Raw genomic sequence first — 72,089 nt, 5'->3', positions numbered from 1 at the left:
GAGCTGAGAGATTAGCTTTATTTTATAGATAGGAAAACCAAGGGGACAGAAATAGTAAGTGGCAGTGCGAGAGTATTGTTACCCAATGAACTAGGTCCCCTAATGTTTGTCAGGGAGACTGCAGAGACAGGGAACCACAAAGCTTCTTCCTGAATCTTCATGAGCCATTTATGTAGAGACATTGTGTAACTCAATTAGTTTCTTTAGACTTCAATTTCCTCTTGGAAAATGAAGCAGTTGGACAAGATAAACTTCCTTTTTGGTCTTCAGTCTAAAATCTCATCATCCTATGACTTCCATTCCATTTTGTAGGATCGAAAGATGATAAATTTAGAGATGAAGGAAAATTTAGAGCCCATGTGGTCTTCCTTTCACATTTCATGTATGAGTAAACTCACACAAGTGTAATGACTAGCCTAGGGTCACTCAGCTATTGAAGGTCAGAAGTGGGGTTCCTATCAAATCTCTAGCCTTCTATTTGAGTTTACCATTTTATGTGTAGTAATAGTAGTAGTAGTTATGTATAGTAGTAGTAGTTAGTTCTTCATCAATAGGACTACAAATAGATTGGAGAAGTTAGCCTATAAAGATCTTAGACTCAATTATTAGTAAATGATTTAAATTTATTTCTTATCTATACATCTGTCTATCTGTCATCTATCTATCTATCTATCACATCTGTGTCTATCTATCTATCTATCTATCTATCTATCTGTCTGTCTGTTTGTCTGTCTGTCTATCTATTTATCTATCCATCTATCTATCTGTCTGTCTGTCTATCTATCTATCTATCTATCTATCTATCATGTCTATCTATCTATCTATCTATCTATCTATCTATCTATCATGTCTGTCTGTCTATCTATCTATTCTATCTATCTATCTATCTATCTATCTATCTATCTATCTATCATGTCTGTCTGTCTGTCTGTCTATCTATCTATCTATCTATCTCTCTATCTCTCTATCTCTCTATCACCTTATCTATCTAGATACCTATCCATCTCCTACAATGGAGAGGAAGTATGTTAAGTGCTTGGGGCACAAAAAAAATTACACATAACCCTTGCCTCAAGAGGTTTACATTCTATTGAGATGTTATGCAACATGTGTAAGTCTAATACAAGGAGAGAGGAAGCAAGGGTAAAATTGGGAATGGGGTCACTGAAGAGTTGGTATCTTACTGAACTTTAAAGAAAGACAAAGTTTCTGAGGAGAGAGAAGGAAATAGATAACAAAAGGAGCATCAGTTTCACTGAAGGGAAAATAAGTCAGTTCATTTAGAATGTAAAGTTTAGAAAGGTGAGTAGCATAAAATAAGACTGGAAAAATAGACTATGAAGGAGGGCCTTAAATCATAGGTTTTCCTTGAGCTTGCCAAGGCTCACCTATATTTTCGGAGTGAATCCACAAACCTAGTTAAGGAGATAGCATAGCATTAAGATTCCTCAACTAGTCAATGGTTACAGGATAAAATCATAGAATAAGTAGGAGAAAAGAGCTTCTAATATAGAATCACAAAATGAGGAAGGGATCTATGAAATCTACAATGTAGAATCATCAAGGAAGGAATCTTGGAACAGAGAATCAAAGCTGGAAGTGATTTTAATGCACATAAATATTAAAAAGAAACCAGAAATTGCAATAATTCTTCGAAGAGAAGTGGGAACTGAGACACTTTATAATAGAAAATAACAAAGCTATGAGGAACTTTAGAAGAGAGAATAGAAGCACTAGGAAGTATCTTTAGATGAGCTTGTCCACTTTTATCATCTATATTTGGGGGGAAAAACCCCAAATGAAACAAACAACAAAAGCAACTGAGATCCAGAGAAGGAAAGGACTTTTTCTTCAAGTGCATGTGGATGGTTAGTGAAAGGGCTCTGATTGGAGTTACTCTAACTTTTTGACATTTGGGTTATTGTCCATTTGTTCTGTCATTCTCTCAGATCCCTTCCATCAAGCCACATTTATTTCTCCATAGAGACAACAATTTTTGTCTTGAAACAATAGAATCAAGAGTTAGGGCTTTAGTTCAAATTCCAACTCCAGTTTTCAATCACCTTGCATAACTCTTTAAACCTCTGATTCTCGAATTTCTTTTCTTTTTTTAAATGAGGGACTAGAAATGATCTCTAAGGCTTCTTCCAGCTCTGGATCAATGAGAATAAGTTTTCTTCTGGTTAAACATTTCGATTTCCTTCAACTGGTCCTTATAAGGCATGCATTGAAGACCCTTCTTGATTCTGTTGCCACTGCTCACTCCTGCATAAAGCACAATGATAGAAAGATGAAGAAGAAAGAAAGAAAGAAAGGAGATAAAGAAAGAAAAGAAAGGAGAGAGAAAGAATGAAAGAAAAAGAAAGAAGGAAGGAAGAAAGGAAGGAAGGAAGGAAGGAAGGAAGGAAGGAAGGAAGGAAGGAAGGAAGGAAGGAAGGAAGGAAGGAAGGAAGGAAGAAGAAGCAGTGTAGAAAGAAGCATGCTAGAAATGAAGAAAGATCTGTTTTCACCCCTCGGATAATCATTATCTATGAGATCATAGATAAAATCATTTAACCTCTCAGCCTCATTTTTCCTCATTTGTAAAATGAGAGTGCTGGAAGGAGTGTTAGATGGTTTCTGAGGTCTTTTCCAGATAGATATATATGTTCCTATGAATTCCAAAGCTCAGTTGCTTGCATTATAGAATAATAAAGAGGTTGTCTTCCTTGGACCTTGAGATCCCATTCATCTCTAGACATACGATTCCATGACCCATTGATTGTCAACTAGCACCTCCTTTGGAATTCCATTTCCGTAGCTGTGAAAGTAAGGGGTTAGGGAAGATGGCCTCTGGGGCTCCTTTAGGTTCCAGAGCTCTCAGTCTCTGCAGTCCTGAGTCCTGTAGAACCGGGTTTGGGTTCAGTTGTTATTGTTCTTATAAAATTCCAAGGCTTCTTCCTTGCTCTGCCATTCTATTAATTTATGATTCGCTCCCACTCCCAGATGCCAGCTCAACAAAGATTCACCCCAGGGAGTTAGCATCTCAAACAGAGCATCCGCTTGGGCAGAGCCAGGGAATGAAACTCAAACCTTTCCATCTGGCTGCTTGTTGGCAGCCCTTGGCAAAGTCCTGGTGGGAGAAGGGATGGAGCAGCTGACTGAAGTGAGAGCTATGGTCATCAGTGAATTCTTGTCCCTCCCCTGTTGCCACAGTTAACCACAAACAGTTCTGGTGAATCATAGAATAAGTGACATCTCTAGAATGCTTCAAGACTGGCAGAACACTTTGTGTATATTATTTCATTTGTTCCTCCTGGGAGAAGATAGAAATTACAGAGATTATTACTGCTCCCATTTTATTGATGAAGAAACCGAGACCTAGAGAAACTGAGTCACTTGTCCATTGTCACACAACTAAAGAATTCAGAGATGAGATTCAAATCCAAGTGTTCCTCACCCTGGGTCTGACATCCTTTCCACTGTACTATAATACCTTTGAGGGTTACTATAGCAACATATTTTTAAGGGATCATAGGATTATCGATGTAGGGACCTCAAAGGTCAGATAATCCCACTCCCTCTTTTGATAAATGGAAAAAATAAGGTCCAGAGAAGTTTTGTGATTTTCCCAGAGTTGCATAGGTAGGCAACAGAACCAGAATTTGAATAAGGATTCTCTGACTCAATATGTAGCAAATTCTTTCCATTGAACCACATTGCTACCTGAGTAAGGATATTAGGGGTCAGATTTTATAATTGCAAATAACCCATCACCAACAGATAACAAAGTAGACTAAGGCTCCAAAAAAGGACATTAATGGCTATGCTGTTTAATCTCTTTCCTTTCACATTTTACTGATAATAAAAATAGCTACCACGTAGCTATTGCAAATTGCAAAAACAATTCTTAGACATGATTTCTTTTATTCTCGCAAGCTTGGGAGGTAGTTAATATTATTCTCAATCCCATTTTACATATGAGGAAATTGAGGCAAACAGGAGCAAAGTGATTTCCGTAGAGTCATATAGTGTTTGAAGTCAGATTTGAACTTGGGTCTTACTGATGAATAACCTAGTGGGCTATCTATTCCTTCTTGGATATGAAGACAATGACCCAGGAAGGAACCTGCTCAAGTTCCAACAGCTAGCAAAATGACCTGATAAAATAAGTTAGAGGATAGGTCTTTGGATCTCAGCCCTAGCACTGATTACAAGTGTGACCTTGGGCAAATCGCATACCTTCACTGGGTCTCAGTTTCCTCATCTGTAAAATGAAGAAGTCTCTTCTAGCTCTAGATCCACCATTTACTCATTTCTCTAAGCCTATTTCCTCATCTAGGGTACTCCCTCCCCTACAGTTCAGCAATGTAATGACAATTAGACTTCTTCAGGAGGAGGCTCCCTTATTTTGGCCCTTTCCAACCAGTTCCCAGCAAGTCCCCACCACAACCATGGCCAGAAGTGACAGCCCGTTGGCAGGAACACAGCTATTAGCTCCTGTCACTTGGCAAGAGGAATTTATTTCTGTCTTGGGATCTGGGTTCGAGCTCCACATTGGTCTACATCAAAGGGATCCTCGGAGACCTGGCAGGTGGACAAGAGCTCAGCGGGGCATATTTCTGGGCATCGACACCCAGCTGGCAGAAGAATGAGGAGGAGGAGGAGGGAGAAGCCCTGCTGAGCAGAATGGGGTTTCAGAGCCTCTTCCTCTCAGTCAGCTTATATGTTTGTGTGTGTGTGTGTGTGTGTGTGTGTGTGTAATCTGGCCCCACTCCTGGGGCTGCTCTCCGAGCTTTTGACAGTCTCTGCCAGAAGCAAATGGCTGATCGTGGAGGGGGGGAATGATTCACACCTTCCCCCTTGCAAAATGGAGCCCTGTGTGGGGAAAGACTGGTGAGTTAATTTTATCCCTGTCGGGGGAAACGTGTGGGCTTAAAAAAAAAATAAAAATAAAAGGCGATCAGAGTGTACATTGGTGTGAGGTTGTGGAAAGAAAATTCTGATGGGAGTCGGGAAATCTGGATTCTGGTGCCCAATCTTCTCTGAGAAGGATCATAGGGTTGGAAAAGACACTGGAATATAGAATCTCCAAGATGAAAGGGATCTTTGAATGCAGATTTCAAAAGGAATCAAACCAATTTGTTCTGCCTACATCTTGGTTATATCCTGTCTTTATCTTATTTGTTAATAGTTGTTTGCATGTTATCTCCCCATTCCGGTAGGAATTTTCTGAGAGGAAAGACTAATTTTTGCCTTTCTCTATAGCCCCAATTTTTAGTACTGTTCCTGTTAAGCCATAGGTGTTTAATAAATGCTTATTGACCACCTGAAGACATAAATGCCAGAACATAAAGATACCAATCATGTGCTGAGCTGGGTTCTAATTCCCCTCTCTGTCACCTATAAAATCCTGGACAAATCATCTCTCCATCTGAACCTCATCAACTTTATCTCTAAAATGATGGATGAGCTGTCCTATAAAGTCTGTTCCAGTTTTAATTCTAATCTAAATCTGATCTATTTCTTCTGGAAAATATCCCCAACCCCTCTAACAGATACTTATATAACTGTCTGGGTCAGGCTACCCAATGGATTGAGCCCCAGGCCTGGAATCAGAAGAACCTGAGTTCAAATTTGAGCTCAGATACTTGACACTAGCTGTTTGACCTTGGGCAAGTCACTTAATCCCAATTGCCCTGTATCCAGGGCCATCTCCACTCATCCTGATCCACATCTGGTTATTGGACCAAGATGACTCTGGAGGAGAAATTGAGGCTAGTAATTTGCACAGCACCCCCACACTCACATCCAATCCATTTGTTTGTCACAGCATCACTTCCCTGATGTCATGATCTTCTTTAAAAATAAAGGATAAACAGCATAAAAATCATTAAAAAGTGACAAAGAGGAAGAAAAAGTCTAGATTTTCAGCCTCCTGATATCTTGCTTTCCCAGTAAATGATACTGACTTCCAAAGTGAGAAATGTGGAGAAGGGATAGGCTTTCATAAGGGGCTTACCACACTATTTTTTCCTTTTGTAATCAAAGAGAGTGCTATTTCTGCTCACCAGTAGTCAGAGGGCTGGGAAATCTCAAGGGTGTAACAGTTTACCCAGTCAAGCTTTAAGAGTCTTTCAAATTTGCTTCTAAGGGATTGGGAATACTTTAGAATATTTAAAGGGGAGAACCCCAAGATTGGGGAATCTCAGAGTCCAAAGGGAACTCGAAGGTTCTCTCATATGAACCATATTCTTCTTTGCACATCCCTGTTAAATAAGGCATCTGATTTCTGCTTGAAATCTACCAGCAGTGGGGAACTCATTATTTTTGAGGTAGCCATCCCAAATGTGAACAGCTCACTGTTGAGAAGAGTTTTTCTAGGGACCCCACATTTGTTTCTGTGCATTTCCCGCACTTATAACTTATAACTTATACAAAATTCTGCCTTCTGCAACTGAAGCGGGTGTGTGTGTGTGTGTGTGTGTGTGTGTGTGTGTGTGTGTGTGTGTGTAGGGGAGAAAAGGTTGAAAAGTCAAATTCAATTCAAGCCAGATTGATATGATATGGCTGGAAGGCAGGAAGGAGAAGCAATGGGGATCTCTTACATGACAAATTAAGGCAACATTCTAAAATGAAAATCAGGAAATGAGAAGGGAGGCATAAGGGTTAGACAAAACTCTTTGGGCCTATACTCTTTATCACAGGCCACATTCCAGATTCCACGGGTTAAGGAAATTAAGAAAGGCTGGAGATGAAGATGAAGACAATACTAAGGAGAAGTGATTGAGTGTAGCATCAGATAAAGTCTGCACAAATTCCTTCATTTCTATAGGAACCCGAAAAGTTATGGAACATTATTGATGAGAAGAATCTTAAAATACACATTAGGGATTGTCAGAGCTGGGAGAAGACTTAGAATAGGGAATGTCAGAGCTGGAAGAGGTCTTAGAACAGAGGAAGTCACAGCTGGGAAGGACTTAATAAGTTAATTAATGCAAAACTATGATTATATAGATCATGACCTTGAAATCCAAAAGCAGGAAAGGACTTTCCCAAAGCTAAAGAGAAAGTGGCAATGTCAGCTCACTTCTGAGGGCAAGGAGTATCTCCAGTATCCTGATTTTACAGGCACGGTACCTGCCCTCATCTATCCTTACTTCATTGCCAAGATATCCAACACAGATGCTACTTAGTGTTGCCATGGTCATTGCCATCATCATCATCATTCTTATTAATTTATGACAATAAAAATCCCAGTATTAATCTCCTGATTTCATCATTATATCCATTATCATATTATTGTATGACAGCATGCTCTACAAAGAAGTCACTTGGTATAGTAGGGCAGAATACTGAGTTCCCAACTGATCTTTGGCTGTATTTATGTTGTTCTCCCACCCACAAAGTTCTATCTCGACCCAAATTCCAGGTCTCAGCGCAGGATTTTGCTAGACCTAACACTCTTGATTTTCCCTGCATATTCCTGCCAAGATGCCCTTTGTGTAGCTTTACCCTCCCTATCTCTATTTCTTGCCTTCACCTCTGGAGGTAAAGCAAATGATGATGTGAGTCTAAAGATCCGTAGAGAGGTTAAGACTAGATAGAGAGCTAAATAGATCTGAAAATAATATTACAAGTGGAATAATTAAATCCATGAGAACTGAGATCAGCTGAGATCAAATGAAATTGTACAGAGAGAATATTAAGAGTGTCCAATATAGAGACTTGAAGAGTATACATGGTTCTCATATGGAACCTGGCTTATGAGCCAGCAAAGGAGATTGAGAAGGAGTGATCAAACCAGTACAGGAGAACCAATTAGAGAAAATTCCCCAAAATTTAGAGGGAAAACATTATCAAGAAGAAGATGATTAGGATCAATTGCAGAGAGGTGAAGAAGGATGAGGAGGGAGGAAAAGGTCATTAGATTTTACAAATTCTACTTCTATGCCATAGATTCCCCATAGCAATGAAATAATGGGGTTGGAACCACAAAAATAACAAAAGCAACAAAAACAACCACAACAAAATTTTACTAACATGACTGGGGATAACAGAAATTTCTTTGGAAGAAGTATTTTCACATTGAAAGATGAGATTAGAAGTCATACTGCAAAGAGTTAAGAAGAAAGTGAGAGGAAAGCAAGTAGAGGCACCAATTGTAGATGGCTTTCTCAAAGAGTTTAATTATGAAAGGAAGAAGAGCTATGGACAATGACGAATGGAGATGTTCAGATCAAGGGCAGGGTTTTTTTTTATTGAAGCTGGAGATATATGGGTTTGTTGGAAGCAGGAAAGTAGTCTTTAGAGAGGAAAAATGAAAATTAGTGAGAGTGAGGCTGATAAAGGGGAATAAATAGTCTGTTGGATAAGACAGGATGGAGGGCCAATTCTTTGCATAAGACAAGGGTGAAAGAGGAAGTTATTAGCAGAAAGTATAATGTAAATTGGGGAAAAAGAGAGCCTGAAATCAGGAAGGACTGGGTTCAAATTCTTCCTCTGACATATTCTGTTTGTGTGACCCTGGTAAAGTCTCTTCTCAGTGCTCTAGGTGCATCTCTAAGATTTTAAGTTGACAAGATGTCCTGGTAGAAAGAGTTCTCTCATCCAGGAGCATCCTATGACAATGAACCACAGATCCTATCTTTACGCCTATCCTTATGTGCAAGGTAAAGGAAAATCCACTTTTTTTAAAATAAGATTAGTATTCTTCCATGGATAATATATTCCTATCAATTGCAGAACATCAAAAATCTGAAGAATCAAAACTGCATCATCCAAAGGACAATGAAGAGGCTTGTTTTTGTGAATCAGAATCACATAAATAATGAAATGGTTTGGACCTCTTTACCCATTTAGCCCACCCCCTACATGAAGAAGGTCTCTCTTCTAACATAGCTAGTCAGTGGTCTTCCAAATTGACATGCATTTCATAGCTTATTTCCCAGGAAGACTAGGCCAAGCAAGAGTAAGGGCTAACACATGATAATTAGAGTGCTGCAATGGTACCCACAGAATGTCAAGAAGGCATGAAGAAACTTTCTAGGATATCGAGTGCCAGGAAGAAGTGATGGGAATTGTCTGAGATCTGTACCACTGAAGGTTTCATGTTTCCATTGATAGAAGGAAGACTGGGCCCGTTTTATATTTGTCTTTGTATTCCTAGCCTTTAGCATAGTGTCAGACACAAATGAGGTGCTTAATAAATATCCATAAATTGATAAAGTCTGTGGGCTTGTCCAAGTCACTCAGCAGGATGGTCCCTAAATCTAAAGGATTAGGATGATGCCATGTGGACATCCTATAAAGTACCGACAAGTTAAGCCATTCAGCTAGCTCTTGAGACTACTAGGGATAGGAAATTCTTGGCATGTCGTATCTTTTACTAAATACTCCAGTTTGACGATAAGTTGGGGACAAGATCATGTCAGTAGGGTGTTTTTGTTATTGTGGTTTTTTTTGTTGCTATTGTTGTTCCATCCCTGTTATTTCTTTCTGGAGAAACTCCAAAGCAGGGAAATACAACTTTTAAAATCCAGTGATTTAAAAATTTTTTTAAAAGGATTTTTAAAATCCTTTACATCATAGAGAATTATGACCCACCCAAGACTTCTTATCTTGTGTGATAAGAGTCTATTCCCCACTACCCTCACAGGGGGTCCATCCAATATCCTGGGGGTCTTAGTCTCAGTCTTTTGAAGTGACGTGACTCTTGTAAAAAATGTAAATATTTCCAATCGTTCCTTTATTCTTGCTATATTATCGACTTACTCTTGTTTCCCATATCTTCAGATTTACATTCATCTGAGATTCAGAGTGGTTTGAAGCCAGACAGCCCTGGGTTCAAGTATTGGTTCTAATACCTCCTAGATATATGACCCAGGACAAATCATTATACTTCTCATTATCCTGTTCAGTTCTCATAATCTTTAGGCTAAAGATCTATTTCTTATCTACATTGGTGGAAGACGTTGCCATGCCAATGAATCTGTACCAATGCATGAATTGGACTGAAAAGATAATTTTAGAAAATTTATATTGATGTCCTTTAAAACTACTCCTCCATGTAAACCCTTATCATTTGTAATACATAACATAGATTTCTCATGTGTACCACACATCTCTCTATTGCCCTCTGGTGGTTCTTAGGCTCTATACCCCAAAATGAAGGTATCCTATGCAATCAATCCTGCAATAGCCACTAAAATTCTCAAATGGCTCTGTGGTCTCATTAATGTGGGAGCACCCTTCAATAAGTCAATAAGACACTGAAGAGCCATTCATTCATTTTGCACCACCCAGTCCCCTGTCCTCCCATAAATTCACCAGAACAGGTCTGCTCAAAATGCCAGGGAAGTTCCTCAAGTTTTCTTGGCACCATAAGGATACCTTTAGTCTATAGAGTATTGTCGATCAGCTATCACTCACTCATTCTAAATGAATGACCAGTGTTTTGTCATCAAGCATTTCATTTGCTTCAGATTTCTAACTGTTCATACTATAGTTCAGCTTCTCCATACCCAACATCTACCTCTCTCTGGTCCTTTGTGTGATCCTCAATTTCAATTTTCTGAGACGTTGTCATTTCATAATGCGTAATCATTATCATCACTAGGAAAATATTACTATTGAAAAAACTGGGCTTTATTTCAGAGTGAAATTTGGGGCTTTAAAAACAATGGACAATTTCTATTATATTAGCCTGGCAAAATGGTGGATCCAGGGGAGGGCACTACCATCAAAATGAATCTTCTAGGTCCTTTGGCCAAGAACCCTATTTGTTTTTCCTGATGCTCTCCCTCCTGAGCTTCTCCCTGGTTAGTAATGAGGACCAACCATGTGCACCATAAATAAGTTCCAGAAATTTCACAGATGCCCCCAAAAGCCCAAGCAAGGAAACCCAACAGCATATGTCTGAATGGTTAATTTACTTAATTGCTGTTAGCTGGGCTATTAGCACACTTGATCCACCCCAGCGCCCACAATCCTGGCTTAATGGCGCTCACTCTATTGAGATGCTCCAGTTACCGTTACGGGGAGATTTCCAATCGCTGATTACCTCATAAATATATAATTGCAGTCGTAGGCTAAATAAAGCCACCAGGCATTAATAATGGAGCACGTTTGACTAAAGGCCTTTCAAAGGATGATGGAGAGTTTCTTTAAAGATGCTATTCTCCAAATGTAAATAATCTTGCTGGCTTCTATTTTTAATGATGGGGTATCTCGCCAACTCTCTCTCTCTCTCTCTCTCTCTCTCTCTCTCTCTCTCTCTCTCTCCGCCCTCATTCCCTTTCTCTCTCTCTCTCTCTCTCTCTCTCTCTCTCTCTCTCTCTCTCTCTCTCTCTCCTCCCAAATGCTAAAAGGGGTCAGGAATTTATATGAGCACGGGATGTCTGACATAAAAATTATATAGACAAATGATCTGAGACTTCTTACTGAAGTTTTGCCTTTGCATTCTTCCATATTAAGATAATTACTCATTCAGGTGCTCCTTACTTCTTAGAATATGGCAAATGATTCTTAACAAGTTGACCTGCCTCTGGACTCTTGATTTCCAACCCATCCTACTCTGTCTCTCTGAGGAAGTAGTTGGGTATACTGTTCTAATAATGTCATTCCAAAGTCACTCCACCTCCAGTGGCTTCCATTAAGGATCTAATGAAGTCCAAATGCCATCAATTGGACCAAAGAATTGGAACTGGGAAGGACCTTTGAGGTCATCAAATCCAAGCACCTTACTACACAGTTAAAGGAATTGAGACACAGAGACAGTAAGTATCATATTTAGGTTCATAGTCTAGTAAATATTTAATATAGGATTTAAATCCAGATCTTCCAACTCTACACTGCCTCTGCAGTAATTCCATAATATGATTTCTACCTATCTTCATTTGTTTCCTACCTACCTTTCTAGTCTAATCTCTTACTCCTCCTTTTCTAGGCCCCTGGAACTAGTATGGGTCATATCCATAATCAGATATGGACTCCTCCAATTTCTCTATAGTCTTCAAATCTCCACCCTCAAGTTTTCTTTCCCCCATGAAGATGTCTATGGTTGCCACTCCTGTCCCACACCTCGATGTTCTCAAATATCTTGGGCTGGGTCCACCAGTCCCCACTAGGCTATCATTGCTGCATTTGTCTCATCTACCTCTCATTGGCATCTTGGCTCTCTAGTTACTCAGTTCAGTTTTTGTCGTTGTTGTTGCTGTTGGTTTTCCTTCAGTCACAAAGAAGGCCATGGCATCAGGGAGGTGACCATGACAGGCACATGAATTGGATCTGATTGAGGGGGACTGTCCCAAGTCACCACCAGCCTCACTTTCTCCTCTGGTGCCATCTCAGATCTAGTGGTCAGATTTGAATCAGGATGACTGGAGATGACCCTAGATACTAGGCCATCAGTCACATAGCTAGTAGGTATCTGAGACTGAATTTGAACTCCAAGGCCAGTGCTCTTATCCCCTGCACTACTTAACTGCCCTTACTTTACACTCTCCTTTCCCTCTGAAGTCTTGTCCCCATTTGGTATATAAAGACATTTCTTTCCAAACTCTGACCCTGGATTATCACTGATATCTGACTTCTCTATCCTACACAAACTCATACACAGCTGAACAGTGATGGAAGGAATCACACAATTGTACTGACCAGGTCCACTGCAAAGGTTGGCTATCAAGTGTCACCTAAACCCCAGTGGCTGCAAGATAATCCATTTATTCCACCAATGGGACTCCCTCAAGGGTCTATTGCAAATCATCTCTCCTATTTTCAAGCCATATTTGTCACTTCACTGGGGGGGGGGGGAGGGAAAAAGAAGAAAAAAGATGATGAAGAAGAAAAAAAGGAGATAAAGAGGAGGAGAAAGGAGAGAGAGAGAGAGAGAGAGAGAGAGAGAGAGAGAGAGAGAGAGAGAGAGAGGCAGAGACACAGAGAAAGAAAAAAAGACAGAGATAGAGACAGAATGAGTTTGACAGGGGTTCTACAGCTTTTTGTGCTATGGATTCCTTAGACCTTTGAATACAGTCTATGAACCCCTTCTCGGAATAATGTTTTGAACTCATAAAATAAAATACATGGAATTAGAAAGGAAATCTTTTATGCTGAAATGGTTACCAAAAATCTATTATGCTGAAATAGCTATCAAGATATTAAAAAATAAAGTTCATAGACCCAGATTAAAAATTCCTCTTTTAAAAGGTTCCTTTTTTTACCTTTGTACCTCAAATTCCCTAAGCAAATTCCTCTCCACTGTCTTTGCTCCAGAATTATTCTAAGATGTGGCTGCTCTTCTTTTCCATCCCTTCTATCTTTCCTTATCCTTTACACTATTCCCCTCACTGTACAAACTTCTCACTCTATGTACTGGTTTCTTTTTTGTCCACAAAAATGACCATATCACCTACATGGAAAAGAAAAAAGAAACTTTCATTAGATCTTAGCCATCTTTTAAATTAACATCCTTTATTCTGATTTGCTCCTTCCTAATAAATAATTCCAAGCCACCACCTTCCTCTTGGACCATTTCTATCTCAATATACTATTGACATCTCAAACAACAGCCCATGTCTTCTTAACTTCCAAATTTCTATGGAGTACATGGGTGTCCTTCAAATCACTAAGATTCAAAATCTTAGAATTAACCTTGACTCTTCCTTTTTCTTTTCCATCCAATCAGATGCTAAGGTCTATCTATTCTAGGGCAAATTAGGTGGCACAATGGAGAGAATATTGGCCATGGAAACAGGAAGATATGAGTTCAAATTCTGCCTCAGACACTTGTTAGTTATGTAACCCTGGGCACATAATTTAATTTTTGACTCCTTTATCCAAAAAAGGTGTAATAGGGAGTGGCTAGGTGGTGCAGTGGATAGAACACTGACCTTGGAGTCAGGAGTACCTGAGTTCAAATCTGGCATCAGACACTTAATAATTACCTAGCTGTGTGAACTTGGGCAAGCCACTTAACCCCATTTGCCTTGCAAAATCCTAAAAAAAAAAAATGGTGTAATAATAGTGCCTACCTCCCAATGTTGTTGTGAGGATAAAATGAGGTAGTATTTAGAAAGTGCTCTGAAAGCACAATATGGATGGTAGCTATCATTATTCTAAATCCAGAATGTCTCTCACCTCTGCTTTCATCTTTCCACATATGGCTATCTCCCTAGTCCAATCTCCTTCACCTTTCACAAAACTATTGCAATAGCCTTGTGAATAAACCTCTTGTTCCCAGTTTCTCTTCTCTTGAATTCATTTGATATAAATGAATATAAAGCAATTATTTCTAAAGCCTATATATTGCCATGTTACTGATCCACTCAAGAAATGTCAATGATTCCTATGACCTCTTAGCTAAAATACCAATTTCATTGTTGACCCTTCAAAAACTTCCATAGTTAGAGTCCAAACTACCTTACCTGGGCAATTCCACTTGTACTCTCTCTCCTGATCTTTACAAAAAAAGGAAAATTGAGCTTACTATTTCCTATATATGACAGCCAACCCCCAACCTAGTCATACCTTTGTACCAGTTGTGTATGAATATATGTGTTGAACTTTTCTGTAGACGTTATTTTCTCTTAGTGGAATAAAAGTTATTTGAGGGTAGGGACTGATTTCATTTTTATCACCCAATCTCCAGGACTTACTGCACTGCTGGGTAAAATCCAGACACTCAATTAACAAATGTAGAATTTGGTTGAACTGGCACCTCCTTCCTTAGACTTTGCGTAACATTTGATCTGAGTACCTCCTTTGATTTTGTCTTTTTAAAATTCAGATTACAACTAAATATCTAAATATCTTATTTCCTCTTCTCCGCAAGTAAAAGAAGAGAAAGATGCCATCAAGAAGCAGTTTGTCTAAAAAGGATTGAGGGATTTTCTGGGATTGTGAACTCAATATGATTTAACTGGATATAATGGAAGCCAAGAAAGCTGATGCATGGATGACAGAATTCAGATCTTCAAAGACCTTAACAGGCTAAACATTTTGTTGAACATAATACAAGGAAATTTAATAGAGATCAATGTTAAATCTTACCATTGGTTTCAGAAAATCGCATCAAGGGTACAAGATAGGGGAGGGGAGGCATGGTCAGACAACACTCCACCTTAAAAGAGATCTGAGGATTCTAGCATTCTGTCAGTTCAATATGTGTTTACAGTATGATGGGGTAGTCAGTGGGGAGGATGAGGGAACAAACAAAACAAAACAACCAAACTATTGTGATTTACATTAAGAAGAGGCATACTACAGTATCCCTTTATCTTCTAATACGAAGAGTAATACATTTAGACCTGGAACTCCCATTTTAAGAATATTAATAATATAGAGGGGTCCAGAAAAGAGCCACCAGGATAGTGAAGACCAAATGGAATGGTGCTCAGTTTGGAGAACACGCTTATCAAAGGTACTTACCCATCATTAAATATCCGAAGGACTATCATGGGCAAGAGGAATTAAATTTGACCCTGATACCAGAGGGTGGATCTAACAAAGGGGGGGGGGGATTATAGAGTCTAATTTGTATTTTATATGAAGAACAACTTAAGAATTGAGATTATTCGAAAATGAAATGATCTACCTTGGGTTGCAGGGAGTTGCTTCCCTGGCACTGTAGGAGTCTTAGCAGATGATGGATTAGAATCTGTCTGATATGTTGTAGGAGGGAAATTCTAGATCCAGTTATGGACTAGAAGTCCAAATTCTGACATTCTTCAGTTTTATATCTATAAGTAACTTGAGTCCAGGGGGTATTCCTTTGACTATCTCTCCATCCTCCCCTATTCCAACCCTAATCCCATCCCTGAACATAGCTCTCTACCATTGGACCATTTTTAATACCTGTTTGCTGAACATAAAAGCTTTAAGATACTTTTTATTTGTCCATTTCGTATTTTTCCCCTTAGGGTATTATGCATATGTCTAAAAGGAGGGGGGGTAGGGTGAGAAAAGCTGGTCTGGAATGACTCCCTAATGAAAAATCCAAATGGGTGTCCTGGCTGCCGATCGATTCAACCGAAACCTTTTCCTCACCCTCTACACAAGGGATAATTGTAAACTCTTATGTCATTAGTTAATGGTGTTGGTTTACATGAGCTGTAAAGCTTGAAAGCCACAGGCAAGTTTATGTCTTGATGTAAAAATCATGAGTAAACAGAGGGAATGAAGGCCATTTGGCATGGCAGTCAATAGGGTGCGAGGAAAGGGGGCCAGCAGAGATGCCACTAGCGAGCTAGGGTAGGGAGAGTCCTTAGTCCAGTCAACTCCCTCATTTTAAAGAGGAGGAAGATTAATGAGTCTCAATCAGTGACAAGGAGATGTGGTCAGCTAAAGAGATAGGGTCAGGTCTCAGTTCCCTATATCCTTGCTTTGTGTTCAAGGTTTTTTCCACTCACACTTTTCTCCACTTCCCTTCTTTTACTTGCAAAGGAGAGGAAGGAAGATATTTAGATATGTAATTATAATCTGAATTTTAAAAAGACTCCAAAAATTAAACCAAAAATTACCCTAAAAAGAGCTTTTATTCTGCTGAGAGAAAAATAGCTTCTACATAAAAGTACAACCTGTACAAAGGTATGAATATTTTGGGGTCTGACTGTCACATATATGGGAAACTTTACTCTTAAGTTTTGGCTGATCTTTCTTCTGGACTGCCTACTGGCTTGGGCAGTGAGAACTTCATGAAATCATAGCTTTAGAATGGAAAGAAGTATTACAAGTCAACTAATCCAACCCTTAATTTTACAGATGAAGAAACTGAGACCAAGAAACAAGGAGGCTCTTACTCAAGATCATGGTTAACGTGTTAGTAGGACCTAGATTGAGATCAAAACTTCAGTTATATGTCCCTCCTAGTCATCACAAGGTGAACTCTTGATAGGAAAATGATAGGAGGGACTCTTGCTTCCTTTAAATTTTAAGTCAAATGACCTCGAAGGTCCCTTCCAGCTCTGAAGTCCTATTTGTCTAAAGCTGTGCTGTTTCTCTGATTTCCAAGGTCACAGACCACTTGACAAATTAACCTATTATAGTAGAGATTTGTGAAAAGGGCAAGATGACTTGTTTCCCCTTGGAAAAAAAAGAATTACCCAATTAGAAAATGAGGCATATTGAGCTATGAAGTAATTTCTGAAGTAACATCTATCTATCTATCTATCTATCTATCTATCTATCTATCTATCTATCTATCTATTTATCTATCTATCTATCTATATATCTACCCATTGATCCAGTCAGACATTCAACTCTCTCTCTCTCCTTCCATCTATCCATCCATCCATCCATCCATCCATCCATCCATCTATCCATCCATCCATCCATCCATCATTCATCGATCTATCTACCGCACGTCTGTTTCTCTCTCATCTATCTCTCATCTATAATATATAATGCATCATCTATAATAGTGGGCTATGGCAGGGGGGAGAAACAGGCTTTTATGACTATTTATGACTATTATGGCAGGCTTTTATGACTATTCAGAACACCTGTGTTTAGCTCACACCTGCTATTAATATGTTTGCAACCTCCCCAGAGTACCTGGCTTAGAGAGCAGGTAGCAGAGGCAGGATTCCATGGTAATACAGGTATTCTGGACCCCATGTCAAGCCCTCTTCCAACTACTTTCTACTGCCTCAAAATGTTTCACCTAAAGTTTGAGTGTGTTTATGGGGGGGGAGATCTTTGCTGTAAATCCGAGGATGACATAATCAATGGGAGGCCATGCTAGGTACCACAATCCAAGGCGCCACTTAGGAAGTTGGCATATCCAAAACTATTACCAGAAGCTCAACCTTAATCCTTTTTAACTTAGGGGGGAAATGGATCAAAAATTAGAATTATATCAAGCAGAAAATAATCTTCTGTCTGGGTTTCACTGATAAAAAAAATAGAATTCCTGATTACCGTGTAAAAGTGCTTGTGTTTGTGGCTATATGTTGCTGCCATCTCCAGGCCCCCACAGCAAATGACTTAATTGGGTTGTCTTTGAGAGGGAAGCTAGGTGTGTGCCTGAGCATAGTTGGACCCCATTGCCTGAGACTTGGACTTTGGCCTGGCTTGCTGTCCAGGTTCTAATCCTGGTCATAACCTCCTCCTCTGGAATAGTCCCCCATGGTTTATGGAGGGGTAATGCAAATGGGGGTTTTCCCTTTGGAATGTGGATGTAGAATTCACTTCCTCTGTTCAGGACAATAAGACCACTGATGGAGAGTCAAACCAGATGCTGGTCCTGAGCCCAATCATCTGGAATTAGACTTTTACAGGGAAGTGGACCTCACACATAGGGATGACTTTTAAGACTGAGGTTGGGTGAAGAAAGCTCTGAAAGATTCCCATTCCCATATATTTCCCTACGCGCATACTTTACAAAGCATTTTTCTCACAGCTACTCCATGTATGAGGGAATAAATGTAAATGTTATTGTCCCCATTTTTCAAATGAGAATGAAGGTTAAGAAAGAAGGACTCACCCAAGGCCACTCAGCTAAGAAATGACAGGAACAGACTACAAATTTAGATTCTTCTAGGCTTCCTCTATAATTCATCCCTGCTAAAGACCAGGTAAAAGGGCAGCTAGGTGGTGCCACAATGCATAGTAAACTGGACCTGAAGTCAGGAAGACTCATGTTCCTGAGTTCAAATCTAGCCTCAGACATTTACCACCTATGTGACCCTGAGCAAGTCACTACACCCTGTTTGCCTCAACTGTAAAATGAATGACAGAAGGAAATGTCAAACTACTCCAGCACCTTTGTCAAAAATACTAAATTCTTTGGGGTCCCAAAGTAGAAGGACTGAATCATGACAAGAAGAGGAACAAAAAGACAAGGTAAAAAGATACAGCCTCAAGACAATGTCACACAGGCTCTGGTTAGTTACAAGGAAGAATTCTGAACCATAAGATCAGAGAATTTAGGGAAATTATTGATCTGGAGCTTCTATTTAATATTTATTGGATTGAATTGATTTGGATCTATTCTAATCCTTTCACTTAACAGAGAAGGAAACTGAGGCATAGAGTTGGAAATTCAGTTATACAATACACCTAAAAAGCATGTAACTAATAAAGTGAGTATTCCAACTCAGATCCATAGACTCCTAAGTCCGAGGTTCATTCCTTTATATTTCTGGGAGTATTATAGAGCAATGGAACTGTTACAGGAGTCTTGTCTAAGCTGCTTTAAAAAGAAAATAGAGTCTTTTGAGCCTAGAAGTCTAGAGAAAGGCTACCCTTTCCCTTTATTTTCTGACCTCATGTGTTGTGGAAGAAAATCTGACTCTATGGTCTTGGCGTGTTGCCACTCATTAATGTTGACATGTAGAATCCAACTCTTTAAGATGCTTTTTGGGGTTTTCTTGGGAGAGATACTGCAGAAGTTTGCCCTTATTTTTCCAACTCATTTAATAGAGGAAGAAAGTGAATAAAGAAGGTTAAATGACTTTCCCAGGGTCACACAGCTAATAAATATATAAGGCCAGATTTGAACTCAGAAGGACGAGTCTTCTGCCTTCAGGTCTGGCACTTTATTCACTAGTTGCCTAGCTGTGATCTGGGCTCATGCCCTAACCCTGTCACTTCCTATCTGTGTAACAACAGGGCATATCAGACTCTCATTGATCCTCAATCTCCTCCATCTGTCAAATGGAGATAAAAATCCTTGTCTTGCCTCCATTACACCTTTATCATTATACCTCCATCTAAGTTAAGGGAACATCTATTACTTACAAAGATGACCCACGCCCTTTGAGAAAAACTCTATTTGTTAGGATGCTGTTGTTTTGCCTTTGCCTTTTTGCAGGTGTCATGAAGACAAAATAAGATAAGCCTCTGTGATCGCCATAAATACATTTTAAAAAAATCTGTCTTCAATTACATGGTCTTACACATTACACGAGTACAGTGGCATAATGGATAGAGCATCGGATGTGGAATCCAGAATACAAATCTAAATTTTGCCTCAAATACTATCAGTCTGTCTGATCTCTCCACTATTGGAGTTGGGCATCCCAATGGCAGAGTACAAGTTTCTGATGAGGGAGTAGAAAGAAGGGAATGGAGATGATGGCTCGAGAGGTCATAACATATGTAGCTATACTAAGATGATGATGGTGGTGGTAGTGATGGTCTTAGTGATGGTGGTAATAGTAGTGAGTAGTGGTAGAAATGATGGTGGTGATGGTAGTGATGATTGCGATGATGTTGGATGTGTAGAAAACTTAATGGTTTCCTACTCTGTTCATTTGACGTAACTAATTTAGGAACTATTATACATTATTGGAAATCAATAATTGTATTTTTATTGAGTAAACTGAAACTCAGAATGGTTAAATGATTTCTTCCATGCCACAGAATCACACAGTTGGAAGACATGTGGTCTAATTCTTTCATTTTACACTTGAAGAAACTAAGACCCAGAGGGGATAAGGGATTTGTCCAAAGTCATATACATCAAAGACAGAATCCAAACGTAAGTATTAGGTCCATACATCTAGAGCCATCTTGAGGCATCCATTCCCCTGCCTCTCCTTCTATAAATGAGGAATCTGGGCCTCATAGAAGTAAAGGGTTTTCCCCCAATGACCTAACTAATAGAACATATTGGTGCAGGATTTGACGCCAGATCCTCTGACTCCAGATCCAGGTCCCTTTTCTTCTGTATTACACTCTCTCCTTTCTTATCATATGATTTCTTCTCTCTTTCTTGCTGTTCCAAGTGGGGCAGATGATCTCCATAGTAAGGAAGATAGGAATGACCTTTCTTTAAGTCTTGGTTCACAAAATTTCTATTTGATGTGTACCCCCTCCCCTTCCCATTGATGCAAGGCAGACTCTGCCGAAGGCATACCTCCAAACTCCACTGGGACCTAGAGGATAATGGCCTATTGTGTCCTATCTGCAGGTTGGAGGCTTATCTGCTTGATCACATTATTATCCAGCCAATCCATCACCTGCCTCTGGGTCTGAGTCCCCATGTCAGATACTTTCCCCAAACCCTGATAAGGATCAGTCACATTCTGCTTATCCTTCCTCCATCTGCTGTGTCATGGGAGATGGGCGACTTTGGTTTCCTGAACTTGGCTGTCCATTTCCTGGCCTTCTCCTTCTTACCTGCCTCACAGACTGTACCCAAACTTGACCCTGGTATAGGAGTTCTTCTGTACCTGGGGTTGAAATAATAATAATAATAATAATAACAATAAAAATTCCAGACTCAAAGTAAAAAGGCCAGGGCTCAAGTGTCAGGGACACTTGTGATTTTAAGGAAACCATGTCACTGAATTTTAGTGCCAGGATGATCCATTTCTGAGACTTATTACCTGTGTGACTTTGAATGCGTCACAACCACTCTGGTGGGCCTAATTTTTCTCACCTGTAGAATGAAAGGGCAGGGCTAGATGACCTGATCTTTCCAGCTTTAAGTGGAAGAGTCTTGCCTTGCATGACTCTAGGCAAGTTGCTCAACATTTATGGACCTCAATTTCCTTTTTGGTAAAACTAAGGTATCATAATAGATGGCACCTTTCCTGGCTCGTAAAGGTTCTTTTTAGTTCTTCCTTCCAGTCCACATTGAACACATGCCTGGACAAGAATGACTTCTACATAATCCCTGTGAAGAGATCCTCCAGTATTTGCTTGGAGACTTCCAGAGAGGTGGAAGGGGAGTTCCTTCCTTTCTCTCTACATCATCCCTGAGGTAGCCATGTTACCTTGGAAAAGTTGTCCTGACACAAGTTAGCAAGTTTTTTGCTGACCTCAAGTCTCAGTCTCCTTCCTTTGACTTTCTTTCTATGACACCCCAATACTCCTGGTTCTGCCCTCTGGGCTCAAGCAGAACCAGGAGACTGGAGGAGATGGCTTCTGTGACCCTTTCAAGCTCTAAGCTAGGGGCTTCAATCAGTCTACCAATAAACATTTATGAAACCTACTATGTGCTGAACACTGGGTGGGGGGAGCACAAATACAAATAAGACAGTTCCTGTTCAAGGAATTTACAGTCTACAGGAGGAATATAATATATGAAAGATGAATAGAGGCAAGAGAAGAGTTGGGGAGAAAATAGATAGAATCTAGTCCTAAGCATAGGAAGGTGAGGGGTGTCCTAATGAGGCAACTTCCCAGAGTCAGGATGGAATCCAGCTCAAGATGGTGGAGCATGAATGGGAGCAATCAGTATGAGAAAAGGTCATGCCATGTGAGGACCAGGTAAAAGAAATAGGTGTATTTGGGAATCAGGGCCCTGAGAGGGAGACATATGGAGTAGTGATTAGGCTAAATCTGATTGGTCCCAGAAGCAGAACCAGGGGGTGGATGGAAGTTAAAATGAGGAAGAGCTGATGAAAACATTGAGATTTGAAGCAACCTGATAAAGGTCATAGATGGTATCATTATTGCCATCTTCATCATCATCATCGTCATGTATAGGATAGAGTTCAAATGCAGTCTCATACACTTAATAACTATGTGACCCTGGATGAGTCACCTAATGTTTATCTGCTTCAGTTTCCTTAACTATAAAATTAGAATAAAAATTACACTTTCCTACTTGGTTGTTCTGAGTAATGGAAAACAGGTAGCTCAGTGTCTGAGATGTGTGTAGTAGGTGCTACCTAAATGTTAGTTATTATCACTACTATTATTAAAGCTTATTAAAGGAGCTAAAATTTAAAGTGATGATCAGCATCTGACACTTAGGTATGACATAAATGGTAGCGTATTCATTATTATTATTATTATTAGATGAGATAAGAAAGTGATGAAAATTAATATATGATATAACAACTGTGAAGTGAGGATCATAGAACCTGGCATAGTAGGCATTATTCATTGTCATTATTTTTATTACTAATAGTATCATCATTATTATATGAGATAACTGTAAAATGATGATCCTGGAGTCTGACACATAGTAGGTGCTATATAAGTGTTGGTTATTTTTATTAGAAGAGATGATAGCTGTAAAGTGAGGATCACAGAACCTGACATAGAAATTATTATTATTATTATTATTGATATCATCATTATTATATGAGATAATAACTGTAAAATGATGACCCTGGAGTCTGACACATAGTAGGTGCTATATAAGTGTTGGGTATTGTTATTAGAAGAGATGATAGCTGTAAAGTGAGGATCACAGAACCCGACACATATTATTATCGTTGTTATTAGATGGGATAATTGTAAAGTAATGATCACAGAGTCCATTGCATAGTAGGTGCTATATAGATTTTAGTTATTATTGGGTGAAGTGATAGCTATACTATGATCACAGAGGCTGACACGGAATAGATGGTGCACAGATGTTATTCTTTGATGAACTAGTAACTGTCCTGATCACAAAGTCTGGCACATAGTAGGTGCTATATAATGTTACTATTAGTATCATCATCATTATTATATGAGATAATAACTGTAAAATGAGGATCACAGAGCCTGACACAAGAAGGTGCTACATAGCTCTTGTTATTAAGCTTATAAGAAACAAGAATGGAAAGTGATGATCATAGAACTTGATACGTAGAAGGTGTGACATTAATGTTATTTATCATTGTTATATTGCTGTTATTATGAGATGTTATGGTCACAGAGACTGACACACATTGGCTGCTCTATACGGTTTAGTTGTTACAATGATTTTGTATATAATTGCCTACATATTATATACACTTACATAAATGATATATTCTACATGTGTATAATGATGCATATATCATATATGTGATCATTGTAAAGAACTTGACACAGTTCCTGGCTCCTACCATGTTCTATATAGATGCTGGTTATTGTTATTATCATTTTATCAAACAATGAGAAATGAAGTGACCTACTTAGGATCACACAGCCAGTATGTGTCAAAAGTCTGCATCCAGGTCTTCGTAGCTTCCAGGCCGAGTTTAGTGACCATGATCCTTTAAACAGGAACAATGCAGGATTCTGATACGTTAGAAAGAATAGGCTCAGGCTTACTGAACATTTCTCTTCTTTAGGAAGTTGGGTGGAAGCCTATGGGAGCAGAATGTAGCATACACTGCCAGCCTCATTTTTAACTTAAAGTTTTGCTAATCTGTGTCCCTCTGGTGGAAGAGAAGGTTTAATAGGAGGAAGAACAATTCAAGAAATTGCAGAGGTCTAAAAGCAAAGGAAGATAGCAGGGAATAGTAAATGGAGACCTGATCTAAGTTCAAGCAGACCTGGGTTCAAGCGACTGAGAAAGTCACCATTTCTTAGTGCTCTTGAGAAATCTAAAATGCTAAGTTGCAGCACTGAAAGAGAGAGTTTCCTCATTCAGTAGCACCCTGTATCCGTGAAATCACAGTTCTCATCCCTATCTCTTTTCTATAAAAGCAAAACACATCAGTAAAATATAAAAGAAATAAATAGAAAGGAGACAAGGGTGGGTGGACATGCCTAATTGTTCTGTAGTCTCTGAGGCTGCAGGACCTTTGGCCAATGCATCAGGTCAGATCGGATCAGCTCATTACCGAGGGCTTGTTCTCTCTTCCCCTCTTCAACCAAGAGGTATGATTTAGAGCTGGGCCAATGCCACTTAACCTCTATCTAAAGGAAAACCACCTCTAAGCTTACAGGCTAAAGGAGCTTTCTCTTGGCAGCCTCTGATAAGAGAGCATGCCCCGGTCCTGGCAGAATACGAAGGAGTCAAAAAATGTGGTGTAATGGCCCAACTCTGTGTTTGGAGTGGGCAGATGTGGATTAGACCCCAGGGACTGGGGACTTTCTTGCTGTCTGATCCTGCCCAAGTCACTGTCCTTGGTTGGGAGGCAGCGGCATTGGCACCAGATGGATTATGACATTTGTTTCCTGCTCTAAATCCTATCAACTTTATGGTATTAATAGTTGGTGTCTAGTCATTGGTGGTTTGGGTGACTGTGGTGGTGGTGTTTATTATATGGAAAATTTATATGGACATGTGTACAGATTTGTTGCATATAGCATATGTGTGTTATATGTATATAATACACTGTGAGTGAGTGAGTCATTGGTGGTTCAGGTGGTGGTAGTGTTTATTATATAGAAAATTTGTGTACATTGTACATATATATAACACAAATGTGTGTTGTGTGTCTATGCATTCATTGTGAGTGAGTACGTGTGTGTATGAGAGAGAGAGAGAGAGAGAGAGAGAGAGAGAGAGAGAGAGAGAGAACAGTAATAATTCTTTTTTTTAAGGCAATGGGGTTAAGTGACTTGCCTAAGGTCACACAGCTAGGAAATGATTAAGTGTCTGAAACCTGATTTGAATTCAGGTCCTCCTGACTTCCAGGTTGGTTGGTGCTCTATCCACTGCACCACCTGGTTGCCCTGGAATAATTCCTTAATACAGGAAAATCCCTAGGGGAACCCTACCATGCTGGGTTGGGAAAATCACATGCTAGGATCCCATGGCAATGTTGAGAGACTCTTTGTCAATGTAGGTATTATTGTTCAAGGTCTAGGAAAGAGATCCCCCCCACTTCCTGGGAGTAAGAGGAATATTAAGGGATAATTGAGGAGTCTCTGGCACAGGAGTGGAGGTGAGTGAAGTTCTGTCAGGTAGCGATTCCAGAGAATAAAGTGCAAGACAGTTCTTGCTGAAGAAAATAGAGTCTGGCAGGGTTACAATCTTAGCTTGGAATGTCTTGCTCCTGAAGCACGGGAAACTAAGCATCTCTGGAAATGGGAATGGTAGAGTGGAAATGGTAGTAGGCTGGGAGGCTGGCTGAGCTCCGCTCTAGTCCTGGCTCTGTTCTTAGCGGCTGGGGACCTTGAACAAATAATATTACCTCTCGGAATCTCAGTCTTCACGTGTTGGCCAATCGATTGCTGGTTCTTTTAATTAGTTATCAAAAAAGACCGAAGTGACATCACTGGGTGTGAGATGTGTCAGTGTGTGAAGCACAATATCTATAGCACTACAGATCCATGTTCCTACTTGTATGTATTTATGCGTGTGATTATAAATGATTTACAGTTAGTATATGTGCATGTATTTGTGTATTTCTGTCTGCATCTACTTATGCACCTATTCATCATCTCTGCTTCTTTCTTTTCTATCTATCCATCCAACTATCCAGATACCTCTCTTTCTCTACGTATCCATCCATCCATCCATCCATCCAATCATCTATCAATCCTCTTTTTACTTGTCCATCCATCTATCTGTCTATCTATCTATCTATCTATCTATCTATCTATCTATCATCAATATATCTATCTGTCACTTTACCTATCTGTCTATCCAACATCTATCAGTCTATCTATCCATCTACCTATCGGTCTAACTCTATCCATCTATCTGTCCATCTATCCATCTGTCTATATCACTCTATCCATTTGCGATCTATTTAACACCTATCAGTCTGTTTTTCTTTCTCTCTAGATCTATGCCTCTGTCCATCTGTCTATCAATCCATCTTCCTATGTGATGTTCTCTTTCCACTTGATCACACAGTCCCCGGGGGATCGGCAGTCTCATTTCCCAGTTCCTTCTTGTCTGCCTGTCATCTTTCCTCTCTGATCTTCAATCCCTTCATCTGACAATATTTGCCTGCCTACCTTGGAGTCTCCCTTCTACTACCTCCTCCCTCTTCCCACCTCTACCCATGCCTCGTTGTGATGTGAAGGTGACTTCAGAACTCACCAACGGAGCCCAGGTCTGGCATGTCACAACAAAATGAGTCTGGATCTTGTTCAGCCCAGCAGACTTTTCTTAGTCAAGAGAGGGATGAATCATTTTAGCCAGTGACAACTTCTGAGAGCTCATTTGAAGCCATTTTTTTTGTTTCAGAAGGAGTTAGGGGTTCCAACTCCAATGCCTCCTCCATACTAATTACGTGTGTCACCTTGCATCAATCATTTTTCTCTCTAGCCTCACTCCATCTCTAGAAAGGAATGGGTAAGGATCTAAAGCTTCCAGCTCTAAATGCATAATCATGGAATTTAAGGTCAAACATTTCTCTAGTAGCAGGTACTGTGCCAAGTGCTCTTATATCATTTAATTCTCAAAACAAACTTGTTAGGTAAATGCTGCTATATAAGATCACCATTTGGTTGTTTCATTCATATCTAACTCTCCATAACCTCATTTAGGGTTTTCTAGGCAAAGAGTGGTTTGACATTTCCTTCTCCAACCCATTTTACAGATGAAGAAACTGCAGCAAACAGAGATTAAATGATTTACCCAAGGCCATATGGCTAGTAAGTATCTAAGGTGGAATTTGAACTCAGTTTTCCTGATTCCAGGCTCAGTACAATATTCATGTTGGACCTTGCTGCCTGGCATGGATGTGTTAAAGGCATTAAGCTATGTAGTAAGCACAGAAATGTGTCTTAATAGATTTCTCTCACACAATTCTGAGTTTGATGGCTCCTGGGTAAGGTCCTCCCCACTCTACAGTCTAGTACTGGGAGGTCATTGAACTGGATGGCCTCTGAGGTCTCTTCCTGTTCTAAGTAAGGCATCCTGGGGGGGAGGGGGAAGTTAACTGCTGCAAATCATGCCTAGGAAGTCAGGAGGGCATGGACCAAATGGGCTGCAGTTGGATCCATATTGGTTATGTCTTTGCTTAGAGTGGAAGCTTCTTGAAGGTAAGGCCCTTGTTTTTGCATTTGTCAGAATCTCTAGAGTAAGGTGAATAGTTTTATAAATGCTTATCGGCTAATTTGATAACAGAATTGCCCCCTGCTCTTTCTGACTTGTTTAATCCATTGGCACTACAGAGACCAGGCAGAGAGATTGAGATCTCAAAGTCAAAATATATCTGTGGAATGTCTTGTGTTCTTGGGACTACATGGACATGTGCATGTGTATCTGGGTATTGAGGCAGAGCTCAGTACAGTCCTGAAGTTCTGGGTCTCAGTGGTCCTAGGACTGAGGGCAGTTTTAGATGGGGCATGGCTATTGGAGGAGGAAAATTCCCTTTCTAAGGTGCTGAGTGAGAAAAAATTATCCACTTCTCTCTCCCCCATCCCGCCCTCCCCCACCCTGGGGAAAAAACTATGAATAAAACATTTTCCAGATTCTTCCCTTCCCTGAGACAGAGCCTCAACTGTCCCAACCTAGTTATAGATGTGTCTGACATTAATTAGCTAACTATAATCCTGGGCAAGTTACCAAACCTATGAGCTGACGTCATGTCTTAGATCAAATCAATCATCCAGCACCTAGGTCTTGAATGTGCGAGCCATTATATGTGCTCCCTTCCAGGGAAACAATCCCTCCTTTCCAGAACATAACTTTCTTTTTGGCATGATAATCAATGTTGTTGGTTGTTTTTTGTTTTCCATCTTTTTTTGTTTTTGTTTTTTACAAGGCATTGGGGTTAAGTGACTTGCCCAAGGTCATTCAATTAGGTAATTATTAAGTGTCTGAGGTCGGATTTGAACTCAGGTCAACTTGAGGGTTGGTACCCTATCCACTGCACCACCTAGCTGCCCCTACAGATTATTTCTTGACTTTTGAATTTAAATGGAGCATTGCTATTTAAAGTTGTCAGCCTTCTACTCTCTTCCAGAATCACCAAAGTTCAGTAATAAGATAAAAGTCAAGATGACTGACAATGGCCTTGTTGGAATGTTTGACCTGGGAGTCTTCCACGTCTGACCAAGTGCTCCACAGTGCCTGCTTCAGCCATCATCATGGCCATTGGACTGAATTGTTTGCATCTGCCCATGCTACCAGGGGAAGTCTTAGCATGCTTGGTGTAGACCCCTCCCCAACTTGTACCAATGGGTTTAAGACCTCTTAGGTTACCCTCAATCTGGTTTAGCCCATCTCCATTGATGGTTTACCACGATGTGGCCACTGTGCCTGCTAGGGTTTCTTGGGGCCAAAGAGTGCAGGTGGACACCAAATATTTATTAGTAGCCTTGAAAAGAATTCGGCACACTGGTGGTTGTAGTTGGGTTAGTTACCCTACATGCTCCGGATCCATTCAGCCCAATTACATACAAGGTAATTTGGGAGGGGGGGATACTCTAGTTACTAGGAAGATTAGGCATGGCCAGTACTCGCTATCTAGGTTTAAAGAAACTGAGTTTTCAAAGAACTGGAGATCACCAAGAAGAGGATTCCAGATTTGGAGGTCAGCTTAAATTTTAAGGGACATCAAGGTTATGGAGGCCAACCCTCTCTTTGTATTCATAGAAAGAGGATAAATGATTTGCCCAGTGTCACCAAGATAGGAAGCAAGGGAGCTTGGATTCTACCAAAAGGGATCTACCTCCAAGCCAGCAATAGTTCTCTTTATATATGGCCAACTCTTCAGTCTCCCGAAGCCAGGTTTACCTTTCCCAGCTTTGCCCTGGTGGTTCATTGTATGGTTACCATTGGTCAAGCTGATTGGCCCTACTAGGTAGTGAGTTCTAAGATGGCAGCATATGTTTTCAGATCCTCTGATTGTCAGTAGAGAGTACAGTTCTTCATTCAATTCAATCCAACAGAACAAGTGTTTATTAACCACCTACTACATCCAGGCAGCAAGCATATATTAATCACCTACCATGTCAAGTCAGAAATCATTTATTAAGCACCTACTATGTCAAGGCAGTAAGCAAATAGTAATTACCTACTCTGTCAAGTCAGAAATCATTTATTAAGCACCTACTAGGTCAAGGCAGTAAGCATATATTAATCACCTACTATGTCAAGGCAGCAAGCATATACTAATGACTCACTATGTCAAGTCAGAAAGCAAATATTAATCACCCACTATGTCAAGGCAGCATTTATTAGGTATCTACTATCTATCAAGTCCAGTCAGCAAGCATTTACTATGACTTCTAAGTGTTGGTTACTGTACTAATTTATGAGCATATAAACACAAAGAAAGAAATAGGCCCTTTTTTCAAAGAGTTGACATTCTATTAAGTTCTTAGGATATGTTTCTTCCATTACAATTGAATAGAAAATTGCAGGTATCGAGAGGAAAGATCATAATTCCTGTTTCCTGCACTACCAAATCCTTTGTACCTTTACCTGTTCCTCCTCTATAATCTTCCTGAACCATGTTACCTTAATAGGCAACTTTCCACCAGGCACAGTGAAGGAACCTCCAGACTTCTCAGCAAGTGCATGCCTTGGAGGACCATGGACTTGATGTGTTTAAGCAAAAAGCCATCATTATAACTCATATTCCTATAAGGAAAGCTTCAAGGTTAGCAAATGATGCATTTAAAAGGATCTCTTTACTCCTCGCCATAGTTAGTGAAAGAAGATGTTATTATTATCCTCATTTTACAGAAAAAGCAGTTGAGGCCCAGAGAGTTTAAATGACTAGCCCAGAGTTAAAGAGTTCATATGTGTCTGAGGCAGAATGTAGACTGCAGCCTTCTGGTTTCTCAGTTCAGGGCCCCATTCACTGTACCACCTAGAGTCACCCAAATGGAACAACTAAATTAGATTAGTTGGTCTTCAAATTTCTTTCCATTGCTGACCTCCCAACTCTGACATTCCATGTTCTAGGTCTCTCCCAGGCTCAACATTCTGTGTTCTAAAATATTCTCAATTCTTTCTTGTTTTTTCGCTTTTTATTTTTGGCAAGGCAATGGGTTAAGTAACTTGCCCAAGGTCACCCAGCTAAGTAAGTATTAAGTTTCTGAGGCCAGATATGAACTCATGTCCTCCTGACTCCAGGGTTGGTGTTCTATCTATTGTACCACCTAATGTCCCCATCACTCTTTTCTTTCACATTTGATCTCCCACAGTCACTCCTTTCTTTGGCATTCCCAGTTCTAAGTCCCCTTCTAGCCTGGACATTGCATTCTTAGGTATTTTTCTAGGTAAGAAATTCAGTGATGAGAATCTTGGACGTGAGATTGAGCCCCAGACTGGAATTCCAGGGCCAGAGTTGACCAGCTGTGTAGTCTCCCTGGCCCCCCACTTCCCCTGCCTCTAGTTCCACCCAGTCCCCCATCCCTTCCCCAAATGCTGCTTCTGAGTGAAGAATGAAACGATTGCAAATTTAAGACCAAACCTCTAACAACCCAAGCGAGCAAATAAATTAATCAATAGTTCAAGTCTATGTCAGAGTGACTACGTTTTCAATTGACTTGCTCAGAGACCTTTGCTAATATGTTAAACTGAAAATAAATTTCTGTTTAGCACCAAAAATATTAGATACTGTATTCTCAGTGATTGGCGGCAGGGTGTAATTGTGCAACGCTGGAGGTATGTAGAGACAGCAGGGGGAAATGTATAATGTTTCCTGGGTCCCATCCAGCTCGCATGTTTTAAAGTGGGAGCCAAACACAATACTGCAAATCAGAAAGCATTTGGCTCCCCCTCACCCCCCCTCCCCACCTACCCAATCTGGCCTCTTCAGGCTGATGGTTCAATGGAAAGAGCATTGAACTGGGGATGGGGCTGGGAGGAGCAGGGTGGTCAGAGAAGTCAGGCTCAAAATTTTCCTTGCTCCTTTATCTTATGTGACTTTGGCCTAGTCACTTCAGAATTTGAGACCTCAGTTTCCCCATCTGTTACAAGACTTTAAGGATCTTTCAGTTCTGAATCTGCAATCTGATGATCTCCCTACTGTCTAACAGGATCTTTGTTTCAGCCTCTATGGTCTCCTTACTGTCCAGAGAAAATATTCCATTGACATCCTTGCTCCTGTGTTTTCATTTTTATATTTTGTTCCTATCTGGATGCCCTTTTAAGTAGGTCTTCATGCACCTCAGTCATCTTCTCCCTTTGACATTCTATGTTCAAAGTTCTCAGTTCCCTCATGTAGCTAAAATTCCATAATCTATGTTTTGTTCTCATGTTCTATGTTCTAAGTTCTTTTCCAGCTCAAATCTCCCATGGAAGTTATTCTAAGTAACTGCCTTTGGGCTCTATCAGTCTTTGTTTGAATAACCCTCCTGGCTCTGACATCCTTTGTTCTCTGATTCTAATTCTTCTGTGTTTCAACCTCCCTTCCTTCTAATGTTCTATGCATGTCCTGTGTTCTATGACCCTTTCAGTTCCCATAGTGCAGAATTTTGTGATTTTTATAACAACCAAAGGTATTGGATTGAAGCAGCCCTTCCATCAAACTATCAAACCAAGCAGCCCAAATGGTCCCTATTCAAATCAAGCCAGGGTCAGGCAGACTCATGTTGTTCATTCCCCTGCCCCTGAGCTCAGCTATATTTAAGTCATTTTGACTAGACAATCAATCAACTTTTATATTGTTCCTACCCTGTGACAGGCAATGACCTCAGCACTGGAGATACAAGAAAGGAACAAAAAAAAAAACCCAGTCACTGCCTCAGGGAGCTTATAGTCTAATGGGGCAGAGGACGAGAAAACATCTAGATACAAACATTCAGAATAAATTGCAGATAATCCACGGATGGAAATCATCAATATTAAAGAGGCTCAGGAAAGGCTGCCTATAGAAAGGAGGGTTTGGAGTTGAATCTTGAAGGAAACCTGGAGGCAGAGATGAGGAAGGAGAGTCTCAGAGGCATGGGGGACAGTCAGAGAAAATGATTTGTCCTTGTGGGGAACAGAATGATCATTAGATTTCAGATTATGTGGGGAACTCAGCAGAGGGATCATGCCCTGAACTTCACCAAAGGCAGGTCTTTTGTAACTATTGAAAAAAATTCCCTGCTGCCGAATTGCCATATTCCTTCTGCATTAGGGGATGCCTTGGAAGATGACAGAACAGATGCATGTATATAAGCCTCTTGCCTATTTTTCTTTTTATAGTATCTGCGGAGAAAGTCATCTCCTCACCCATTAGTTGCCTCTGTGAGTCACTGCTTCTCTCCCCTACGTGTCCCCACCTTCCTGATGTAGTGGTCTTCTTGAAGAATGAAGGGCAAGCAACAACCTCCTTCAGAGGTAGAGACAAGGGTAATCATTTCTGCTTCATCACACCTGCGCTGGGCGGACCTTACCTTCAATAGCCAAGATGGGCTTTATCTTGATATTATATACTCAGTGGCAATTCCTGAAAAAGACCTTGCTAATTCAATACAATCTAAAAATGTAGAAGGGACCCTAGAGAAAGGGGCAGAAGACATCTAGCCAGCATGGCATGATATAGAACACATGTCAGAGATATCATGAGCGTTTATTCTGGACTGTCCTTGGGATTAGGAACTGTGGGTTCATTAAGAGACAATGGAGGGGCAGCTAGGTGGTGCAGTGGATAGAGCACCGGCCCTGGAGTCAGGAGGACCTGAGTTCAAATCTAGCCTCAGACACTTAATAATGATCTAACTGTGTGAACTTGGGCAAGTGACTTAACCCCTTCCTTGCCTTGTAAAAAAACTAAAAAAAAGGGAAAAAAAGAAAAAAGAGACAATGGACTGACAAACAGAGGATGAATCAAACTTTTGGGGGAGTTGAGGGAGATGAGTTCAAAAGGCAGAAACAGGAAGAATGAAGTTTGATTGCTAAGAAAAAGATATGGACTCAACATCAGGAAAGTTTCTTAATAAATTGAGATATCCAAACTGGAATGAACTACTTAGAGTGGCACAGATTGGATCTGGCCCACTGATGGTTTTCAGGCAGAGGCCAGACAACCAGCTCTCAAGGGTGCAGAAGTAAGCCTTCTTTTGTGTATGGCCTGGATTACATGGTCAAAGAGAACTCTTCTCTTCAATTCAGTGAATCTATGACTTTGTGAAAAGTAGTTCCCCATCTGACCAGAAGTTTGCATATGTCTGAGTATATTTACATCTCTATGTGTGTCTATATCTCTCTGTCTATCCATTTCTATAGCTATCCTTGGGTATAGTCATTGGCAGAGATGTATTTACAGGTTCGTGTATGAGTATGTTTATGTCTTTATGTATGGACAATAAGTTGTTGTTCTCATTTGTCCTTCATTCTTGAAGAAGGTCACAACATCAGGGAGGTAATGTCATGACAAGCAAATGAATTGGATTTGAGTGAGGGGCTGCTGTGTGAAGCCCCAGTTGGGTGGCACAGTGAGCACTGGTCTCAGGAGGATAGGTGTTCGAATCCAGCCTCAGCCACTTGAGACTTACTGGTTATGTGGCTTTGGGCAAGTCACTTAACCCAAATGACTTCTCCTTCAGGGTCTCTCCAGTTGTCTATACTCCTACTGGCCACTGGACCCAGATGCCTCTGGAGGAGAAAATGAGGTGATGATCTAGCACAGTCCTCCCTCATTCAAATTCAATCCATGTGCTTGTTGTGGCATCACCTCCCCGATGTCATGGTCTTCTTTGAGAATGAAAGACAAACATCACGGACCTAACTCTCCCCTCCAGACCCCATTTGGGTTCAGTAGTCAGATATGGATCAGGATGGCTGGAGATAGCCTGGGATACAGTGGGAGACCTTGGTCTTTATAGACATTTATGCAAATATATTTATATGCTTGTTTGCAAGTGGGTGGCATCCCTCAAAATGTTTACTGAACAGAATGTGCTTAGGAAACGTGGGAGATAAAAAAGTAGATTTGGGGTCATAGAATACAAAATCTGAGAGGAATATTGGAATGTCAACCATAACATTTGAGAGTTTGAAATACTCCTTGGATTATAATAGACCTGAGTATAGAACTTTGAACTTCAAAGTTAGAAGTAACCTTTGAACTTAAAATGTCAAAACTCAAAGGCACCAGAAAGCAGGAACTGTTAGAGTTGGGAGGGGTCTGAGAACTGGGGATGTCAGAGCTGGGAGTGGCTTTAGAACAGGGGATGTCAGAGCTAGGAGAGGGCTTGGAACAGGGGATGTCAGAGCTGGGAGAGGTCTTAGAATAGGGAATGTCAGAGAGATCTTAGAATAGAGAATATGGAAGAGGCCTTAGCTTAGAACATAGTGTCCCAAAGGTAGAAAAGGCTTTAGAACAATGAGCTTAAGTCATCCATCTAGCATTTCAGAGCAGAGAATGAAGCCTATCAGAGCTATAATAGAGCTTAGAACAGAACAAAGGATATGGATATAGTAAGTCCAGCTGTTCAACTTCATTTCTTTAAATAAAGAATAAGAAAATGAATCCTTACATCCTTGGGAGATGACTGACTTCTCTTTGACCCTAGGCTCTAAGATTCAGGACTCTTGTCCTGCAGTCAGTAAAGACGTTTCTTCTTCAAAGTGTCTACACAAAGGTCTGGCCAAGGTGGGACTGGGGTAGGGCCTATGTGTGAGGGGCTCTGAATGACTAAAGTGAGATCTGGACTTTGGGTCAAAGGAGTTTGAAGGCAAGATGCAGTTTGTGACTCCCCTGAAGCCATCCTGGAGAGCCCTCTGCTCCCCTTGCTGCCAGGCTCCTGGAGCTCCAGTGTCTTTGTTTGTGCTCCCCATGATTGACAGCCTACAGACGGAGAGGGTGCCTCCGAGTTTATTCTAGGACTGACTGTGCCTTTCCGAGGCAAGTTTGCCACCTGACATGATTTTATCACAGAGCTGAGAATGGGTAACGGAGCCCATCTGCTAGCCAGAGAGAGAGCCACGGTGGCTGGGGAGGGCTGCCGATGGATTGGGGAGGGGGGGGAGCTTTGCTAGGTGATTGCAAAAAACTAAAGGTAAATGACCATCAACAGGCGGGTATGCAGGCCTCTCCCCTCCAAAGACCCTTGCCCACCTCATCCAACCTAAGAGCTATGGGGCCTTCTCCTTGGCAGCTTCCTCTGGGGGAACGACCTTAAATGCATAATGATACTTAGCAGTTAAAAAATACCACATTACTGTCGACAGCGTATTAATGAGCAATCTGGTACATATGGGTATAAATGGCACCCCTCTCAATTAATACCAGGGTCATTAATGCAGGCAGGAGCAGGGGGAAATAATTAGGAGGAATTAGAAAGCCAGACAGGGCTGGGCTGGAGGGTTTATTCTCCCTCCTCTCTAATCTCTGACCTTAGAAATTGCCCTCTGAGATGCTGGGAAGATTAATAAATACCCCCTAACATTTGGACAATCCTTTACTTTTAAAAAAAGCATTTCCTTATTTTCTGAGCTTTTTAACATTAACCCCATACTTTGGAGTTTGATGAGGCATTTTCACATAGGCAAAAACGGTATCTTTTTTTCAAAGGCTGCAGCCTTCTTACGATTTCATGTGGAGTTTCCCCATGTCCCTGGGAGAGATAGTTGACTGGTATATTTTAAACTCATTTCATGGTGCACTTAAGGGAACTGAGACCCAGAGCGCCATCCCATTCCCCCTCCTCACCGTCATCCCAGAAAAATCCCAGACCTGGAAGGAAATGCAGACATCTTTAGCTCAAGATGATTCACCTCTACAAAATGCATAGCAAGTAGCTGCAAAGCCTCCCCTTGAAGACATTCAGAGATAGGGAACTCACTACCTCTCAAAGAAGCCCATTCTACTTTCTAGCAGCTTTTCTGAAAGATTGTTATTTATTCTGATTTCTGTTTTATTTTTGCCTCCTTTGTTTGATTGAACTGGAATCTGCTTCCTTGCAATACAAATTGTCCCTAATTCAGGACCAGTCTGGGAAAGGGTAATAACCTCTTCTCTTTTTCCACAGGACAATTTTTCAAAACTACGAGACAGATTTTTACCTTGACTGCCATATATCCTCTGGGCTAACATTTGGGGACTCTCAATGGGTCCTTGTATACAGGTAACATTTTCAGCTCCTTCCCCAACAACAACTTTATTCTCAGGATAGTAGAAATTTAATCCAAAGCAGTTGGTGCTTTCTTTCTCAATCATTTCTACTAATACTAGTCTGTGTAGACTCTCTGACCCTTGGCTTCGCATTTGAGGAATGGAAGCGCCTGTGCTTGCAGCACCTAGCTAGTAGCATGGAGAAGAAAATCCAGGGAAATAAGAAGGTTAAAGGATTTCTCAAATGTTAAGACCACAGAAAACAGCAATGGGAAGAGAAAAACAATGACAGAGAAAGCAGGGGATGGAGAAACAGCCAGAAGGAGAAAGAGGTGTCCACAACAGAGCTAGGGAGACAGGAATTCAAACACAGCATCTGATGCTAACTAGCTGTGTGACCCTGGGCATATTATTATACCTCTTTCTACCACAGGAGTTACCCTAAGTCATTGACTTGTTCCAGTCATTGGGTCTGAGAGGCAGAATTGGAACTCAGGCCTTCCTGACTCTGAGGTCAGCCCCTTAAATAGTATGACACAGAGTCTCCAATAAATCATCCCAGTCTTTGGATTTTTCCTGCTGAATCTAGGTCTGAAAGTGAGTATGAAACACACAGCACTCACATACACACACACACACACACACACACACACACACTCAGACTCATGCACATTCTTTCATACATATTTTCACACATACACACACACACACTGACATTCTCACACACACTCACACTCACACACATTTACTCAGACATATTTATACACACAATTACTCATATATGCTCTCAGACACACATATACAGACACACCACACCCACATACCATTCATACACACATACTCATACACACATGTACTCACATACCTACTCACAAACACACACACACACCACTCACACACACATTCACTCACACACTCACTCACTGACATTCTCACACACACTCACAGTCATATACACACTCACTGGCACATGCACACACACACTCACTCTCACACACTCATACTCATACACACATTTATTCATACATTTACTTACACACAGACACACCCACACACCCACTGACACACACTCACACTTACACACACATTCACTCAGACATATTCATATACACACTTACTCATATATGCTCTCAGACACACACATTCACAGACACACTCACATGCACATACTCACATGACTCACACACCTACTCACAAACATACAAACACACACACCACTCACACACATTCTCTCATAGACTCACACCCACACATACACACTCACACACACACTTCATTCACTGACATTCTCACACACAGTCATACACACACTCACTGGCACACACACATACACACACACACACACACACACACACACACACACAGATTTGGGGAGTCTCTATCAAAAAGTAGTCAGGTTAGTAGTTGGTTCAAGCTGGTGCAGCCTGAGGCCCTGTCATACTGTCACTGGCTGCCTGCTTCCCACTGACCCGCCCCCCCCCATGTTGACCTGCCCATCTTCTCTTGTACAGCCATCCAGGCCTTGATGGGGTGGGGGCAGGGTATGGGGCTGGTTCTGTTTTGTGGGTTCTCTGAGAAGGCAGGCAGCAGGCCGGCAGGCAGCAGGCCAGCCAGCGGGCCGGAGGGCATGGCCAGCAGTCCTCTCTCCCCCACAGGCCTTCTTCCCTGCCAGGCTCGGTCAGGCTCTGCAAGGCCGACACTGAAGGCTGCATCTGGCCTTTGCCGAGCCCCCAGTGGGAAAGGCCTACAGACAAATGGTCAGCTTCCCCTGGCCATGCTTGAGTGCCAAGCCCAGTGAGCAGAGGGAGGCCCGAGCCAGGCTGGACTGTGGGGGGGAGGGGAGGGAGCCAGGGGTTGGGGGGGCACCTCAGCTACATCAGGATCTGCAAAAAGGGGCTTTAGGGGAAAGGGGCAGAGCAAAACAAAGACAGTCTCTGGCTGTCTGGCTGTCTCTGAAGCTGTCTCTTTGTTCTTCCTCCTTCCCCCTTTCTCTTTCTCCTCATCTCTCTCTGGGTCTCTCTGTCTCTAGTTCTATTTCCCTCTAACTCTCTGTGCTCCTTGGCTCGCCTCATTATCTCTTTGTCTTCTCTTGTTTTTTCTTACTTTTTTCTCTCCTTTTTGCCTCTGTCTCCTTCCCTCTCTCTATCACTCCATGTCTGATCCTTAGGGTCTTTTTCTCTTTCCTTGCTCCCCTGCTTCTCTCTTGTGTCTTCCTCTCTTTTCTTTGTCTCTGTCTCTGTCTCTATATTTCTCTCTCTGTTGTCGCTCTGTCTCCTCTTGCCACCTGTGTCTTTCTCCCCTTTGTCTCTGTCTCTCTCTGCCTCTTTATCTCAACCTGTCCTCTCTCTATAGTTCTTCCTAACTCTCTCTTCTTCCCTCTCTCCTTCTCTCTTTTTCTGTCTCTCTCTTAATCTCTGTCTTTGATATCTCTTTTCTTCATTTTTTCCCTTTTCTCTTAGTTTCTGATTCCGACTTTTTTTTTAATTTTATGTTTCTGTCTCTGTCTGAATTTGTCTCTGTCTCTGTCTCTCTCTATCTGTCTGTCTCTTAGTCTCTGGTTCTGATTCTGTCCTTTCTTCATTTCTTTTCTTCTCTCTTAGTTTCTTATTCCCAAACTTTTTATTTTAGATTTTTGCAAGGTAATGGTGTTAAGTGGCTTGTCCAAGGCCACACAGCTAGGTAATTATTAAGTGTCTGAGGTCAGATTTGAACTCAGGTACTCCCGACTCCAGGATTGGTGCTCTATCCACTGTGCCACCTAGCTGCCCCTAAATTTTTTTAAAATTTTATGTCTCTGTCTTTGTCTGAATTTGTCTCTTTGTCTCTGTTTCTCTCTCTGCCTCTCTGTCTCTCTCTGCTTCTCTGTCTCTCTCTGCCTGTCTCTCTCTCTCTCTCTCTCTCTCTCTCTCTCTCTCTCTCTCTCTCTTTCTGTCTCTCCCCTTCTCTTCTTTCCACTCTTAGTTTAAGGATCATAACCCTGAGTAACATGGTTAACATTAATACCTTTTCCTAAGTGATGGCAGACTCAATTATCTTCTGTCAGAGAAGGGAAGCCATTCACATCCTAGATAGAGTCAGAGAGTTCCAAGATGGGAAAGACTGAATTCAAGGTCCCCTCTGCAACTGATCATCTGTGTGATTATGGATGAGCTGCTTCTCTTTGCTCAACCTCAGTTCTCTCATTTGTAAAATGGAGACAGGAATCCTGTCACTATTTCCCCCACCCAGAATTATTGTGGGGAACGTGCTCTTTAAACAGCAGACTATTTTAGAGCTGGGAACTGAAAGAAAAGCAGCAAGGATTCCCCAAGGGTGCTTCTCTTCTGAGGAATAACCAAAGACAGACAGGTGGCCTAGCTTATTTCCTGCCCTTCAAGATGCCCAGGAGGAAAAAATGAAAATGGGTGATCACTATCAACTCCTTGAGGATTGATCCTGAGTCTGTTTACAGATTTTTACCCCAATAGATTATGGCTGCCACTGTACACAGAGTTTTAGGTCAGAAAGACCTGAGTTCAAATTCATCCTGGGATACTTGGATATATATGACCCTTGGCATGTCATTTAACCTATGTTTGCCTCAGTTTCCCAACTGTAAATGGCTTGGAGCAGGAATAATAACCTCTCATGAGGTATTATCTCATGAGATAGTATTTGTAAAGCACTTAACATATTTTCCCAAGCACCAAGCAGAATGCCTGGCATCTAAGAATGGCAATGTGGGGTAGTGGACATAGTGTGCCCATGGACCTGGGTTCAAATCCTAGTTTAGTTATTTACTACTTGAAAGACCATGGATGAGTCCCTTCACCACTTGGGGTCCCTCTGCGCCCTCCCTCTTCCATCAAATGAATGCATTGGGTCTAATTAATTCAGAACACTCACCCCTTCTCAACCTAGGCCATTGAGATCTAGTAAACAATAAATGACTGCTACACAAAATTGAATGATCTCCCAAAGGATACCATATAATATTGTGATGTATTTTACCAGTGAAGTGTTGTTTCTGATTAGGTGGCATAGAGTCTGGGATAATTAGAATTTGAAGAGATCTTAATGTAACCCAAACTACTCTTATTTGATATTTGAGGAAATTGAGGCATGAGAGAAGAAGTTGACTGAGGTCACACAGCTGGTAAGTGTCTGAGGCTGGATTTGAATTCAGGTCTTCTTGACTTTACCTTCAGAGCTCTACCCACTGCAACATCAGATGTCTCTAAGCTGAGATCATAACTCAGGGTTTCTAATTGAATGAATGAATAATGGATGGATGGATTGTTGAATGGAAAAAATTATTAATTTTTTATTCTTTCTCAGGAACTGTACTAATTGTTGGGAGTATCAACATTAGAGGGAAGACAATCCCTGTCTTCAGGTAGCTTACATTCTAATAGGAATAGATGACACAGGGAAAAAAAAGCAAGAATGGCCTCCTGAATGGGATATTTTGATTTGGAAATAAATAGGAGGCTGAATATCAATCAAAGCAGAGTACATTGATGTAACTACTGAGTAATTTTGACTTTGATTTTTAGAACTGGAAAGCTGAGGAACAAAGTACAGAGCACATTCATGGTGTTGTTGAGAAGATGCTCAGGGAGGCAGGGCTGGAACCCAGATAGATGTGATGGTCTGTGGGAGCTCTCTTCATTCAGGACAGTGGGACCCAGTGGCAGGAGTTTCTAAGATCAAAGCATTTATTCTCCATCTCTTGGTCATTTCACCGGAATAGGAAATGGCTGGTCTAGGGAATTATATATTATTTAATTTGTTCCCCCGAAAAAACAACGGCTATCATTTTCAATTATTATTTCATTTGCTCCACTCAGTAACTATGAGAGCCAGTGCCAGTGTTATCTAGCTAGTACATGTTTTAGGCAAGATTTGAAGTCAGGTCTCCCTGATTCCTGCTGTCACTCAATTTACAGTGGGACAAGTGTTAAGGGCTGAATTTCTTCTAGAATTCTGCTCTGATTGAAAACCAGATAGTCCATGAGCTGAACAGTAGCTGTTGGCCTCGGTTGTATGTGAATGAAGACATAACAGCAGGCAATCTCATCCCATGAAGGAAGGCCAGAGTGCCCTGTAAATATTTGCCTTGTGGAGAGTAAAAGCGGCCTCCATGGAACCGGTGTTAATCATTCTTTGCCACTGGGCAGGGCATGTCATCACAACAAAAACACTCAGCCTGTTTCATCTCTAGGCCAATTCGACAGGAGAATGCTAACCAGCCTTTGAGCATAGTCTCTCCCAAGCTCAGACTCAATCCTATCCCTATGATGTTAAAGAAACTGGGCTCTGTCTAAAAGCAGTGACTTTTTGAGGAACCAGGATATATAAGAAAGGTAGAAGAAGAAGTCAAAAAATTCAAATTGTCTTTTTCAATTACTCACTATCTATCTGGGTGTCCTTTGGAAAGTCACTCTGCATGGCTCTATATTCTCATTGATGAAATGAAGACACTGAACAAGATGCTTCCCAAGATCACATCTGGTCATCACATTCACATTTAAAGTTCCAAGGTCCTTTTTATCCGTAACAATCTTTCTTCAAAGATTCATTCCAGACCTAACATTCTCTGGATCTCATTTTTCATATTGATAAAATGAGGTTGGACCAAATCATTTTTATCTTTAAGGTGCCTTCCCATTTGAAAAGTTCTGCTTAATTGCCTCCTACCCCTGATATTTTATGTTCTACGTTTTCTCTTAGTTCTGCCATCTAATGTTCCCTTCCAACCCCAAAATATTGTATTACATGTTCTTATAAATTCTAACATTGTGAAACTTAGATATTTTCATTGTTAAAAGGATGATTCCCAATAGATGCTTTCCAAGATCACACGCATCTCTGATAATCCATTCAATCCTTTAAATTCAATCCAATGGACGTTTATTAAATATCTACTCTATTTCTTAGCTTAGTATTGGTGTTTATACAAAAACTGATAGAGTATAGCCTGCTATCAAGGGAATTCCAATCTAACTGAAAAGTAGAATTCAGGAAATAACTCTATATGAAAGTACAGGTCTAGGCATAAAGGTATGAAGACAGCTAGATGGTACAATGGATAGGGCATTGGCCCTGGAATCAGGAGGAATTCAAATCTGGCCTCAGACACTTGATATTTACTATCTGTGTGACCTTGGGCAAGTCACTTCATCCTAATTACCTCCTATTCTGGGTCATCTCCAGTCATCATGATTCCTATCTGGACACGGACACTGGAGCTGGATGACTCCAGAGGAGAAAGTGAGGTTGGTGACAGACCAGCCTCCTCTCATTAAAACCCAATTCATGAACTGGCTATGGCATCAATTTTCTGATGTCATGATTTTCTTCAAGAATGAAGTACAAACATCATCTATCCATAGGTCTAGGCAAAGAGTTATGAGAAATTTGAGGACAGAGATGGCATATTCTCTTGGAGGAGTCAGAGAAGATTTCACAGAAGACATGACAGTTATTTGCTCTCAAAGGGAGGGAAGTATTTCAAGAAAGTAAAATGGGGTAAGTACAACATTCTTGGCTTTATATCTTCTGGCTTTTTTGCAACTCTAATATTCTGTGAGTCTTTGGTTTTATGAATATGTCTTCACTGATTGTCTATTATTTTGTCATTCTTTTTTTGGGAACTGGGAAGAATTCCCTGGTGAGAGAGCTTCAAGTCTAAAGAATCTGAGAAACTCAGGGTTCGAGGAGATCTCAGGGATCAAATGATCCAGCTAAGACTAGTACACAAGTCCCCTCTATTCTTAAGGCCCCAAAAGGTCTTTCTGGAAAGCTTTTGGTGAGGGGGAACTCACTCCTTCAGGCAGCCAATGTTGCACTCGGGAATCTCTAATTGTTAGGAACATTTTCCATATATTTGAAAGTCTAATGTCTGCAACTGACTACCTCTCTCTCCTCTCCTCTCTCCACTCTCCACTCCTCATCCAGCCTCTAGAGACACATTCCATATGTCATTGCATGCATTACTGTGCCCACTATGTAAAAACCTTTCAAATACTTGAAGGGAACTCTCTTGCCCTGCTGCCTGAGTCTTCTTTTCTCCAGGAAAATATCTCCAGGGCCATCAATCATTTTCTAGATGGCAGGGTCTCTGGTTCCCTTCTCATTCTTCTTACCCTTCTTTGGATCTTCCCCAACTCATCAATATCCTGCCTAAAATGGAAAACCCCAAAGTGAATCCAGTCCACAAGCTGTGATCTGACTAGGGTATGATGTGAAACCATTTTTTCCTTCATTGTGGACATTATTCTTTAATGGTACCCTCAGATTAAGTTAAGTGACTTGACTTTCATATAATATTTGAATTTTCCAAATCAATCACATAAGTTTTAGTGATAGAGACTGCAAGACATCATACTAGATTCAGAATACATAAATAAAAAGGAAAGAAAAAACACTCTCAGGAGGTTTTCTTTTTGTTTATTAAGCATTCTACCTCTATTAAGGACTTGTACAGATAATTTCTTCCATGCAAATGTAGAATTTTACATTTATCCTAAAGAAATGATATATTCTACTGCTAAAGTGTGGTTCTAAGATGGGATTCAAAAGTCCATCCTATGCTACCCAATTCTTCCATGGGAATCACCCTGTGCAAACACTGAAATCTTCATAGTCGGAAGGAGTATATACCCAAGCTGACAAAAGCATGGGTCCTGTGTTGAATCCTATGAATCCTCTTATCTGATCCTTCATTTTGGTCTGCTGAGAGTTTTTCTCAGTTTCCGCCTATCATCTGATGTGCTTGCTATCTCTTCTAGCGTCATGTCATCTGCAAGTTTGACAAGCAGTTGAGTCAGGAAGACAAAACAAACGCACATGAAACAGTCATAGAATGTCCCACAAGACTTGTGTCTTCATTTTATAACTCCTTGTACTTCCATCAAAGGATTTCAGATAAGTGGGAGATCAATTGCAGTAGTCTAAGGAGGCTTGATGGAGAAGGGGTCCTTGAGCTCTAATTACCTCACTCCCCAGATTATCTAGTCCTCTTCTGATTCCCCATACTGACACTATCTGAGGTTTTATTTTTTTAAGAAAGTATCCTTCTAATGATTGCACTTTCCTAAGCCTGTTTTGAGTGACTGTAATTGCATTCAGAGGCTAAAACCTTTTTTTAAAAAATAATTCGCTGAATTTTGGCAATTTTTAAGATTTAATTCCACCCTGCCTCCAATAAAAATTTAGCAGAAATGTGTGCCATTTTGTCTTATTAACAAATGGCAAGTTTGGCCCTGAGGTTGGCTTAGGACAGAAAGCTCTCTCTGTTTCTGGGGTTGGGTCCTTGTGTTAAAGTCTGTGGGTTGAAGGATGAGTCATTAGGGAAAATCACATGTCTTTGGCATGCTTCTTTGCCTTCTATCTGAAAGTCAAAATAGAAGTTTCCATGGAATGATGCCATCCCACCAGGCAATGAGATTCTCCTATAAGTCATTGCCGTTTGGAAGGGCCAAAGAGAAGGATTCCATTTGGATCCCAAAGAAATTGGACTGAGTCAGAGAACATAAGAAGTGGGTGTTCACTAGACAGTAAGTTAACAAACATTTATTAAGTGCCAGGCAGGCATTGTTCATAGCATTGGGGATAGAAAGACAAGTCGAAATACAGTCCATGGCCTCAAGGAATTCATAGCCTCCTAGAGGGAGTGAAAAGGGGAACACAGCATAAAATAAAATGTAAATGGATCAAATATTTGGTCCACAGGGAAGGCATTAGTAGGAATGGAGATGGAGGGGCAAGAAACTACCATCCTGAAGAAAGTGGGATTTGATTAAATCTTGAAGGAACCTGGGGGAAGAGGGTCCTTAAAATAAGGATGAGGAGGAAGAATATTTCAGTCATTTGGACAATGAAAATACTCAATCAGGAGATGGGAGTTTTGTCTGTGAGCAACGGGAAGAAGACCAAGAGCCAGTGGCTTGTAGAGTACCTGGATGGGAACGAGAAGAATGCAAAAGGAGAAAGGGAGTTGAAAAGGACTTTAAATTCCAAATTGGAAACTTTTAATTTATCCAGGAAATAATAGGAAGCTATATGAATTAATTAAGGAGAAAGGATGACGAAGTTAGATGTATACTTTAGGAAAACCAATGAGTGAAGGAGAGATCAAAGTGGACAGAAAGGTGAGGCAGAGGCCTACTGCAGTAGTCCAGAAGTAATATGATAAGGTAGTGGCAAGATCAGAGGAGAAAAGATCATCTATGCTAGGTATATTGGGAAGGTAGAAACCAGAAATCTTGCCAGTAGATTGATTATGAGAATTGAGTATGGGAGAGAAGGGCTGATGGAGAATATTAGAAGTTCTCGAGCTTGGTGACTAGGGTGCTTTGTTACACTTGGAAAGATGAGAAGAGGAGAGGCTTTGTTGGGAAACATTATTAGTTCTGTTTGTATATGCTGGATTTGAGATATCTATGGGACATCCAGTATGGGATGTCCTAGGGCAATGTGGTGATATGAGATTGGGGGTATAAAAGGATTGCCTTGCTGTAGTGACTGATCAGATTGAGAACCATATTCAGTAGTCCTGATCCATATCTGGTCACTAGACCCAGATGGTTTAGGAGAAGAAAGTGAGGCTAGGGACTTTACACATGGGGGACAGAGGCAACTTCACTTTTCAGAAGAAGACAAAAGAAAGAAACAAATGGGAAAGTGATGTTATTTGTATTTCTACTTCTTTCCAATCATTAACACAGAACTGACAATTAGTCAAGGCATCACCTCCATGATATCACAGTCTTTTCCAAGAACAAAGGAAAAATAACAGGTTAGTTACAGAACTGAAATTTGTAGTGGACACTACCAGTATGGTTTTATGATTCTTTTCCCCAAGATCCCCGTTCTGACATTCCTTGTTCTAAGACCCCTCTCAGTCATAATATTGTCTGTTCAAAGGTTCCCTCCAGGTATGATATTTCTTGTTCTAAATTTCCTCTTAGTTCTAACATTTCTTAATTCTGATTCCTCCCAGTTCTTTGGTCTAAGACAAGTTTAAGAACAGTAACAGATGGTGGGAACAACCCAAGACTTGATTTTGGATTATCTATAGGGTTGGGAGGGAAGGGACATTAATGTAAAGATAATGCAGTTTAACTTATTCACCAAGGATTAAGTCCTGGGAAGAAAGAAAGTGTAGTTAGTACAGTAAGGATGATCAAGGAAATAATTGAAATGTGCGTGTGTGTGTGGGGGGTGGGGATAGAAAGTCATGATGAGGATGAGGAATAGTAGGGATTGGAAGCCATGAGGAAGAAGAGGAATAGTGGTGATTAGAAATCATGATAAGGATGAGGAATGGTGGTATGAGTAGCAAGAAGTACAAATTGGTGTGACAATATGATATTTTTAGATAAATGTATTGAAAAGTTCATGAATATGAAAGTAGGACACTTGTGAATGCTAATGAAATTGAAGTGATGAGCATCTCAGTAACTGAGGTAGAATGCAAAAAGAGTCCATGGAAACTGAATAACTGTAAAACTGAGAGATTTGAACATTTGAGGGAGTATCAATGTGTTGTTGATAGTCTCTTGTAATATCTTAGTGACTAGAGTAATTGGAAACCATTGTCTGCCTCAGTTTACTCAGCTGTGAAGTGAAGTAATGATAGCATCTATCTCCCAGGGATGTTGTGAGGATCAAATGAGACTTGCTATAAAGTAGGTGGTTGATAAATGTCTATTTCTTTCATCTCCCTCACCCCTTTTCTTTCCCTTCTTCCCCTTCACTAAAATGAGAGCGGGAGTTGAGGGGATGGAGAAAATTGGGGGACATCGGTTGGAGCTGATCATTGAATTAGTTGAGAAAGGAAAGATAATATTCAAGTAGTGAGTATATAATAATTACTAGAATCTTCAGTAACTACACTCCTCTGCTTCCTTCCACTTCACTTCCCATCTGACCCCAGGAAAGTATTGCTAAGAGTTCATGAATTTTGACACAAATCCCTTCCACCTCTAACATTCCATGTTCTAAGTCTGACATTCTCTATTCTAAGGTCTCTTCTGACTGTGATATTCTGTTTTCTATGTTCTAATGTTCCTTAGATCTAACATCCTTCTCAAATAAGGATTTTTTTTTTCCTAAAGTTCCTAAGAACGTTGCCTATAAAACTCTAAATATCAGGAAAGGGTGATAACAGTTTCCAGACTAGATACCTTCAGGTGGAAGCCATGTCCTTGGAAAGCAGATAAGGTCGATTTTTATAGCCAAGGATTGGGAAGGAGGGAAAAGAGACATTCATCTGACTTATATAGATGTGGCAAACACAATGAAACCGAAACTTAGCTGCCAAACTTCCCAAGGTAGTCAGTTAAGGGGAAACTGAACATTCTCCCATCTCTTGTTCAAAGAGTTGTATTAAAAGGCTGGGAAGAAAGGCAGTGAAGTGCCTTCCTTCACAGAAAATGAACACCAGAAGACTTTCAGGGCCTCTTTATTTGGATTTATTTAAAAATTTCTATTTCTCTATGGAAAGAATTGTAGACTCATAATCTTGGGTGATATAGATGATATAAAGGATATATGAAAACTGAAAGAGAACTCATAATAGACCATCAGTTTGAGAAAGCACCTTATTACATAGCATGTCAAAGCTAAAAATGTCCCGGAACATGGACAACCAGAGCTTGGATCCTTAGAACAATGCCAATTTAGTAGCATATTAGAACATAGAACATTAGAACTGGAAAACTCTTTTGGACATAGATTCAAGTAGAGGGAAACCTGAGAATAGAATGCATTCATCACCAGAGTTGGAAAATATCCTAGAATATAGAATTTCAGAAGTAAAGGGGGCTTTAATCTTGGAATGTGATAGCCTGGACCACTTTAGAAGATAACTTAGTATATAAGAATGACTTTATTTCAATCTAAGAGCAGTGAAGGTGGATATTAGAGTTGGAAAGTAGCTTAGAACAGAATTTTGGAATTGAAAAACACCTTCGAATGTAACCTATATAATTTTAAATCTGTGAGAGAACTTAGAACAAAGACTATCAAAACTTGTCTTAGAACAAAGAACTGGGAGGAGTCAGAATTAAGTAAAGTCAGAACTAGGAGGAAATGTAGAACAAGAAATATCATACCTGGAGGGAACCTTTGAACAGAGAATATTATGACTGAGAGGGGTCTTAGAACAGGGAATGTCAGAGCTGGGAGGGACCTGAAAACAGAAAATGTTAAAGCTAGGGGGTCTTAGAATAGGGAATACTAGAAGAACCTCAGAACAAGGTGTCTTAGAACAAGGAATGTAAGAACTGGTAGGGAGCTTAGAACATAGAATATCAGTCATAGGAGTGAGCTTAGATCACAAACTCCTATAATATCAAAGCTTAAAGATACTCATGGAAATCATCTAGTTCATTCAGCTCATTCATTTTAGGCTTTAGAAAAGATACAAAGGTGTCAAAGCCATCAAGTTTCTTAATTGTTGTAATGGGATGCCTCTTCATCTCTTTCCCAGTAGTCTTCTCATAATGACAACATTTCTAACCCTTCCATTTCCTGCTTTGGTTGGCAACCCCAAGTCTCCATTTGGGGAAGTGCCTTCTCTAATCACACTCACTTCTCCCCACCTCCTTCTCATCTCTAATTCCCTTCTTTGTGGGATCTTTCAGCTGCCATGTTGTCACCTTCTTAAGGGAGGCCATGGTCTTTTGGCTTAGATCACAGGATTCTGCACAAAGCAAATGCTAAATAAATCTCATCCAATCCAAATGATCTCTGAAACGAAGACCCAGACTGAGAGAAGGGGCATATTTTTTAAGTAAAGCCTAGGATTCCACTATGGAGCTGAGCCTACTTTTTTATTATTACTTGCTACTTGGAGATTTCCTGAAAGATAAAGGAGCTATGGAAAAAAATGAAAGGCAACAAAGAGAAACTCATAAAAAAATTTATCTCTGAGTAGTAATTGCTCCATAAAAATAATTGAGTTGAAGGAAGAATACAAAGTGGGCTAAGTTTTTTAATGATGTAAATAGGCAAGATATGTCTAAAAGTTCCAAAGAATAGTCGGTTGGATTCTAAAAACAATGATCCAGAGGGAGCCCCATGTGGAAGTTGAGTGTACTGGAGAGCATAGACAAGACAGCACCCTCACCAAGCCACTTGAGGGGCATCATTGACCCTCCAAAGTCTCTTCTACTTGTCTGCTGCCCACTGTCTAAATCTCTATCAATTAGAGGTCCTTCTTAAGGAACTTCAGGAGATGTGCATTTTGCCTGGGTTAATCAATCAAAATCAATCAATACCAAATTAGAAGAAAGGATAAAGACATGAAGCCACTGTGGGTGATTACAGCTGCTCCAAACCTATTTGTTTAAACAAGTTGTTGACTTTGAAGAAACAGGAAATGGACCAAAACAAAGGTTTTGTTTCTAACTGTCACTATTTCTTAATGTGGTTTAACTGATGGAAAATATGGTAATTGCCATGATGAGGAAAGCAAAATACCCTCCAGAAACTACCTCAGGTGACTAGCACAGAATCTGCTCCCTAAAGGAACTGTGGGATAGCCAAGATCCAGATAAGCTCTGATCAGGCTAACTGGGGGAAAATGGTGGAGATAGATGGGGGACAGAGGCAACTTCAGTTTTCAGAAGAGGAAAAAAGGAAGAAATGAATGGGAAAGTGCATTTCTACATCTTTCGAGCCATTAATACAGTACGGAAATTTAGTAATTTTTTCCTCCCTTTCTTCCCTTCCTTCCTTCCTTCCTTCCTTCCTTCCTTCCTTCCTTCCTTCCTTCCTTCCTTCCTTCCTTCCTTCCTTCCTTCCTCCTTTCTTCCTTCCATCCTTTTCTCTTTCCTTTCTTTCATCATTCATTCAAGTGCTCTACAAGGCCCTGTTTGCAGATTCCATTATTATTGCTACATTAAAAATGTTGACTTTTTCATGAATTCCATTTACTTGAAAATAAAATGTTTATTCATATCTCTTTATTTTAAATCCCCTTTATTTATGAATATATGTTTCCAATCCATAAACTAAAAAGCTATCCTTTATAACTAAGAATTTTTTTAAAGGGAGGAAAATAAGAAGTTAATTATGACGAACTAAAACATAAACTAATTCTAACATCATATGCAGTGTCACACAATCATCATCCTCTACCTTTTCAAGGAAGAGATAGAAATGCATTTCCTTATCTCTTCTTCAGGTCCAAGCTAATTCATTATAATTATATAACTTTTGTTCATGTGGTTATTATTTCTAGTTGCAATGTTGCTTTGTACCAAGGCATAATCTTCCTGGTTCTGCTAACTTCATTCTGAATCAATTTATATAAGTCTTCCCATGCTTCTCTTACTCTTCCACATTTCTCATTTCCTACAGCAGTGTGATATTACATTGTGTTTATTAACCTGAAGTTTAATTAGCCATTTGGGGCATATGTTTTATTTCCAGTTCCTTGAGAAGCCCGTCTTTTTATTATCTATGGTCTCCTGGTCAACAATGTGGCTAGGGATCATAGTGTATTGTGATCCCCAAATAATTGAAATGGTGGGTGAAAGTCAGCCACTTGTTCACAACCATAGCTTACACATGAGACAAAGAGGGCATCCATGACCAGAAATGGAAGAAAAAAGAGAAACAGCAACAGATGGACAACATGAATGCCAGTCATAACAATGACACCCATAACATTATGAAAAGACCTCTAGAAGAAATTTCTAGTATATTGGATTGATATTCTCTAGATACTTTATCAGAGTATGTAGGGAAGAATTTCAGAAGATGAGAAGATGTGAATGGGTAACAAACTGTATTAATGAAATGTCTCTTCCTATATAGAACTATGGAATATCATAGGAGGCATTATTATCCCATTTTTTTTTTTTTAGTTTTTGCAAGGCAATTGGGGTTAAGTGGCTTGCCCAAGGCCACACAGCTAGGTAATTATTATGTGTCTGAGGCTGGATTTGAACTCACGTACTCCTGACTCCAGGGCTGGTGCTCTATCCACTGTGCCACCTAGCTGCCCCCATCCCATTTTTTTTTAATGAAGGCCAAGAAGCTTAAGAAGACAACCCAGAATCTTCAACTCATCATTATAATTCTTTTGATACCCATCCTCCTTTCTCCAAAAGTAAAATGCAATGCATTCATCTACACTACCCCTCCCTGGGCTACACTACCCCTCCCTGGGCCTGACTCTACAAATCCATAATTTATTTTTTCATTGCTCCACCCATGGTTCTCTCTTGGCATCCTCCTTCACATCCTCTCTGGGTCTATCTCTTTCTCCTTCTCTTTCCCCATTTCTCACCTCTTTCACTATCTTTATCCTCATTCCCTTTCTCTCTACATCTATTTCTTTCTCAATGATTTTTTTATCTTCTTCTACTCTTCTGTCTGTCACAATCCCCCTGATCTTTGTGTGTGTGTGTGTATGTATTTCTTTATTCCCCTTTCTTCCTATTTTTTATGCCTGTTCCTTTTTTTGTCTATTTACTCTTCCTATGTCATTTTTTGTTTATTTCTCTGCCTTTTTGTCCTCTGTCTCTATTTTTATTTTCTCCTTCTCTCAGTGTATGTTCTTTCCTATCTCTTTTTACATTTTCTCTATTTCAGTCTCTCTGTCTTATCTTTTCCATTTCTCTATCTCATTTGCCCGTTTTTTCTATCTCATAATTCAGTTCTTGAATCTCTTTGTTCTGTCTGTCTCTCAGGTTCTCTCTCTCTCTCTCTCTCTCTCTCTCTCTCTCTCTCTCTCTCTCTCCCTCTTCTCTCCCTCTTCTCCCCTACTCTCCCCTTTCCCCTTCTCCTCTTTTCCTCTCTCTCCTATCATCTTTCTCTATCTCTATTTTCCTGCTTTGCCACTCTCAGTTTCTCCCTCCTTTTGCCCTCTCTGTCCCTGTCTCTCTTCACAGCTGTCTGCAATCACCCTCACACCACTTAAACACCTGTAGATGACGGGCATTGTCTGACTTCTGTGTGCCCTTCCAACAGTTATACCAGCAGAAACCTCCCAGGTCCTGTTCTTGCTGTTTTCTACAACTGGAGAACTGGAAATATGCATATGGATGAGATAGCAAGAAGACCCTTTCCTCTCTCCCCCATCAGCTGTAAGTCTCAGGCACTCAGACAGAAACAGACAGCCAATTCTTTCCAGGGTCTTGAGCTGCTGTCCATGGGCCACTGGGTTGTACAAGGCAACAAATGACCTGCCTGCCTCAGTAGCCCAGGTGTGACAGCTTCCGAGTCACAGCCCTTTGTTCTTCCCTTTCCAGATCTAGGGACTCAGGTGTTGCCAGCTGTGCTGTCTGAGGGGACTGGCTGCCCGGCAGCTCTATAAACTCATGCTTTGTTACCCCCTCAACACCATCTTGCACTATTGTTCTGCTTCCTGCCCCAACCCATGACTTCAAGGAAAGCAGTTGGATGGATCCTGCGAGAGCATCTTTGTAGAACAACCACAATAACAAAAGTGGGAGTGGGGTGGTATAATTGAAATTTGCTTCAGCCTATTACCTTGGAGGTATAGCCTGGTTTTGCTGTCATGATCCTAGAGAACCTTGGGAATGTCACTTCTTTTCTAGGCCTAAGTCCTGTCTTCTATTGAATAAGGAAGTTGAGATGGAAATGTCAGTCCAGTTTTCTCAGCCTTGACATTCCCTGTTCTAAGGCCTCTCCCAAATCTGATATTCTCTGTTCTAAGATACAATCCAGTTCTGCCATTTGCTCTTCTAAGCCCCCACCCAGCTCTAACATTCCCTGTTGTAAGGCCTCTTCCCCACATCTGATATTCTGTATTTCACTTATTTTTATTCCATACTTATTTCATTGATGATATCATATGATCTAAAATCCCCTCTAGAGCCTTTCTTTTCAGTTGTCTGCTCCAATGATCTTTCTAGAAGTAACATCCAGAGCTTTCAGTTCAGATTCAGAAAATCTCCCAGTTAGGAAGACACCGACCTAGAACCTTCAAAGACAACAACTGATATCAAGACCACTTCTTCACTACTCTTTTCTGACTCCTTCATTAAGCGATGTGACTTCTTTCCCTCAAGATTCAAGACCTTGCTTTTTTGTACCTTAAATGATTCCCTCAGTTGGGACTTCTATCCATCCTAGGCCTATAGAAGCCCAAATATCTTTCCTGATTAGTTGAACCCCTTCCCCCAGCTTACTTTCTTCAGCTCACTTCAGAAATTTGAGATGATAATGATAATGATAACAATAACAATAATGATAATAATAGTGATGATGATGATGGTGATGATGATGATGATGATGATGATGGTGATGATGATCATATAACTTAGGACCTCCTCATTCCAACTTTGTTGCATTTTATGAGAAATGTAGAAGTCTCCCTTTCTTCACAATTGGATGGTGGAATGAATAAAGGGCTGGGCCTCAAATCAGGCCCATTCAAATAGAGATCAACATTTACTAGCTGTCCTAGCCTGGCCAAGTCATTTAACCTTTCACAGGCTCCAGTGCCTTATTTGTAAAATGGAGTTAATAAATACTCATAACAGCATCTACTTCACATGATAATTGAGAAGACCAAATGAGAAAACATTTGTAAAATGTTCCATGCAATATTTTTCCTTCCTTTCTCTCTCCCTTTTTCTTCCTTCCTTCCCTTCCCTTTCCTCCTTTCTTCCTTTTCTCTTTTTTTCTCCTTTCTTTTCTTCCTTCCTTTTTCCCTCCCTTCTTTCTTTCTTCCTTTCCTCCTTCCTCCCCTGCTTCTTCCTTTTTCTCCTCTTTGTCTCCTTTTTTCTCTTTCCTCCCTTCCTTCTTTCCTTCCTTCCTTCCCTCATTCCTTCCTTCTCTCCTTCCTTCCTTCCTTCCCTCCTTCCTCACTCCCTCCCTTCCTTCCTCCCTTCCTTCCTTCCTTCCTTCCTTCCTTCCTTCCTTCCTTCCTTCCTTCCTTCCACCCATCCTTCCTTCCTTCCTTCCCCCTTCCTTCCTTCTCTCCTTCCTTCCTTCTTTCCTTCCTTCCTTCCATCCATCCATCATTCCTTCCTTCCCTCCTTCCTTCCTTCCTTCCTTCCTTCCTTCCTTCCTTCCTTCCTTCCTTTGAAGAAGCTTTGAAGAAGTTGAGGATTCTATGAGGTGGCACAGCTAGCACAAAGGTTATGAGATGGGAGCAATGAAATAGGAGAGGAGAATGCTGATGGAGGGATATCAGTCAAACAATTAGTTCCTATTTTAGAGCACCTGAAGACTTGTAAAACATTGTTCATAGAAGATCTCAGAGGAGCCTCACAAAATCACCCTTGGAGGTACGACCTGCAGGGATTGTTACCTCTATTTTACAGATGAGGAAACTAGATTTCAAACAGGTAACAGCATCATTGCTATTGAACTGGAAGTATCTCAGAGGCAGCTCCTTAAGCCCAGGTCCTCATTTTACAAATGAGGAAACTGAGGTTTAGAGAAATTAAGAAACTTGTCCAAGGTCCCACAGGAATGAGATTTGAACTTGCATCTTCTGGTTCTGAATTCTATGATCTTTCCATTCTTCAAAGATAGCCTCTCTTGGTCCCCCAATTGGAAGCCCAGGAGTTAGGAGCAGAGTCTGGGTTTCCTCACCACAAGCCTAGAGTTCTTTCCAAAACCTCAAAGTGTTCCTGAGGTCCAGGCTGACCGTGCTGGGGTGCAGGGCAGCGTAACCCAGCACCGCCTTGCAAAAGGCCGTTCATGTTTTCTCACTGGGACTGGGTCCAGAGAGTTAATTGAAACCATTTGCCTCCATCTTGGCCCCAGCCCCACTGTTTACCTCTATTGAAATGTCTGAGTCTCTGAGGCATGAATTGACTTGGAGAAACCTGATAACCTCATTCTCTCTCTTCATCTCATCCACATTGAGCTGAGCAAAGCCTTATAAAAAGAGGTACAAATTCTTATGGGGCCGTGGCCTCCAATAAAACCATTAAGAGCTCAGCTACTTTCCCAACTCAATAGGATTGGGGAACACCAGTCATCACCATAAAGCTATAATTGAACAAAGTCTGGAGACGAACAATCCCTATAAAGAGAAACCAGAGAAATGGGATAAAATCCTTTACAAGGCTACAGGGACTTTCCTTTATTGGATGAGTGGTCCTTGTTGCAACAAATCAACTGTTTGCAGCGGGACTCTACATTACCAGTCGAGGTGGGGATCAGTAATGGCTCCTACTGGATAGGAAAGTCCTTCTAAAGGAACTTCCAATGACCCCTTTGTTGCCTACCTAATATGGACTCTGTAGTTTGTCATTCAAGGTCCACTGCCTTAGTCAGGGATATAGTGAACAAATATGGGGCAAGATGTCAGGAGGGCAAGATTCAAATCCTGCCACAGGTACTTATAAACTTGCCCCTAAGCAAATCATGTCACATATTTTAGTCCTAGCTTGTCTTAATGGCAAAATTGGGCTGATCACAGCAAAGATGTCACTGGGATTTGCCTTGAAATAATGAAATACCATAAGTCCAATGCTTTGTAAACCTTGCAGACTATATAACTTTTAGCAATTAAATTAACCATGTATAAAATAACAATAATAATTAATAATAATAAATAGTAATAGTAACAATAATGAAAATATATTAGCTAACATTTATATAATGCTTACTATATGACAGACACTGTCCTATGGATGTTGCTTATTTGTTCCTCACAATAACCCTGGGGATGTTCCTGCTGTTTTTAATCTCCATTTTGCTTATAAGGAAGCTGAGGCAGACAGAGGGAAAGTGACTCGCCCAGGGTCACAGAACTAATGTGACTGAAACTGGATTTAAGCTTAGATTTTTCTAACTTCAGGGACTATGGTTCCACCTAGCTGCCTTCTCTATGTCTTTAGCTATACCACCCCCATATCCTCCATACCTTCCCTCTTAACCAGTGCCTATGAGAATCATTTTAATCATTTTAATTTTAATTTAATCATTTTAATCATTTAAAATTTGGAGAAACCACTTCACTTCACCTCCTAAAGTATCCATCCCTGTCCTCTAGCATCTTGTGCCAGCATATGCCTCGGTTTTCTCATTTATAAAATGAGTTGGAAAAGGAAATAACAAACCACTTCAATAACTTTGCCTAGAAAATATCACAGAGTCTGTTACAATTGAAAAAGAATTAACTAAAGCACAACACCCATACACACATTTATATGCCAGGATATATATACATATATATATATATATATATATATATATATATATATATATATATATGTGTGTGTGAGTGTGTGTGTGTGTGTGTGTGTGTATATACACACACACATATATATATATGTATATCCCTGAATTGTACATACATATGTCTGAAATCAATCAATAATTATAGCTAGCTCAGAATTCACCCATCCATTCATCCATCCATCCCTCTATCCATTTCTTTCTTTCTTTCTTTCTTTCTTCCTTTCTAGCATCTATCTGTCCATCTATACATTCTTCCATTTATGTCTGTCGTTCTCTGTTCATCCATTTGTCTTCCTTTTTGTCCATCTATCCATTCATCCATCCATCTATCCATCCATCCATCCATCCATCTTTCCATCTATTCTTTCACTTGTTTATCTATCTGTCTGTCTGTCATCTGTCTGTGTCCATTCATCCATTTGTTTATCCAAACATTCCTCTCTTTCTCTCTCTGTGAGTCTCTCTGTCTCTCTGTCTCTGTCTCTCTCTCTCTCTCTCTCTCTCTCTCTCTCTCTCTCTCTCTCTCTCCCCCCCAGGGTAGAATATCAACTCTTTGAAGCCAGGGATTGTTTCATTTTTGACCTTATATTTCCAGTTCAGCTCAATCTGACAACCATGTATGAAGCATTCACTATGACATAAACCCTACACTAGATGGAAAGGCAGCTCTCTAGAGGATCCATAGACTCCAGCTCAAGACCCCTGATTTAGATAAACATATGGAACAGATAATACTAATAATGAATATTTACATTTTATAAGGTTTGCAAAGAATTTAAAATTTATATATTGTTTGAAACTTTCAACAGTCTTATTAAATGAGTATTCCTAATAAAAACAAGTGTTCATTTGGTGATTATTTGTAAAATGCTTTACATATATTATCTCAGTTGGCCCTTACAGCAGCCCTGGGCAAAATAATACAGGGCCTGATCTCAAGATGTTAACATTCTATCCTGGAATCAGCCCATATATGTGTGTGCAATAATATATTATTTATAGAGACAGATAGATAGAGGGATGGATGGATGGATGGATGGATGGGATGAATTAGATGGATTGGATTCACTGGATGAATTGGATGGTTGGAATGGATGAATGGATAGAGGCATGGATGTGTTCCATCTCACAATCAGAAAATAGTTTTCCATGATTCTCCAAACCAGTCTCATCTGCATGTTCTCTGAATTTCCCATGTATAAAATGAGACCGATTAGATAATGGAAACACTGATCTTCTTTTGTTGCTCAAGACCTATATTCATCTACCTAGCATAGAGTCAGATAATGGAACTTTAGAATGTTCTTTTTATTTTAGAGAATGACCTGGAAGGAGACCTTTGAAAACCTTATGTCCATTCCAATCATTTGCCTGAAGAAATAACTAAAGCTTTTGAAAGATCTTGGGTTCAAAATCAGCTTCAGAAATTTACTAGTGACCTTAGGTAAGTCACTTTACCTCTGTCTATCTCCACTCAAAACAGATGTTAATTCATCTCTTTCCCAGGATTCTTTCATTATGAAATGAAAAAAAAATATTTGTTAAGTGCTTCCCAACCCTTAAAGCTTTATACAGATGCTAGTTAATATTTTATAAGTCATATCACTTAGCCCTTTGTTAAGGAATGTTCTTGTATTGTCATCCATTTGCTTTCTGGGGCCCACTTTTCCACCTGAGATCCTTGAATATAGGGGTCAAGGATTATTCCTTATCATATTATCTATGACACAGTCCCTAGCCTACAGTAGGTGTTCTGACAATGGCTATCTGATTGGTGGAAAATACACTGGTTTGGAATCTAGACTTTGAGTTCTAAACTTAATTAAGTCACCTATAGATCCTTAATTGGTCCAAAAAAAATTCTCTGAACTTCAGTAACCTCAGTTTTCCAATGGTGCTAATTGTACCTGTGTGTTTGTTGGTGAGATGTGTTGTTTCTATGTGTCTGTTATTAAGTCAGTTAGAGGACTTCCCTCTATCAATACAGATCTGCTATAACTGGAGGTTTAGAAAATTGTCTGGATCAAAGAGAAGTTGAAAGACTTGTCCAAGGTCAAACAACCAATATGCATCAGGTGCAGGACTAGAACACATCTTTCTGACTCTGAGGCTGCCTTGAGCCACCACCTCATTCCCCTTACTGACATGGAATCAATGGATGAAACCATCTCTTGGGTGGTCTAATAGCTCTGGTCTATGGTTTAATTGGAAAGGGGTTTGAAATGATGAAGGACAAGGGATTAGAGTCACACCTGAGCTAGGTTATTCACAGTCCCTCTAATTATAAATTGCTCTTGGTTTTAATTAATTTTTCAGGCAAATAATTGGAATGGACTAAATGATCCCAGGGGTCTCCTTGAGCTTGACTCTTCTTTACCTTCAGGCCCATTCCACTTCTGACATTCCTTGTTCTAAGATCCCTCCCACCTCTGACATTCTTTTTTCTAAAGCTCCTCCCAGGCCTAAGTCACCTGCAGCTCTGACATTCCCTTGTTTAAAGACTTCTCCTAGTTCTGACATTCCCTGTACTAAGGCCCCTCCAAACTCTTACATGCCCTATTCTGAGACCCCTCTCAGGTTTGGCATTTTCTGTTCTAAGACTTCTCAAAGCTCTGACTTTTTGTTTCCCTAAAGGTCCCTACCAGGTCTAAGATTCTCTCATCTAAGGTCACTCCATCTCTGACATTCCTTGCTCTAAGATTTCCCCACATCAACCATTTCCTTCTCAAAGTTCCCTTTCCAGGTGGAACATCTCACATTCTGCACTCACTAACAGTCCTAACCTTCTATGTCCTGCATTTTAAGATCTCTTCCCCGTTAACACCCCTTGATCCAATGATTCTCTTATTTTTCAATGCCTCCATCCAGATGGTTCATTCAACCCCTCATTTTCTTCATCTCTGACTGGCGTGGGAAAGGGCTTTGGGATCCACGGAGTAGATTATGTGGCACTTAGCTAATAGGATGACAGGCTCGCCACTCTAAAGTATTGATCGGCCCCTGGCAGCTGCTGAGGCTGCAGCAGCCGCTAGATGTAAAAAATGAACCATTAATAAAATTGAAATGCGGAGGTGGGGGGTTGGAGTGGGTGAGAAGGATGCATGTGCTGGGAAGAAGGAAGGGATGGGGAGTGGGGGCTGGGAACCCCATCCAGAATACAGACAAGAAAAGGAAGAGGATTTGAAAGTAACCAGGAAAATGTTGAAAAAGAATGTAAGGGAGAGAATAGATGGGAAAGACGGCTCCAAGGGAAAGCAGCACGGCTTGGAGAGAGGGGCAGGGGTGGACTCATTGAACCTGAGAAGAGCTAGTGACAAAGATGGATGAGTTTAAAACAATGAAGTCTTTTTCTTTCCCCAGGAAGAATGTCATTAATTGCTCTATAATTTCACATGATAGTCATAACTTTACCTTCAATGGGAGGCAGAGTTACGTTCCAGAATGGGAGAGCTTTGAATTACCACTAGAAACATGATCTTGAGCAACTAGGTGGTCTTCGGAAACTAGGTAGATATAGGATCAAATCCTGATTCTGACATATATAATATATAATATATATGTCTGTAGGTATATAAAGTTCTGTAATCAGTGCAGTGGAAAATGAGCTGAGCTTCAAGCTAGGAAGACCCCAGTTCAAATCCAGTCTCAGGCATTCACCAACTGTTGGGATCCTCCCTGCTTCATTTACAAAATGGCAGCCATAATAACATCTGTTCTTCAGGGTTGTTGTAAGAATCCAATGACAGGTTTTCAGAGCATGTTACATATAGAAAGCATTTGATCCTCCGCCTGAGCCTGTCAGGTAGTTGATTCCTCAGACTCAGGGAAAATAAGAAATCTGCCCAGCTCTTAGAGGTCAGAGGCAAGATTTGAACTCAGCTGTTTCTGACTCAAAGCCCAATGTTCTATTCACTATACAACTCATTGAAACACTGTGTCAAAGGATTTACTTATGCTATATAACATTTATACTAATGTATGGGTAATTGCATAAATGTTGCCCACAAGACTCTCTTCCTAAAGACCAAGTGATAGAGGCAGGAGGTAGAATTTAATATTTTTGTTTTCAGAGGATACTGGTGAATCCCAGGGACATGAAGGCACTAGACATGATTTCTGAGTGTATCTAGTTCCCCTATAATTCCATATGTTACTTCTCCCAGAGGAATCTGTGAAGTCATTCAGCAGGCCATTGACAGAGTTGAGACTCCAAACTGGAAATAGTGATTTAGATCTGTAATCTAATATCGGTTTGATGGTTTACCTTGTTATATCATTTCAAGCTCAAAGATTCTCATCTATATGCTCCATGACTCCTGAGGACCTAGAATTTTATGTTCAAGTTATGCAATCTACATTCTGTGGACTTTTTCAATTCTGATAACCGTCTGTCCTCATACTTAGCTCTGTGCTTTTTCTTCTAAGATGCCTTCTAATCTGATATTCTGTATCTCATGTTCTAAGATCTCTCAGACATTCTTTTTCATGGTGCTAATGTTCCCTACGAATTCTGACTGACTGTTCTAAGGTTCCTTTCTAAGGTCACATCCATGTCCAACATTCTATGGTCTAAATCTCCATTCTAGACTCCCATTCTATGTTTTATGATTTGAAGTTTCTTCTAACTCTAACATGAGATCAATTAAGCAAACAAGCAAACATCTATTACATGGAAGGCATTGTGTTTGGTGCTATGGATGAAAATCCAAAGACTAAAACATTCTAGAAATGAAGAACACGTGTGCATACATGTTTACATTTCATGTATTCATTTCTACAAAATATTGCATAAATGTTGGGAAAATTCATTCAGAGAATTCAAAATAAATACAAAAGAGTTAAGGAGAGAGAGAGAGACATTAGCATTTGGGGGACTGAAAATAGACTTCAGAAAGAAGATGACATTTGACTTTCATCTTGAAGGAAGAGAAGGAATCAATGATATAGAGATAAAGAAGGGGTACCTTCTGTTTATATTGGAAAGTCACTCCAAGGTATGGATATGGGAGATCTAATGTTGTTTATGAGGTTCAACAAGTAGGCCATATGTCTTAAACTTTGAATGCAGGAAGGGGAAAGATGTTTAATCAACCTGGAAACATAGGATGGGGTCAGGTTGTGAAGGATTTTAAAAGCTTATGCTTTATTTTAGGGAAAGTGTTGGTTGGTTGGTTGGTTGTTGACCTTCATGCTCAAAAATGACCAAAATGACCCCATTATGTTGGGATCAAGCTACAGTATGTCTATTACTGACCAGATCAACATAAGCTCAGGGGGTTCCATCACAGGTCATGCACAAATTGTCCATATGAGCCTTTTGAAATAGAGAAGTCTCAAAATTAAGGCATCTCCTATGTTTTTGAGCTCCTTCAACTCTACTTTGCTCATAGAGCACAGCACCTTCTTTGATGCAGACACACTATGTCAATCAGTCCTTTGCCACTGTCTCCCATGTCATGCAATCTGTAAGCACCTGTCTTGTGTGAGTTCTCTGTAAAATAGGGTTTTATTCTTTTAGAATGGGGAGTTAGTGAAGATAGTTGAGTAAGAGAATGACATGATCGGACCTGCATTCAAGGAAAATTGTTTTGACATCTATGAGGTAGGCAGATTGGGGTGAGGAGAGAATTGAAGCACCTAGGCCAATTAGATAGACAAGGAAGATTTGGATGAGAGTGGTGGCTGTGTGAGTTGAGAGATAGCCTGGTGACAGAGACTGTGGAGATAGAAATTGGGAAAATCTGTGAGGTAAGGGCAAATGAGGGAAGGAGGTTATGAACCTGGGAACCTGGAAGGATCAGGATGTCTTTGACAAAAATAGGGAAATATGGGAGAGGGGAGGGTTTTAGGGAAAAGATAATGAGTTCTGTCTTGGGAATGTCTCCAGGACATTCAATTTGAAATGTTCAATAGGCAGCTGGTGATGAGAAAGATTGAAGCTCAGGGGGGAGATAAGTGGGGCTGGAGTTATCTGCAAAGGAAAGATAATTAAGCCCATGAGAGCTAATGAAGCTAATATAGAGGGAGAAGGGGGATCCAGGACAGAACCTTGGGGAAACTTATAGTTAGGGGGTGGGATATGAGTGATGAGCTAATAAAAAGCAACTGAGAAGGAACAATCAAATAGGTAGACGATGAGAATCAGACAGGTAGAGCAAGGTGAAAATAGTATAATGAAAACCCAGGGAGAAGAAAGGATCCAGAAGGCAAAGATGGTCCAGAGGTCAAGAAGGGAGAGTAATGAGAAGGTCATCAGATTTGGAAGTTGAGTGATTGCTGACAAATTTGGAAGGAGAAGTTTCACTTGGGTGATAAAGTCATGAGTTAGATTATAAAGCGTTAAGGAGTGACAGGAGAGGTAGTGGAGGCAAGAAATACAGACAATATTTCTAGAAGTTTCACTGAAAAAAGCAGGAAAAATAGTCAATGATGGGATGATAGCATGTAGTGGTTTTATTTTATTTTATTTTTTAATAATGGATGAGTTTTGGGTGCACTTGAAGGAGTGGAAAGGAGGAAAGGAAGCTAGATGAGAGTTTCAAGATTATAGATAGAAAAGATGATTCATGGGATGATCTGGTGGGAACAGATGGAAAGGCAGGCGATCAGGTGGAGTTGGTCTTAGTGTAGAGAAGACATATCTCATTATCAAGAATGAAGGGAAAGGGGTGGTTAGGTGGTGCAGTAGATAGAGCACCGGCCCTGGAGTCAGGAGGACCTGAGTTAAAATCTGGCCTCAGACCCTTAATAATTACCCAGCTGTGTGGCCTTGGGCAAGCCACTTAGCCCCATTGCCTTGCAAAAAGCTAAAAAAGAAAAATGAAGGGAAAGGGAGAAAGAATAAGAGGTGATATCAACGGGTAGAGAGATGAAGATAAAGGGAGAACAGATAATGGACACGATTTCCTTGGTCCCCATTAAAAGAGATAAGGACAGCCCAGTATGAGGAAAGCTTGAGGAGGGAAGAGAAAGTTTGAAATAATATCTACAAGGAGTGAGCTAGAGAATCTATGGGGAAGAATGAAAGAATTATTTTATTTCAGTAAGAGTCAAGGTGAAGACCATATATCCTCAGGTCCTTTCTCAACTCAGTGTTGTATTTTTAGAGGCTCTTACCTGGTTTGACAAGGGTCCTTCAAGCTCTGACATTTTCTCTTGTAATTCTCTCTCCCTGGATTTCTGACTTGCTATGTTCCAGGAACCATCTCATATCCAACATCTGCTTTTCCTTGTCCTCTCCTAGTTCTGAAATTCTAGGTTCTAACTATATAGTCTATAAATCCTCCCGGTTCTGAAATTCTGTGATCTAGCTCTAACAGTGTGTAATTTCTACTTTCTCCTCCTTTGAATAAATGAATTACCCTTCTTCAGGTTTAGAAAGGCACTATGATAAAAAGGTTGCTTCTCTTGGTCACCTATCTTCATTCGATCTCTCTTCCCCAACGACTCAAAAGCAGAATTGGACTCTACCAAGTACTGTGGATCAAAACTCTCTCGAAGCCTAGGATCTTGAAGTCCCTTTTTCATTTACCATGGACAGAATAAGGCAAAATTGGCTAGGCATTACATAGGGAATAAGTTGTGACTTTGCCCATTCCCTTCAATACTTCGGTCTGATCATTCAACAGAATGCACTATATCCTTCAGAGAGAGAGAAGGCAGATAAGGAGATATCCAGAGGAAAAAGTCCTGATTTTTCTTCTTCTTCGTCTTCTATCATATAGTGCTAACTAGATGATGGAGGAAGGTAGACCAAGAGACAGACGAATACACATATAAATATCTTTCATAAAATATTAATCTGTGTCTGACTTCCTATGAGTCCTAGACAAGGCTACCTACACCAGTCATTCTTCTCATGCAAATATTAGACTATGTCCCTGTCATCCCAAGGGTAAGATTTCTCCTTATTTCAACTGGAAAGAGCCCTTAACTTTTCACATGTGGTAGCTCTCTTCTGCTCTATTTTCCCTTCCCTCCCTTCCCTCCCCTTTCTAAGTCAGTCTTGTGTGCTGTCTTTTTTTAATTAAAATGTAAAGTCCTTGAAGGCAGGTGTTGTCTTTACCTTTCCAATTGGATCCCTATCACTAAATATAGTGCCTGGTACAGAGTAAATGCTTAATGATTATCTCTCTATCCAATGATCATAACTATATCTATCTATCTATCTATCATCTATCTATCATCTCTATCAATTCATCTACACACCCTCTATTCATCTATCCAACACAAACACCCTCCATCCCTCCATCCCTCCCTCTATCCATCTATCCATCCATCCCTCCATCCATTCTTCCATCCATCCCTCCATCTATCCATCCACCCATTTGTATCCATCATCTTTATCTATCTATCTAGCATCTATTTATCCTTAGAGCCATCAATTTGTTTATTCATCTATCTGTATATCTATTTATCCTCTAATATGTACATATGAATGTATTTGGATCTATTGCACTATCGTCAATGTATGTATGTATGTACTTCCTTATCACATGCCTCTACAAGACATCTAGAGATTTTTCTTTGTATCTATTGAATGATCATCTAGGTATACATCTATCATTGATCTGCCTATCTAGACAGCATGGATAATGTATGCTGTAAATGTTGTATTGCATTATTTTATAGTATATTATATAAAGAGATATATATGGATATATACATATATGTATATATAATTTTCTTAGTGCATGGTGTATATTTTCTTGAACAAATTATCTGCCTTATATAAATATGCTCTATGTCCTATATACATCCATAAGTGTATGTGGCATAGATAACAAAATGATTTGGAAGTAGGAATTAGCAGTTGAAAGGAACACAATAATTTGAGAGATTGGAAAACTGAATGAGACCCAGAAAGTTGACATTTGAAGTCAGATGTTCTTTCTCCTGGCACCCTGTGCTCTAGTCTCTTAGTCTCTCTCTCTCTCTCTCTCTCTCTCTCTCTCTCTCTCTCTCTCTCTCTCTCACACACACACACACACACACACACACACACACAGAGAAATACATACTCTCACTGTCACTCTCTGTCTCTCTCTGTCTGTCTTTGTCTTTGTCTCTCTCTGTCCCTGTCTCTGTCTCTGTTGGTCTGTCTCTCTCTCACACATACATACTCTCACTCTCTGTCTCTCTCTGTCTCTGTTTCTGTCTCTCTGTCTCTCTCTCTGTCTCTCTCTCTGTCTCTCTCTCTCTCTCTCTCTCTCTCTCTCTCTCTCTCTCTCTCTCACACACACACACACACACACACACACAGACACAAACAGCAATACATACTCTCACTGTCACTCTCTGTCTCTCTCTGACTGTCTGTCTTTGTCTTTGTCTCTCTCTGTCCCTGTCTCTGTCTCTGTTGGTCTGTCTCTCTCACACATACACACTCTCACTCTCTGTCTCTCTCTGTCTCTGTTTCTGTCTCTCTGTCTCTCTCTGTCTCTCTGTCTCTCTCTGTCTCTCGCTCTCTCTCTCTCTCTCTCTCTCTCTCTCTCTCTCACACACACACACACACACACACACACAGCAATACATACTCTCACTGTCACTCTCTGTCTCTCTCTGACTGTCTGTCTTTGTCTTTGTCTCTCTCTGTCCCTGTCTCTGTCTCTGTTGGTCTGTCTCTCTCTCACACATACACACTCTCACTCTCTGTCTCTGTCTGTCTTTGTCTCTCTCTCTCTCTCTTCTATCTATCTATCTATCTATCTATCTCTCTTTTTTTCCATCTTGCCTTTGTCTCCTCCCTTGCTTTTTGAACATAGGTAGAGGAATTGCAAAACCAACCTGATCCCTGTGCCCATTCTCAAAGCTACTGGAGCAGGCATCCCAGGATGATCCTCCTCTCCCCTACTTTTCCTGGCTAGTAGGACTGGGCAGTGCCCATTACACACTGGGGGACCACCTGAGAGTTTACAAAATTCTCCATCATTGGCAGGAGATTCAATTAAGTTCTGTAGATTCTACCTCACTGAGGCAGGACTGTAACTCAGATGTTTCAACAAGAATTGATACAAAAACCTTTTTTCTAGATAACCTTCAGCCAACCTGAAAATTAAATTACCCAGCATCCCCCACTCAGTCCCCAAGCTTTCCAGTTACCTGAGGCTTCATGGTACATGAAACATGCTTCATTCATCTAGGTCAGGGAGAAAAACTTAATGGCCTTGAGCCTACACAGGATGCTTTCCCTCTGGTGGGGGCCCCACTGCGGATGGGGGAAGGGAGAAAAGATTTAAAGAGGCTATAATAACTACATGCAAGTATGGTATTTAAAGTACTTAGAGTCAGAAAGACCTGAGTTCAAATCTTGTCTCAGACATTTGATAACTGTGTGTTCCTGGGCAAGTCACTTCATCTCTACCTGCCTTTCTTTACTCAACTGTAAAATGGGTTTGATAGCAACATCTTCCTCCCAGGATTTCTGTGAGGATCAAAGGAAGTAAGGATTTGCGAAGCATTTTGAGCAACACTCATATGTCTGTCACATGGTAGGTATTTAATAACTGTTGGGGTTATTAAGTAAATGATCTAAGTATCCAGAGGAGAAAATATTACAATTATAGTACATTTGTTATAATATTATATATGCATTATAATACACATGAAATATATATACATAATAAAATTGTAATATATAATAAATATAATTATTACTGTTTGACCCATTGGGTTGATCCAAAAGTAATGAGTGAAAGTGTCAGAGAAGCAAATTTAGGACTGATATCAGGTAGAGCTTCCTAATAATGAGATGCCAACAAGTGGAAGGAGCTGCCTGAAGAGTTTGTGGGCACCTCTTAGACGTCCTGAGTCAAAGTATGATGAGCCCTTGTTGGGTTCATCATACTGATGGCTTTCATGTACAGGTTGGGCCATATGACCATAGAGCCCCCTTCTGACTTTCACATTTTGTAATTTGATGATTCTGTAGTTCAGGGTACAGACAGGATCTCTCTCATTTTGTCTCACTATCCAGCGTTGATGGAACATTCACTTGAATGGTGATGCAGGACACTTCTAGATGGAAAGACATCAGGATCTCTGACCACAATTGGATAGCTCTTGATTCCATCTGCCAGAAGATTGCCACAGGCATTCCCACTTCAGAACCTTTAACAATCCATGAGCCATTGGGAGCAAGCACCAGACTGGGTGTGAGGATGGTCTTGTTCTCAGTCTCGAGCTCCCCCATTGGATCATCCTAACACCTTGACAAGTCTCCTTATCTGTTTTAAAGAATTCATTGGTTTTTTCTGGAAAACAGGGATAATGATACTTGTGATTTGTATGTCAGTTTGTTTCAAGGTTATTTCAAGGTTCCAATGAGGCAATGGAGAGAAATTCTTGGCAACTGCTGATCATGACAGAAATGGTGGGTCAAGGAGACTGATGAGATGATGCTAATGACCTAGACTTGGAAGCCGGAAGCCTAATATTTTGGAAAGAACTCTTGTCTATGTCTTAGAAGAAATAGGGTCATATAGTGGCTTTACAGATTTGTAAGCCTGGGCATCATTTCCCCTCTTTTTCTTTACCTTTATAGTTACAGAATTGAAATACCTGAACTTTAGGGAATATTTTAATTGTCATTCACTCTTCTGAAATTTCTCCCAGCTCTACTGTTCTGTAAGACCTTATCCAGTCCAACATTTCTCATTCTGAGGTCCTTCCCAAATATGATATTCCATGTTATACACATACACATGTGCATGCACAAACACACACATGCCTTGACACTCCACCTAACAATTTGCTCTACCTACATTACTGACTCTGAGTATTAGTTACAAAGAACCTAAGAACTCATTTAGCATCATAAAATTTTGGAATTAGAAGGGGTCTTAGGGACTGATTCAATCCAACCCAGATCAGAATAAGAGCCCCCTTCAACATAATTAAAAAGTAGTCTTCCAGCCCCTACTTGGAGATCACTAATGAGAAGGAACCCATTCTCCAATAGGATCATGCTCTTCTTTAGGACTCATTTTCCCCTTTATATCATAAATCTGCCTCTTTTCCACTTCTCCCATTATTCCTGATTCTGGCCCTTAGATTCAATCAAAACAAATCTAAGTGTTCTAGACTAGACTTGTTTTAGTCTAGAATACATGGCATGTGTTTAAGATGACGTTCATGCTCTCTAAATCTTCTCTTCTCTAAGCTCAGCAGTCTAAGTCACTTCTTCCGATCCTCTTGTAAAATGTTCTCAAGACCCTTCACCATGTTAGCTAACTTCTTTTGGATGTCCTAAAAAGGGGTAGTTAGAACTAAGTGTAGTACCTAAGATGCCTGGTGATGGCAGAGCACTGGAAGAACTCTGTCTGATCCTATAAATGATGTCTCTCACAATGGAGTCTAAGATGAGCTTCATTTTCTGGATTCCATATCAAACTTTTGACTCATATTTCTTTAAACCACCAGATTTTATTTTTCAGACCAAACATTATGTCTCTCTCCTCTTGCATTTATAAATTTGAATTTTGGTACTCAATTATTAAACTTTATCTTGGTCTCCCTTTGATTTCATCTAATTTGAATTAAAGCATCACACCGGCATGCCAAGACCTCTTCAGATCCCTCTTCTATAATCCAATGCATTTCATATCCCTCATAGACTTGTGCCATCTGTAAGCTGATAAGCCAACCTCCTTTGCCTTTATCCAAGTCATAATAAAAATGGCTTCTAGTACAGATCCATGAGGCACTGTCCTGGAGACTTCCTACCAAATAGACATAGCAACATTAAGGATCACTCCTTAGTATAATAATGCAGCTATTTCTGAATCTATCATCCACTAGCTCACATATCTCCATATATCATACAAGAATATCAAAGGAAAATAAATTATATCCTTTTCTAAAACCTAGAGAAACCAGATTTACAGCATTTCTCTGATTTTTGAGTCTTGGAATTTTGCCTTTCTTTGAATTATCGATGCTTAATTGCACCCTGGAACATAGTAGGCACTTCATAAACGCTTACTGACTTTCTGACTATCCACAAAAGGAAATGTGACTAGTCTATCATAGCCTGTTCTTGGTGATTTACCATATAGACTCTTCATTTTCCAGGTGAGGAAACTGAAGTGAGTGGAGGAGTACTTACCCAAGGTCAAATAGCATGATGGTAGCCACATGGAGACTAGAATTTGGGGTCCAGGCTTATTGTCTAAAGTAATGCAAAATAACCAAAAAATATGCTTATATCCACTAAGGAAACTAAAAGGAAAAGCTTTAAAAAAAGATGGATCAGGGTCCAGGAGGTTAGATATATTAGTTCTTACCAATCAAAACCAAGAAAGGAGGCAGTAAAGGGCCAGGCACCTGATCAATGTCTGGATTGAAAGAAGTTGTGACAACAGGTATGATCATCATTTGGTCTAGCATTTGGTAATGAGGCTAAATCAATTGTCATTTTATTTCTATTTCTGCCTTAAATTTTCAGGAGACAAATTTCCATGTCCGGAAAATTCTCTCAAGGTGAGGGATTTTCAAAAATCTAATGGGATGCTTCAGGAAGTTCACTTGCCAAATTGTTGTTTGCCCTTCCTTTTCAAAGAGGACCAATGACATCACAGTATGTCTTGACTGAATAGATATATGAAATATAATATTTAATATAAAACCAAATATGTGTATGTATATATATATATATATATATATATGTATATGCCATGTAGAATTGCACAAAGTCATCAATCTTATACTCTCTTCCAGAGTTATCAAAGTCTAGCAGCAAGACAAAACTGTCAATGATCTGTCATACAGGAGATGCCCTTAGGATCCTTGATGTCGACCAAACTTTAAGCATCCCACAGTGTCTGATCCAACCACCTTCATGGCATTGGGACAAATATTTCTCAACCACTCATTCCACCATGGGATGTAGACATTCTCCTAACACACCAACAAATTTCTTGAGTATTGGTTATCTTAACCTGGTTTAGACCATCTTCCTAGGCAGTCTAACCTGGCTGAGTGCTGTGAATGGTACAGCTTTTTGGAGTCACAGATAAGAATTGGATGACAGATGGACACTAAGGGTGAGTGAGTGAGCAGGCCTGAACAGGTGTACCAGAAATGAATCCCATTTCAGGACTGGGTCAGACTATAATAGTTCCCAAAGTTCTTTCCAGTGCCAAAACTCTAAGATTTTTGTGATTCTGTAATTCTTTCTGTGGCCCTTAAGTAAGTTATTCTTCCTATGTAGGACTCAGTTTCTCTTTCTACAAAAATAGATAATGGCACTTGATGAGCTCTAGTGTATTTCTATAATTCTTTGTTTCAGGGCCGAGGGTCCCTGAAAGGGGGCTTGCCATAGCTCTAACTTGGTTCCTCCAATCCTTAAGCTAACTCTAACCTAATTGACCAAGGGAATGAGTGAACTGGGTAGTTATGGATGAAATAGAACAATTCTGTGTGTGTGTGTGTGTGTGTGTGTGTGTTCGTGTGTTTTGTGTGCATGTATGTGTGTGTGTGTATTTGTGACTACTTGATATGCTGACGTAACCTAATACCCTTCTCATTTGTAAAGAGCTACCCTGGCTAGAACCCCAAGAAGGGAACCAAGCCCTGAATGTTACCCCTAGATATATACTGTTCTGCCCCAGTGCCTCGGATGCCTGAGAGACACTGCAGGCTCCACAAGCTCACAGATGGGAGCCCTTTCATGGGCCTGGCATGAGTTCAAGATGCCTGGTGAACTAAATTGATTTTTTATCGTTGCTCTGGAGAGAGCTTAATGAATCTGTTAGTAGCAGTGCTCTGCTCAAACGGCCTCTCTGTGTCGCAGCCTCCTGCAATGGTTTGTGATGAAAGGGGTGGGGGGAATGTTACTTAAGGCTTACCCCTCACCTCTAAGCAAGAACCCCGGTAATCAGTGATTCAATCCCTAATTTTTAATGGATTTCCTCCAACTGAGATCATCATGCATGAATGCATTCCTTCATTCCTTCCACAAATATTTATTATGTGTTTACTAAATATAGAAAAAAAATCACTAATTTAGAGCTGAATGGGGATAATCCTTTTGGACCAAACTCCTTATTTTACAGAAGAGGAAACTGAGATCCCATGAAGTTATAGAATCATCGATTTTAGTTTTGAAAGGGACTTCCCATAACATCAGGTTCTTTTTTTCTCATTATTCAGAGAGATAATGTGAAGATCATAGATATTATAGGGTCTTTATAATAGATTTAGAGCTTCAAAGGACCTGAGAAACCATCCATTCCAAACTATTCATTTTGAACAAGAAGAAACTGAGAGGGGCAGGAATCCTCCAAGAATATGTAGGTATTAAGTGGCAAAGCTGAGATTAAAACTCAGGACTGATTCCAAATTCAATCATTGTATTTTTTTTGGCATGGAATCATGCTTTCTCCCAAG

The sequence above is a fragment of the Macrotis lagotis genome, chromosome X (genome assembly GCF_037893015.1).
Source record: "Macrotis lagotis isolate mMagLag1 chromosome X, bilby.v1.9.chrom.fasta, whole genome shotgun sequence".
Lineage (NCBI taxonomy): Eukaryota > Metazoa > Chordata > Mammalia > Peramelemorphia > Peramelidae > Macrotis > Macrotis lagotis.
This window is presented reverse-complemented; position numbering follows the sequence as displayed.